The sequence below is a fragment of the Heteronotia binoei genome, chromosome 21, assembly GCF_032191835.1.
Source record: "Heteronotia binoei isolate CCM8104 ecotype False Entrance Well chromosome 21, APGP_CSIRO_Hbin_v1, whole genome shotgun sequence".
Taxonomy (NCBI): Eukaryota; Metazoa; Chordata; class Lepidosauria; order Squamata; family Gekkonidae; genus Heteronotia; species Heteronotia binoei.
The window spans coordinates 117,812,701-117,884,789 of NC_083243.1; the positions used below are offsets into that span (position 1 = coordinate 117,812,701).

General features: G+C 41.3%; 1 protein-coding gene across 1 annotated transcript; it reads right to left on the minus strand.

The window, feature by feature from the left end:
• Positions 1 to 13,056: 13,056 nt before the first annotated feature.
• On the minus strand, positions 13,057 to 42,799 carry CCND1 (cyclin D1). The gene is made up of 5 exons (XM_060262965.1): positions 42,294 to 42,799; positions 40,567 to 40,782; positions 39,542 to 39,701; positions 33,291 to 33,439; positions 13,057 to 16,413 (listed from the first exon to the last, which is right to left on the minus strand). The coding sequence occupies exons 1-5, from the start codon at positions 42,489 to 42,491 to the stop codon at positions 16,258 to 16,260; spliced, it is 879 nt and encodes a 292-aa protein (XP_060118948.1). The 5' UTR covers positions 42,492 to 42,799; the 3' UTR covers positions 13,057 to 16,257.
• Positions 42,800 to 72,089: the final 29,290 nt, after the last annotated feature.

The following is a 72,089-nucleotide window of genomic DNA, read 5'->3' on the forward strand; positions in this document are numbered from 1 at the left end:
TAGTTGGTGACAGCCAGTTTGGTGCAGTAGTTATGTGTGCAGACTCTTATCTGGGAGAACTGGGTTTGATTCTCCACTCTTCCACTTGCAGCTGCTGGAATGGCCTTGGGTCAGTCATCACTTTCGTAGGAGTTGTCCTTGAAAGGGCAGCTGCTGTAAGAGCTCTCTTAGCCCCACCTACCTCACAGGGTGTCTGTTGTGGGGGGGGGGGGAGTAAAGGAGATTGTGATCACTCTGAGATTCAGAGTATAGGGTGGGATATAAATCCAATAATAATATCCTCCTCCTTCTTCCTCATCTCAATTTATACCCCATCCTACCCCGTAGCAAAAAAAATCCATGCCTCATGTCAGAGAAATATTTGTGTGTGTGTAACCCCAGAAATGCTAGTGTCTGAAAAAATATCAAAAGGTAAGAAGGCACTATGAAGGGGCTATAGACACCACTTTGTTGGTGTTAAAGGTGCCACTGGGCTCCAACTCATTTCTCACATTAGCTGACTGCTTTATTATCTGTATACCAATTTACTGTGATTTACACATTTTACCCAATGTGTTATTCCACTGGCCAACTCCCACCTTTTCTTGGGTTTGGCCCGGTCCATCGGCATTGTTGGGGGGGGGGTGTTCCCGAAATTTATGGGGAGGGAGTTTCTCCATAAATTCATAGTGATAATAGAGGCCCCTCTCTGTGATGTAACTGGCTCCTCCGTATGATGTCACTGGATCAAATATCTCTGGCTGGGCCCCAGCCCCTCCCCCCCCCCGGAAATTGAAAAGTCTACACCCCGGGCAGAACCAGACGGTTAAATGGAGCCATGAATCACAAATTGAACCTCAAAAATGAGGTTTGTGCCCATCTCTACTCTGAGAATTCCAGTTCACCCAAAGAGGGGGTCAGCACTTAACTCTCAAGAGTTTTGAGAAGGTTGAAAGAGCTGGGAAATGCCAGAAGAATGTGGCAGAACATCCCTCTATAGATCACTCAGTTAACTTGTCTGGTTTGTCTGCAAAAATGGTTTGCCATGCCATGAATACATCAAAAGGGACATTCTTGTGACTGGCAATCAGCCAGACAAGTGGTAGTTCCTCAGAAGTACAGAGAGCAAATGTTAAAGACTGTGCATGATTTATCTCTGTCAAGCCATCTAGGCATAAGATGCACTCTTGCCAAGATTCAGCATAATTTCCACTGGCCAAATATCACCAATTGTATGCAGGACTATTGTAAAACCTGTTATGTGTGCCAAATGGTGGGCTACCCACAAGATAAGACGAAGGCTTTATTGCATACTTTCCCAGTAGTCACTCAACCATTTGACCATATTGGGGCCAACATTCTTGGGCCTCTGCCAACCACTAGAATTGGAAAGAAATACATACTTTTATAGGTAGATTATTTTACTCATTTCCTACTGGAGTTTGTTTTGAGCAGAAACCATGAAAAGCAGCTGAGCTGTTTGGTTTAAACCACTGCTTTCTGCTCCATGGGAAAGCTGTGGGGAGCAGAAAGCAGGGGTTTCCAAACAGGCTGATCACCAGATTGGCTTAAATGTCTCTGAGGCATTTAAACTCTTCTCTCTGTTCCCTGGGAAAAGCTGTGAGGAGCAGAAAGCTTGGAGTCATTTAAACAAAATAGTTTAGCAGTGGTCCTCACTGCTCTGCTCTTTGGAAATATCATAAAACTACAATTATAAAAATTCTTATGAGGGTATGTATGTAATTCCTAGAATAGATAAAATGGATAAGATTGAATATAAAAGAGAAAATAAGAGAAAAAGATAGAATATCTGATTAGGTTATATTTAAAATATTGTGGAGAGATATTTCTCAGCTATGTTACCATATAATTATGTGTCATTACATTATATGTTTTATATATTACGTTATATGTTTTTAAGCTATATCATTGCTTTGTCTGCTATTGTGTATGTGTGTGTGCATACACATACACTTGAACAAAGTATGGCTTTTATATTTGTTAAATTGTGCTATACATATGTGTTGAATACCTTTCCCCCTTTTTTATTCTCTATCCCCCTTTTAAAAACCTCAAATAAAAATCGATTAGACAAACAAACCCCTGCTTTCTGCTCCCATGGCTTTTCATAGGGAGCAGAAAGCAGAGGTTTAAATGGCACACCTCTGCTTTCTGCTCCCTGTCAAAAGTCATGGGGAGCAGAAAGTAGGGGTTTAAACTTTAAATGGCTCACAAACTAATACAAACATTGTTTGTATTCACAGTTCACAAACTGGTATATCAGTTTGTGGTTTGATTTGTGGTTCATCCACAAGCCATGATCCAAACTGCAAAAAATGTTGTTCATGCCTTTCCCTGGTGACCAGGTCCTTGTTTTAACAGCTGAGCATGTCATTAAGTTAGCTGTTGCTTGTCAGGGACCCTTTGAGTGCTGTGGGTGTTACCAAATGATAATTACTTTGGTTAAAAAACTGAACCCAGACAAGAATCCAGTAGTCCTTCATGCAAACAGGTTGAAGCTCTACTGTGATACAACAGGAATACTGTTCCCTATAGGAGCACGTCAGAAGGAGGACCATATGTTTCCTGAAGTGATTCCAGAAACAAGAGAGTGGTGTTGGTGAAGCAAAAAATTTCTGCTAGTTTAACAGCTCAGCAGCAAGGTGAGCTAAGAGACATATCAGTGTGTTTCCAGCCAATGTTCAGCAGTGTGCCAGGTCTTACCACCTTAATTGCTCATCATATGGACACTGGCAGTCCCCAGTATAGGAGGTGTGTATTGGTAATTAACCTAGCTACAGTAATCCATGTAATGGTCACCTCCAGGCTAGACTGTAACTCACTCTAAGCTGGCCTGGCCTTGAGACTGACCTGGAAGCTCCAACTGATCCAGAATGTGGTGGCACAAATCCTGATGAGAACATCACAGATGGCACACATACATCCAGTGCTGTGCCAGCTGTGACTTCTAGTGGAATACCAAGTCAAGTTCAAGGTTTTGGCACAAGGCCTTAAGTAGTCAGGCACCAATGTATCTACAGGATCATCTCTGTTAAGTCTCCTGGAGATCATAACACTTCTTAAGACAGCAACCTGCTAGTGGTCCCTGGCTCCAAAGACATCCAGCTGTCCTCATCCAGGGCCACGGCCTTTTCAGTCCTGGTCCCAGCCTGGTGGAATTCTCTGCCAAACACCATCAGGGCCCAGTGGGACCTTATGCAATTCTGCAGGGCTTGCAATGCAGAGATGTTCCACCAGGTCTTTGGTTGAGGACAGCGATGGTTTCCATCTTGGCTGGCACCCACTTTTGCTTTTCACATCTGCCTCACCCTTTTCCCCCTGCCTGTGAAGTAGCCAGCAGTCTGTATTTAGAATAATTAGTATTCACCATCTGACTTTTAAAATGTGTTGTTAGTTTTGTTTAATTGCTTTTATCCTGTTGATGTTTTTATGGTTATTGTGCGTCTCTCAGAGCCCTGCGATAGCAGGGAACAGGCGATAAATAAACAAATAATAGGGGATTCCCTACTAAAAGCAGTAGAAATATGCCAACCAGACTTGTCATCTTGAGACGTAGGCTATCTATTGGGTGCACTCATCCAGGATGTGACAGAAAGGATGGGAAGACTCATCAAGCCCACAGATTATTGTCCTTTCTTGCTCATTCATGTGAGAACAAAAGATACTGCCTGGCACAGTCCAGAATGTATTAAAAGAGATTGTGTGGGAAAGAAGATGAAGGACCTGGGAGCACGGGTTGTGTTTGTGTCATTTCTTCCTGACAAATGCCATGGCTTAGGAAGGGAAAGAATACTGCAAATAAATGACTGGCTATGTAGATGGTGTCATCAGAAAAGGTTTAAATTTTTGGACCATGGCTTATACTTTTGGGATGAAGCTCTTCTATTGGGAGATGGTAGGGGTAGGGAAAATGTGTTTGGTACGAGCCTTGCAAACCTAATAAGGAGTGCTTTAAACTAAATCATATAGAGGACTGAGACAAAAATTTGAAGCCTAGTATGATGCCAATAACTGGAGATAAGAACGCTAAAGTTTTGAGGAGTAGCACAGATGCTAGTAAGAGCCCCATGGTGCAGAGTGGTAAAGCTGTAGTACTGCAGTCCAAGCGCTCTGCTCATGACCTGAGTTTGATCCCAGTGGAAGCTGGGTTCAGGTAGCCAGCTCAAGGTTGACTCAGCCTTCCATCCTTCCGAGGTCAGTAAAATGAGTACCCAGCTTGCTGGGGGGTAGATGACTGGGGCAAAAAATGGCAAACCACCCTGTCTACCATGAAAATGTCATGATGCGACATCACCCCAGAGTGCTTGCACAGGGGTCTACCTATACTTTTTTAGCACAGATGCTAGATAACATTAATTCGCAGGTAAGTACAGAAAAGATGAAAGAGGGTGCATAAAACATGGATTCCAGTGTCTTTACACTTTCTGCTGATGCTTTGTCCAGAATTTATGAGCAAAATATTGAAATTTGCTTCTGTCATGGTTTGCATTGCTAAAACGTATCTGCCTTCGGTTTTTTCAAAGCTCATGAAAACAAGGAACACACAGTGACAACAATGCAAAAAACAAGCAACTGTGCAAAAACCCAATACAAAATTCTATATTAACAAATACACAACATACTATAAATAATACAACTCTTAATATACAAAATCACACAAACAATGATATTCCAAAATAGGATTAGCACAGATATTAAATTCGGTGCTGAAACCATAGTGGGATGCAGCTTCGTGACCTGGAGTTCTGAATAATGGTGCTGTTCTCTTCAATTGGTCCCCAAAGAATGACATCCACTAGTTGAAAAGTCCTGTCTGTATCATTTAAGTGGACTCTCAACTCGCACTCAGCTCAGCTCAACACTCCTGCTAGCTTGAGGGTCATGTTTTATACAGCAGGCTTTCTAGCAGTAGACCATCCAGCATTCTATCACAGATTTCAAAGGCTCACTTTGGGGTATTCTGACACATGGTCAAAGAAATTGCTTGCAACCCAGTGTTCTTCAGGCACAATGGGCTGCTGACTCACAGTTGTGTGCACTAGTAAAACTGCATATTATAAAGTAAAGTAGTGTGAGAATGCAGATTGAATAGACACTGCACATCACAGTTGTCTCTCTGGCTTGCCTGTGGCTGGAAAGAAGTCACTCTGTGCTTAAAGGAAAATTCTGAAGCATGAAATATATAAATCATGGAAATGAGAGAATATCTATTGGTATTGACTGTTAATCTATAAATTGCATCCCCCTGGCTGGTTTTTCCATAAAATCCCCCCCCCCCCTTTTCCAAAGTACTCTGGTGTTTCTTGTGGGGCTTTCCCATTGCACCTGTCCCAGCTTCAGGTCAGAAAATTCTCCACCTTCCATCAGGCATTGATAAGGTCATCAGAGGCAGCAGAAGCAGCAGCCAGGCATCACCTCCCCTTAATCTTGGACTCGTGTCCAGTTGAGAATTCTCTCTTCCCGCTCTCTGTGAATTAAGTACTGGTCAAGTTACTTCAGATTTAGGATGGCCCTTTGAATTAATGACCTCCAAAGTGTCCTATTATTGACACCCTTGCTCCCTGTGATAGTGTTTTATTCTTTTTTTGCACTTATAACATATCTTTCATCCTTCATGGAACTCAAGATGATATACCTAGAATGTTTATGATGCTTCCCATCCAAGCACTGTTTTTTATTCATTTTTAAAAATATAATTCAAATTAATAGACTACCCTACCCCTGAGCACACATGGCTCAAGGTGGTCCTTGTTCAGTTCTGCAGGGCCTGTAAGACGACCCTCTTCCGGCTAGCTTACACCTAGCTAAGATGAGAACTCAATGTAGCTTGCCAGACTTCTGTTTTATATATATTTGGATTGTTTATGAGTTTTTAAGGTTTTATCTGTTTTAAATGTTTAACTGTTTACATATTTAAATATTGTTCAATTTTTATGTTCGACTAATTGTTGGAAGCCGCCCTGAGCCACTTGTGGGAAGGGCGGGATATAAATCCTAAATAAATAAAATAAAAAATATAAAAACATTCATAAATAATAGAACAATTTAATAATATATAAATATATAACACAAGTGTCAGTCTATCAAATAAATATTCTTTCCTTACATATCAGCTGTGCTTGAATATGTTTTGGAAAGCATCCATCTTTTGTGTTTCGGGGGGGGGGGAGGACACCAATTTTTTATTGATTAGAAATTAGATATGTTTAATAGTGGGACTTAAAGATTTAATGGCAGAGGCACCGCCTCTACATTCAAACATGGCTGCCTAAATTTAGGAACTGAGCTCAGGAAGCAATTGTGTATTTCCTTGATCAGTGTTTCCCATTTGCAGGGTCGTGACCCGGTACCGGGCCACAGAAGCCTCACTACCAGGTCACAAGAAAAACCAAAGTTAGCCCCGCCCCCAGCAAAGCATGACCTCTGCTCTGCTTCCTTCCTCCCCCCATCTCTCTGTTGTGCAGAGAAAAGTTAGCTTTGAAGACTGACACAGGCTGCAAAGCCTGAGCTCTGTTTGGCTTCCTTCCTTCCCCCGTCCCTGTGTTGTGCAGAGAGGAGCTGGGTGCCTCTCCTTCCTTCTCTCCCCCTCCCAGTGTTTAAGAGAAAAGCCGGAGTCCATTGGAACTTTAGACCCATGAAGTGTTCTTCAAGGTATGAGCTTTTATGTGCCTTGCATTATGCTCCTCGTGCTTTGTCTCTTTGGGGAGAGACGGTGGCTCAATGGTAGAGCATCTGCTTGAGAAGCAGAAGATCCCAGGTTCAATCCCTGGCATCTCCAAAAAAGGGTCCAGGCAAATAGGTGTGAAAAACCTCAGCTTGAGACCCTGGAGAGCCGCTGCCAGTCTGAGCAGACAATACTGTCTTTGATAGACCCAAGGTCTGATTCAGTATAAGGCAGCTTCCTATGTTCCTCTTTTGGGGAGATTTCCCCAGGAGGCCTGGGCAGCAAAGAAGGGTGTGTGTGTGTGTGTGTGTTTTTCAGCTGGCAGGGACAGGGAGTGGGCATTCCAGTAATGTTTTTTTACCAAATGACCTCTGGGCAGAATTGTTGCTGGCTGGGTCATCTGACGGTGAGAAAGGGTTTTTTTTTCTACCCCCCCCCCCTTTTTCTTTCTTTCCCTGCAAGTGATGCTCTGTCTGTATTCTTGGCGCTGGGAGGGGGGGAAGCAACAGTGGGAGGGTTTCTAGTGCCCTGGCCCCACTGGTGGACATTCTGGTGCTTTTTGGACATTGTATGAGAGAATTTTGGACTGGATAGTTTCACTAGCTTGATCCAACATAGCTCCTCTTATGTTCTTTCTTTCCATGTCTTCTTTTCCTCTCTTTCCATTTCATTCTTTTTCTTTCTTTCCCTGCAAGTGATGCTCTGTCTGTATTCTTGGCACTGGGAGGGGGGGAAGCAACAGTGGGAGGGTTTCTAGTGCCCTGGCCCCACTGGTGGACATTCTGGTGCTTTTTGGACATTGTATGAGAGAATTTTGGACTGGATAGTTTCACTAGCCTGATCCAACATAGCTCCTCTTATGTTCTTTCTTTCCATGCCTTCTTTTCCTCTCTTTCCATTTCATTCTTTTTCTTTCTTTCTTTCTTTCCTTCCATTTTTACTGGATGAAACTTTTCTGTTCATCATACTGTTGTTGCAGACATAGGAGCTCTGCCAATGAAAAGTTGGCACCCCCAATTGTAGCCAACTGGCCTTTCTGTGAGATTTCTGTGTGAGTGAGTGAGAGTGAGAGGTGTGGGGCAGAAAGAGATTATTTGAGATTACTGCAGTATATCTCAACAGCACTAGAAGTGATGGTACTATGAACTTGGCACCATTTTACTGGTCCTGCTTTTAACAGCTGTCTGACACTAAAATTAAACTCTTCCTGTAGATATTAAAAAGGATGAAAGCACTGGCTAAATATCTGCAAAACAGGTTGCTTTTAAAGGCATGGGAAACACAGCCAGTAAAAAGCTGCAGGCCCCTCATAAATATCCTTTTTGGGATAACTACAGAAAAGCTTGTATGAACTTCATATAACTTCAAATTAATTCATTAATTGCAGTACAATTCTCTGCTACCTTTCACAGCAATTTCCCAGTGTTTCAGCCAAAGAAAAGTATGAAAAATAGCTGTCAAAAGATTTTCTTGAAAGCTTGAGTCAGGGTTCCAGTAGTACCAGCTGAAGGAAGGGCCTACTAAATGTTCCAGCATATTTGGGGTAGAGCAGCTGCTGATACACAGTGATACACAGTGCTCTCATTCCTGATGGCAATGGCAACAGCACTCCCAACTGCATACACTGGCCAGTGCTGTTGAGGAAGGGGTGTGTAGGTGGTGCAGGCAATTGAATATGGGCATTAGGAGTGCTTGCAAGCTGGAGAAGAACACACAACCAGGTGCATGCAGATGTGGGCATGGAAAGAGAGGACCGCCCACTTTCCACCCCCATTTTGGCTCAGCATGAGTTTCAGAGAGATTTTTCTGAAAATGAAGTTACTTCCAAAGAAAAGGCAGGTTTGGGGGAATGCTCTGGAAGTGACATCATAGGAAAAGGTGGAGTTTTGGTTCAGTGTGCCCTGGAAGTGACATCACTTGGCCCTTGACACCACAGGAAATGACATAATTCCTGTCTTCCAGTTCCACCCCCAAAGTCTCTTGGCTCCACCCCCAAATTTTAGTGGGCCACGAAGAAGAAGTGTAAAAATAACCGGGCCACAGGAAAGAAAAGTCTGGGAGACCCGGTCCTAGGTAGTTTCTGCATCTGGTACAAAATGGGGGTTGTTGATATTTGGTGTTGCTTTTGCTTTGAAGCATATTGGAAGGTTTTCCTTAAATATTCTGAAGGTACACTTGAAGTTCATAATCCTCAGGCCTCTTTAGAATCCCAGGACTAATCATTATTACATGGAATATTTCTTGAAAGTAGGAACTGTGAGTCAGCAGCCCTTTAATTTTTTTAGTTGCTGCTATTGTTCCAACAGCAAGCTTTACTGCTATTGTCCAGTGTTTGTCCAGCTCACGTTTACTGGACTGTGGGAACGGATTAGGGTTTCATGGCTTTTTTCCCCCTCCTTGCATAAACTTTTGATCAAAGACATTCCTTGGATGACAAAACACTGTATACTGTGTCACACAGTCCTGACCAGACTGCATGAACAGTAGTTTAAAAACACATGCCTACATTGTTCTGTCTTTTTTTTTTTTTTTACAATTTAGGTACAGACACTTTTTAAAAAGCCCTAGTTTATCATTTTATAAGAAAATACCTCCAGATCTAACTTGGACTTTGTAAACAATTGCAAGATAGGTTTCCTTGCATAAAATTAAAAATAATGGAAAGCTACATTTTTCACCCCGGCCTGCATTCTAGAATATATCTTTCATCTGCAACAGCTACTCAACATAAGATTTTGAACATGAATCATATTTATCTACATATTTCAAAGAGCTTTTATGGTCCATTTTCGCAGGGAAAACAGCTGGATAGAAATTACGTTGTACAAATTAATTCTTAACTTGAGAAGTGATAAATTCACAATAATTGAAAGGAGAATGTGGTAAAACCTTTATGTCACAAAATGAAACTATATATTACCATAATGAAGGCAGTAAGCTAAATGGTAATTAGTTGAACAGAAACACAGCATAATTAACAATTAATCTCCTCTTCCACCAATCATAAAAAGATTACTGTGATTAAAATCTTTATGGTGCTAGTCACTGGTCCTATTGTGGAGATACTGGGGGACATAAGGAGTACTAAAGAAGAATCTCATGGTTAATTCAAAGGCATAATATTTCCTTCTAGGTCTGGGCCTCTTCTTCTGCCAGCATCATTACCAAACATCCTCCTGAAAAGTTAATCCACTGCCTGGCAAGATGCATGGCCTTATTTTAGAATTGTTCATTTGATCAAACACTTGAAGGTTTTTTTTAATATACTAAGTTGGACCATCTGCCTAAGCATCAGTATTGTCCGCTTTGTCTGCCAGGATCTCAGGTCTCTCTCATTACCTAATACCTAAGCGTTTTAAGAGAATTCGACCAGGAACTCTCTGCAAGCAAAGCAGATGCTTTACTACAGAGACAGAATCAAAGGACTGCTTGGGATTCGGTTTGGTTTGAGATGGTTTAAAGGAGGGGAGAGGTATGAGGGATTGTTAGCAGGGATTGCCAACCCTGAGTTGGGAAATTCCTGGAGATTTGGAGGTTGAGCCTGGGGAGGACAGAGTTTGGGGAAGGGAGAGACCACAGTGGAGTATAGTGTCATCTCACAGAGGTCTGAGAGAGAGCAGAGCAGCTCTGATAGCTGAGACAGTTGGAGAAGTTGCTGAGAATTTCTGAGTTTTGAAAGACTTCATTTGAGGTTTATGGGACTGCCTAAAATTCTGAGTTGTGATAGCTGGGGAACTACTGTTTGTTTGGTTGAGTGGGCTAAAGGTGAAAGTGATTGAGAGTGATTGCTGCTGATTGCTTAGGAGTGCCTCTGCTCCACCCTCTTTGCATTTTAAGCTGCGCCTTGCCAAAGGCTGAGCACATCTCACAGAGGTCTGAGAGAGCAGAACAGAGCAGAGCAGGTCTGATAGCTGAGACAGCTGGAGAAGCAGCTGAGAATTTCTGAGTTTTGAAAGACTTCATTTGAGGTTTGTGGGACTGCCTAAAATTCTGAGTTGTGATAGCTGGGGAACTGCTGTTTGTTTGGTTGAGTGGGCTAAAGGTGAAAGTGATTGAGAGTGATTGCTGCTGATTGCTTAGGAGTGCCTCTGCACCACCCTCTTTGCATTTTAAGCTGCGCCTTGCCAAAGGAGTGAGCTGAAGGGCGAGAGCTAAAGGGCTCTTGGCCTGTGGCTCTTGGCCTAGGGGCTCTCTAAGGACCAGGAACCCAGATCCCTAATTTCCTTGTTCTCCCAATAAGGTAAGTTGACCCTCCAGAAGGGGAGCCACTTAAACAAACAGCATTTAAAGAGGACTGTGTGTGTGTGTATATATATATATATATATATATATATATATATATATATATATATATATATATATATATATATATATATATATGGATGGTAGAATGCCAGCAGGGGGGTGGGTGCTTTCCAGTGTTTTGCACTGAGTGTCACATGTATGACTATCTGCCCAAAGAACAGAAGTCTTGGGTGTGTGCTTGATGCAAGGAGCTCCTGGTCCTCAGAGAACGAGTTCGTACCCTTGAGGCCGAGGTGACTGCCCTGGAGAAGCAGAGACGGTCAGTTAGGCACTTGGGGAAGACTCTTGGGGGTGTATTAGATGAGCCCCGCTCTGAACGTAGCAGCCCCGTTGCTGCCAGAGAGCATGAGGGTCAAGAGGGAACAGGGCACCGTGCTGAGGATAAGAGGAATGCGCCCTTAGAAGGGACCTCTTCCTCGGTTGGTGAGCGGGAATCCTTTCGCGCCAAGGAACCATCCCTGGGCAGGCAGAGAGGGGGGTTTTTGGTAGTTGGTGATTTGTTCCTTAGGCAAGTAGACAGCTGGGTGGCGAAACCGCGTACTGACCGTATGGTGACTTGCCTGCCAAGGTGCGAAGGTAGCGGACATTACGCGTGTAGTAGATAGGCTGATAGACAGTGCTGGGGAGGAGCCTGTGGTCGTGGTGCATGTTGGCACCAACGATGTGGGGAAATGCAGTCATGAGGTCCTGGAGGAAAAATTTAGGCTGCTAGGTGGGAGACTTAAGGCCAGGACCTCCAAGGTAGCCTTCTCAGAAGTGCTACCTGTTCCACATGTAGGGCAGGAGAGACAGGCACAAATTAGAAGTCTCAATGTGTGGATGAGACGATGGTGTAAGGAGGAAGGGTTTAAGTTTGTTAGGCACTGGGATGCTTTCTGGAACAATCAGGAGCTGTATAAAAGAGACGGACTCCACTTGTCCCCGGATGGAACCAGGCTGCTGGCGCTTAAAACCAAAAAGGTGGCAGAGCAGTTTTTAAGCTAAATCTTGGGGGAAAGCTGACAGGAGATGAAATGTCTCTGGTTTGGGAGGACTCATCTCAAAGAGATGAAGGGTTGGCTGCTATTTTTCCAACAGGTAACAGATCGGAGTTGTCCACTGTGATGGTGACAAACAGTATGGACTGTCTGCCAGAGTCTCGAGGCGGCAGGAGGAAGGTGGCGGGCCTAGCTTGCCTGGGAAATTATAGATGTTTGTATGCAAATGCTAGAAGTGTTCGAAGTAAAATTGGTGAATTGGAATGTTTAGTGTTGGGAGAAAACATAGACATTGTGGGAATTTCAGAAACTTGGTGGAATGAGGAGAATCAGTGGGACACGGTGATTCCTGGATATAAGTTATATCGGAAGGATAGGGAGGGAAGGGTTGGAGTTGGGGTGGCTCTGTATGTCAGAGAGGATATACGGTCCAGTAAGACTGAGGTCAGAGAATTACTGGAAAACTCTAGGGTTAATACGATTGTCCCAGGACCACACCTTCCCAAATGTCTGAGCCGAAATCCAGTTTTTTCTCTATGCTGGTGTGAGAGTTTAACACTTGTTCTTGGAACTAACATGAAACTGTCATCCTTGTATATTTCTAAAATTAGAGATCATTAAACTTTGCTGAGGGGCAACAGCAGGGCTTTTTTTGAGCAGGAATGCACAGAAATGCAGTTCCGGCTGGCTGGGTGTCAGATGTGGCCTAATATGCAAATTAGTCCCCGCTGGGCTTTTTCTACAAAAAAGCCCTACGCGAAACAATGGTGATATCAGGGGGTGTGGCCTAATATGCAAATGAGTTCCTGCTGGGCTTGTTCTACAAACAAAGCCCTGGTCGACAGTATGCAAAAGGTCCCAGAATCAGGCACCAGCATCTCATTAAGAGCTCAGATGATTGACAACACCTTTCTCTGTCTGACAGTCCAGAAAGCAACAGCAACAGCAACACCGAACTAGACTAACCAATGGTTTCTCAGAATGGCAATTCTATATATTCAGCGGATTTTTTTAAAAAGTACTATAGTTAACATATTCGGTGCTATCTGATTTGTTAAAATGTCAACAAGTAGTCGTAACATCCAATAGAAATAACACAGAATACCAGCATTGGGTTTTACAAATTTATTTCTAGACTTTAGGGGAGGTTCTTTTTTTTTTCTTTTTTTTGCTGGAAACTGTTACAGGTCTGTTGGTGAAAATGTGCATTTCAGACCAGTGATGCCAATAAGTACAATATAAAAAAGGTACAAATCTGAATTGCTTTGCTTTCTACAGATCGTTTAACAATGTGACAAATAAAGCATCTCTGTTGCACGTGAACCCGCTTATCAGGATTTGGCCTTTTAGTACATACAATATTTTAAAGAAACTTTGCAGTACACGCTGCCACTTTCAGTGAAACACATAGTATAACCAACAACCACTAACTTAATAATCTTGTTTGGTTCAGAGACACAGAGATGCCACAAACAGAAGTGTCTATGAGGTAAGCAGTAAGAAATGTTCCTGAAATTTGGACAAAATGTATCCAAGTCCTCCTGGGTCCTGCGACTGCTAGTAGCATTACAAAAGCTGTTTTCTATCTGAATAAGCTTAGGTAGAATCTTAACTGCATTTGCCCTCAAAATGTTCTAATTCTGTTTTGGTTTAGCAGCATACAGGCAACTAGATTATTCTTCACCATACAACTCTGTTAGCTGGCTTATTTATGAGATTTACAGGTTTGTTTGTTTTAAATTAGCATTATGCTATAATTAACATCAACAAAAAACCCTAATATAACAGATTAAACACACAAAATACTTAAATTCCAGAAGATAACCTATCATACCACATATGATGATTCCTGACTGATGGAAAACATCAAAGGGTATACAAGAGTTATATTATAATGCACCTTTCATATATCAAATGTGGCTAATAACACAGCTTAAAACTACTATGATAATAAACCCCAGATCAGAAAAAAAGAATCCACTTTATAAAAACATGTAACAAAAGAACCTGACATTATTCAATCTTCTGAAATGTCTGCCATCTTAACATTAGCAAAAACTAGTTGCAAATCGCGAGACCCATTCAGAATAATGTCCAATGCATTTCAGCTTGCAGTAGAACTATGAGGCATTGTGAACGAACATTAAAACCTGAACTAAACTTGGTTAACTGAAGAATGAGGTATTGTGAAACAGGAACCTTTTTTGGAATAGAGCAGTAATCACATTAAGTAAAACTGATCACATAAAAAATCTACCCAAACAAAACAAAAAATGATGTCAATAATATAATTTTCTATGAGAAAATTTAAAACCTATAACATGGCAGTATATGACATTGTATAAACAAAAAAATTGACCACAAAATAGCAGCAAAACACAATGACAAAGATACAGAAAAGCAATGTTAATTTTTTTTCAATTCATGCTGGGAATTTATCCATAGCAGCTTATAAAAAGGGGAGCATCCGCTCCTTTTTTTCCTTTTTAAAACATTTTTTGTTTACAATCAACACCTTAGCGGCAGTTTCTCACATACATTTTGCCATCACATTCTCCTCAAGCATCAACTTCAACAGCTATGTCCACGTCCCTTCAGCTACTTTCTACAATAATAATAAACAGATACATAGCCAAGATGTGCAAATTTTCTATTTGTAGCTAAATCAAAAAAGGGGAAAATACACTGGATTAAGAACTTTTTTTTTCAAGTACACCAATTCTACACTTTTAACTATGGCGCTTTCTCATGGTTAGCAATATTTTGGAAATATATGGGCCAAATGTCAAAATATCTTGTAATGTCCTTATTTTGAGTCAAATGTGTTAAAGTTGCGACATCGAGGGCAGAAAGATTTCTTTTTTAAAAACTCAAGGGGGTGATTTATTGTACAAATTATACTGGCCTTCCGAACATCCTCTGCAATAAATATTCTTTTTAGCCTTAACTATAAATTATATATTTTAGTGTTTAAAAGCCTTCAGTTGTACAACATCTAGAGACAATTCTCAAAATATGTGTCCTATAGGTAAACCTTTCAGGCCCCTAAATTTATAATTAAAAAACAGAGTCGGCACCAAAAGATTTCTAAACATCTTTACTATTGAAAAGGTTAGGAAGATATCCTGGCAATTTTGTGAATGTGATTTCTCTCACTGGAACACAACCTTCAAGAAAAAACACACCTTTCCTCAACACCATAGTTAAATGCACTTGCTTTGCAATTCCAAGTTTGCACACAAGCACTTTATATATATATATTTATATTTATATATATAATTTCCAAACCATTCCATTTGAAAAAAAAATTCCCACACAATAAAACGAAAGTATTTCCTATACCTAATGAACTGAAAGTGCTTTGAAATGGAATGGTTTTAAAACAATAATAAAAGGATAAACTGTGGATTCAACCTGGACATAATTAGGCTGTGTATATTTTGGGTAAAAACAGCTTTTTTTTACACAGGTAACTACAAAAATAGGAAGCTTACAAAAATATATTATGTCACTACTGTGATTTCTCTTTATTATTGGAATGGGATGTTGGGTCTGTCCCTGGCTATGGTGAGCTGGAACCCTACAAGCCTTACGCACAGGTAATCCACAGGCACAGAAGATTAACATATAATTATGCAGTATGCTAACATATACTAACATAAAGGTTACATTAACCATTTATAAGGTGAAGAGGATAAAACCTAAGGGGATAAAATAACATTTACAGATGAATTATAAAGTGACTAAATGCATAAGCAAGCAAGATACAGAAAAGCCTAGAACTGCATTAAAGCTATGCTTTTTAAAGGAAACAAACAAACAAACCCCAAAACATATGTAATCTATCTAAAAAAACACCCTCTTCTACTTTAAAAATGGTTGGCTTTTTTTAATATGCAACAATCAAATCTAATACCTCCCCTGGAGACATTGTGTGTGTGTGCCCACGCGCGCATGTGTTAATGCCTATTTTTACAACATACAGACAAAAACACTTTAATATAAAAAACCTAGTTGATTATTATTGTATAAAATTCTCTATTTTTGTAGCGCAAACCCTTGGAGATCATGCAAATACTATGGTTTTCTTTTTAAGACAGTTGGGGAGTGGGGAGCTGGGGTTGTCTGTTAAAAGTCACAAAAGGAAGGAAGGAATAATGAAGAAAATAATTAATGATATTTTCCCTTCTGGTATAAAAAGTTCTGGAGAAAAGGGTTTCTGGGGGACAAGATCCTGATTCCAACTCCTTCTCAGATGCCCTTTCTTTGTTTGCTGATGCTGCAAAGCAAACCCCAATTGCTGAAGTCCTCTTAAATATTCACATCTCTAACATCAGTGGGTGTGCAGGAAAGGTCTGCTTCATCGTCAACAGTCTTTGTTTCTGAAGATACGTTGTGCTGCTGCGCCTGGCGTAGACTAGATTCAAGGAGGGATTCAATCTGTTCCTGGCAGGCTCGTAAACAATCCTAAGAACATTAAAGAGAACGAGAAAATGCTTTAGGAAGATGTATAAATACCTTATCCACAAACACAGAATCACAGAATTCTTGTAAGTAATGCTATTAAGGTGTGTCCATGTGTCTGTCAGCAATGTTGGCTTTGCAGTCCTCTCCCACCAAGCTTAGGGTTGAGAATGCAGCCCATTTAACAGCTGTGGATATTTTGTCACTATCTTCTAGAAATTGACCGAGCACAGTATGTATGGATCAAACAAACTTGGGACCTTCTAAATGCAGAACAGGTGCACTACATCTGCTCATCTCCAAACCAATAGCATATACCAGGAGCGGCCAACGGTAGCTCTCCAGATGTTTTTTTGCCTACAACTCCCACTAGCCCCAGCCATTGGCCATGCTGACTGGGGCTGATGGGAGTTGCAGGCAAAAAAACATCTGGAGAGCTACCGTTGGCCACCCCTGGCATATACAACTAGGGAAACCCCTATACTGTTATTCTCAGAAGAAAATTCAATGAATAGACAGTGTCCTTATACCATGTTACACCTTCTTAGTGTTGGAAAAGGCAATGTACAGAGAAGAAGAGAAGAGGGTCTTGCAGGGGGCAGCAAGAAGACAGTTAAATAGGATAGTGAGGCCAGCACCTTCTCTCCTGTTTAGCAGCATTCCTTGCCTGTTTCCGGATTCCTACTCTTAGGGCAATTTCCCCCTTCGAAGTGCCAAACTCAGTCGTACCATCTATCTCAGCTAGAGATATAGTTAGGAACCTATCTCTGGGTGTGTTCACACTGTGTAAGAATAGCAAAAATCCAGTTGCAAAACACATTATTTAGTGTAGTGTGAGTTGCCAACACTTAGTGTAGAAACCTTAAGGAGATGTACCTGTGATGTGACCACTAGTTTTCATGCAATTTGATTTCGTTTATGAGGGTTAATGTCTGTACAATACTTATGAAAAACAACAGAAAATACAAAAACAAAAAAGGTTGTATCCTGACCACACCTAAACAAAATGTCAACATTTTATGGATCATCATCAGACAATTAACTTCTCAGGAGATTAGAATTAAGGGAATGTTCATAAGCACTATTGTCATGGCCTCACAATCTTTAGTCTCTCCATTACCTGATAGACTTCCATGCCCATGTCTTACCCTGGCAATAACTAAGTGTGCACTCTTGCTGTTTTAATTACTCTGCCAATGGGGGTTATGGTGGCCCAGATTAAGCACATCTCTGATTAAAGGTAGAAAGTTCACCAGAGGTTCCTGACACAGGAGACAAGAACAAAGGAGCAAGATGGTGATCTCCTGTGGTGCACAGCATGGTCACTTGATAGATAGGCTCACAGAGAACAACTGTCTAATTTCGGGAGAATGAATGAAATGAAGAGTCACCTTACTGGAACAGGATTATAGGACATTATCTGGATGCCCAGCCAGGAGATGACAGAACAGAGAACCTGGGACTCCAACAAAGCAAGAGGAGACACAATCAGGGGTTTAACGGACAGAAATGTCAATTAATGTTAAGAGTAATTCAGATGCCAACAGCCAAAGCTGTGCTGGTGTGAACTGGAAAGGCTTCATGTAAATTCCTCATTAAAGAACCTGCTTTATCTACAAAAGAAACTATTAAGATGAAAGACACGGGGTAATTTACATAATCATCTGGACGAAATACTTGCATTGGCTGAGCAGTTGAGGAGTTCAGAAAATGAAACTGTTGATCAAGATCTGATTTTATTACTATTAATACACCTGGTCCAGAGTCATGTGAAAATACAGTGTTTCAGATTACAGTGGTCCAGAGTCATGTGAAAATACAGTGTTTCAGATTGAATCTAATTCAGAGTAATCTGTCCCATAAGTTATAAATCAGCTTGAGGAAATATACAAACACAGACAATTTGAAGAGTCGAACAAAGAATTTAAACCAACTGCTTATCAGATGGCTCTGAATGTAAATAAAAAAGGTGAGATCCTTTGTCACCTCTTTGGGAAGCCAGGGCACATTAATAGGAATGGCACTGCTTTTAAACAAAGAGATCCCTTTCCCAGAGAAAGAAAAATGGGAGATTCCAAACAGCTGCCATTAAATAAATGTTTTATATTAACACAAGGAGCCACAAAAAGTCATATTTGGTATCTGACAGTGCCTGCATGATCCACATGTGTGCTCATCATAAAGATTTCTCTGAAATGTTAATGACAAAAAGAGACATTAAACGTCGCGGATGGACGGTCTATAATGGCAGAAGGTATGGGTCCAGAAATCATAAAATGTAAACTCTCTAGTGGAGAAAGCCAAGACATCTTTGTTAAAGACTGCCTTTATGTCCTAGAACTGGTAAAGGTATGATGACATCTTTTTTGGGGGAAATGCTATATTAGAAAGAGGAAACAGTTAATTGCAACTGACAAAGTGCATCAGGGAGGGAGGAGGACTGCAAGAGTGAGAGTGAGATCTCCCTTTCCAGTTATAACAGATGAGTGAAAAGAACCGGACAGCACAGCTTGCAATCTTTATTAGTGGAAGGGAGCAAGAGTCCCGTAGCACCTTAACAACTAACAAAATTTGTGGCAGGACATCAGCTTTCATGAGACTGCTCTCTTCTTCAGTACAGCTAGAATGTGAGTCTGTCCTTCCTTCTATTTTGCAGAGTGATTTCAGATGCCAAATGATAACAGCAGGCATTGGCGACTAGAGAAGAAACCTGCATCTCAATTCAGTCCAGAAAGATGTGTTGCCTTGAGCTTCATTACTAGTTGTAATTCAACAGTCTTTCTAATCTCCCTTTGAAATTCCTTTATAAGAGTACTACTACTCTTAGGTCAGCAACTGAATGTCCTGGAAGATTAAAATGTTCTCCCACTGGTTTTTGAATGTCGTGGTTTCTAATAGAAGTAGAAAAAGTACAGTAGCACCTTAAAGACTAACGAAATTTATGGCAGGATATGAATCACTGCACACTTCTTTAGACTTATTTCCATTTATTCTTTGCATTCTCCTGGACCTACATTTCCTATCTCATTACCAATGCTGATATCTCCATGCCTACTACTCTCTACGTATCACACCTAATCCAGTAAAGCCTGCTATGGTCATTCAGCATCTGAAATCATCTTTATAAAGTTTATATCTCTGGTATCTTGTGTTACATTTTATGGCACACATGGCCCAGCCCAACAAAATGACATTTCATAACAAATGTGTTTGACACCTCTGGACTAGAGCATCAGCTTACAGTCCCATACATGCTAGAGAAAGAAAAAATTGTGAAGCACAAAGGAAAATTTGATCTCTCACACTGTAATGTGCAGATATAGGCTCCTTGAGGCAGAGCTACCTGACAAGTTCTGGGGAGAAGCAATCAACACTGCTACCTACCTATTAAAGGTGCCAGCTCTACACCATTTGAACTGTTGTATGTGCACAAACCCAGCCAAAATGACCTGAAGTTGTTTGGATCAAAGACCTACAATTGCATTTCTAAAGAAAACTGGACCAAGATGGATCTTAGAGCATAAGGCTTTATGAGGTCTACTATATAGTTCTTGTTTTAGATTCATAAGTTCCAGTTTTAAATATGGTTATCTATGATGTTGCTTTATGTATCTTATGTTTTATTATTTTCTCACTACGACATAATTTTATCTAATTTTTGTTACATTTTCTATTTTAATTGGCGATAACTGGAATACCTGTATACCTGATAATGTTTTTTGTCAGCAGGATCTGGTCATGGACCGTAATAAATTGAACTGAGCATGAGCAGAAGGCATTTTTGTAGACTATGCACTGGGTTGCAAAGGATACAGAATCAACCCAGAAACAGTCAAAATCTGCAATGTAGTCTACATTGATGAAAGGGAGAAATCAAGAGATATGGAAAAAAGTAGACATCAGTGAATCTACACCATCAGAGAAAAATGAGGCACAGGAAACAGAAGCAGTGCATCTGAGTGATATGGACAACACACATGACACACCTGCAGAGCCTAAAGAACCAGAAGGGGCTGCAGAGCCAAGGGTGAGACAGTCAACAAGATCAAACAAAGAAGTACCACCTGTGGCAGAATTTCTTTTGGGGTTGGTTCTCAACAAGGGTTCAAGCATCCATATTGCTAACAGCTTAGGCTAAGAATTAGCTGCTAGAAATGTAGGTCAGTAGAAAGTAGGTTAAAGGTAAAAGTTATCTGAGGGCAATCTTAGCCTTATATTGTATGAGAGGATCCGGACAGAGTAAAGATAACTGGTCCATTGGCAGAGGGTGAATGGTGGTTCTGGAATGTAGCTGGTGGTTCTGGAATGTAGATGATGCATATTATCAGATAAGATAAAGATATGATTCCAGTTTCCGGGGGGAAATGCTTTATAAACCCTGGATTTAGGGGAAGGGTTTTGACTTGCATAGAGACAGAGGGTCTCTATGATGGTCAAGCCATGATATTAGCAACTCTTGTTAGAGGCCTCTAATATAAAATGGGGCTTAGATTTTCATAGAATTAATTCTTTAGCAGGTAGAAAATAGATTAAGTTTGACTATAAGAACTGGGTAAAAATTCATCTGAATTCTAACTGTATAACCTTGTCTGTATTCTGAAACTGTACTAATGTTATCTAATTGTTTTGCCTTTCTACAAAGGTATTTTTGAGCCTTCTGTCCAGAGAAGAAACTTAAGTGTAATAAAGTTTATCAGTGCAGTTTAGAAGCCTATTCATTCTTCTGTATGAGTTCTGGAAAAAACTACGGGTTGTTTGGGTTACTGAGGGTACAAAAGGTGTACAAAAGTAAATCCCACCTCACCACCAAGAAGACTTTCTTAGCAAAGGCAGAAGCTACACCTGAGCCTTCCCCCTGGGAAGACATAGCAAGAAAACGTGCAGAAGCAGGAACATGGAGAAAAGCTACTTCAATAAGAATGCACTTGAGCATAGCAGCAGCAAGGAAGATGCATGTGGAGTATCTAGACATAAAGACTGCCTTTCTACATGGAAAAATAAAGGAAGATGTTTACATGGAACAGCCACCATGATATGAACAATCCAAAGACAAACGATGCATGTATAAACTGCAAAAGAGCATATATGGGCTGAAACAGGCTTAGATGGAATGAGAAACTTCATCAAATGCTAATGAAGGAAGGATTTAGGCTAGACAAGGCAGAACAATGCCTATAAAAGATATAGAGGCAGCAAATGGACTTGCATTCTGAATCATGAAGAGGACTTGATTTTATGCTATGAAGACAAGGAGGATTCTGATGAAATAGTTCAACATCTGAATCAAGAAGTAGAAGTGAAAAAATTAGGAACTACTAAATTGGAATACAAGTAGAATGAGAGGAAAATGGAAGCTAATTTCTCAATCAGAAGCAGAAAGTTCTAGAATTTCTGGACTACATGAATATGAAAGGAGCTAAACCAGCAAGCACGAGAGGAAAGGAGCTAAACCAGCAAGCATGAGAGGAAAATGGAAGCTAATTTCTCAATCAGAAGCAGAAAGTTCTAGAATTTCTGGACTACATGAATATGAAAGGAGCTAAACCAGCAAGCACTCCTATGGAAATGAACTACCTGAACCAGCAAGGAAATAATGAATTTCTGTCTGTCAAGTAGTACAGAGAAGAAATGGGAAGACTGCTATGCATAAGCACACTGACGTGTCCTGATATTCCAGGAGCTGTGTGGATGTTATGCAGAAAGATGGAATCACCAACCAAAAGTGACTGGAATGCAGTCAAAAGACTTGCAAAGTACCTGCATGGCACTGCACATTTATTTACCAACAAGTGACAACCCCAGATTAGTGGGATATACGGATGCAGACTGGGCAGAAGATACTACAGACAGAAAGTTAACCAGTGGACATTTATTCCTCTATGGCAACAGAACAGTCAGCTGGAACAGTAGGAAGCAAGAAACTATAGCTGTGTCCTCAACTGATGCTGAGTTTGTATCTGCAATACAAAAGAACAGTGGCAGCACAATATATGAAATACAAAAATACAAAATATTGTGCACAAACAAACACTCTTAACTGGTGTATATAAAGTTCTATTATAATGAAATGAACAGCCCACAACAGTGGGCATACATTCATACAGTATAAATAGAAAACAAGTCTCAAAACAATACTCCAAGGAGGACCCCACACAGTCACAGAGTTTTCCAAAATGAGTACAAAGACTCAAAACATTATTTTTGAGTCTTTGTACTCATTTTGGAAAACTCTGTGACTGTGTGGGGTCCTCCTTGGAGTATTGTTTTGAGACTGTTGTTTTCTATTTAAGAGTTAAGAGTGTTTGTTTGTGCACAATATTTTGTATTTTTGAGTTTGTATCTGCAGCAGAAGCATACAGACAACTGAAATGGATGCTGAAATTAATGTAAAGCTTCGGGATAGAGGAAACGAAACCAGTACAACCAAGGGGGCATAAAATTTGTACAGACTGAGAAGATCGAAGAAAAGAAGACCCTGCAGGGGGCAGCAAGAAGACAATTAGACAGGATAGTGAGGTCAGCACCTTCTCTCTTATTAAGCATCATTCCTTGTCTGTCTCCACATTGCTAGTCTTAGGGCAATTTCCCCCCTTCTTGGAAATGCCACACTCAGTCATACCCTCTATCTCAACTAAAGACGTAGTTAGGAACCTACCTCTGTCTCTCCTCTTTCCTATCAAGTATGTTAAGTATGGCCCTTCCTAGAGCGCCAAGATCTGGCAACGGTACTTCACGCAACGGTCACCTCGAGGCTGGATTACTGTAATGCCCTCTACATGGGGCTGCCTCTGTACCGAACCCGGAGGCTGCAGCTGGTGCAGAACGCAGCGGCCAGACTGTTGCTGGGGCTCCCTAAATGCGAGCACATACAGCCTGGGCTGCGCGAGCTGCACTGGCTGCCAGTTATATACCGGGTTCGTTACAAAGTGCTGGTCATTACCTATATGGCCTATATGGTCGAGGACCTGTCTACCTTAGGGACCGTCTCTCCCCATATGAACCCCAGAGAGCACTGAGGTCAACTGGAAAAAACTTGCTGACCACTCCCGGACCAAGAGAGGTGAAGCTGCAATGCACCCGCAATCGGGCCTTCTCCTCTGTAGCCCCGAGCCTATGGAACCAACTCCCAGAGGAAATGCGGGCCCTGCGGGACCTTGAACAATTCCGCAGGGCCTGCAAGACCTTCCTCTTCCGACTGGCCTTCGCTGAAGAAAGAAGCTGCTAAGGATAACCGCCACCACAAAAGAACGAATAGCAATAGCACTTTTATTAATTTAATTTAATTGATTGATTGATTTTAAACTTGTCAGAATTTTGTATGCTGGATATAACTTTGTTTTTATATAATGCTGTTAGCCGCCCTGAGCCTGCTCCAGTGGGGAGGGCGGGATACAAATAAAATTATCTATCTATCTATCTATCTATCTATCTATCTATCTATCTATCTATCTATCTATCTAATTCCTAAACAAACCTTTATCTCCTTTTTAATCAGGTTGTGGACTGTTGCTGTGTTAATTACTATGCCAACACATAGTGCAGAAACCTTAAGCAGATGTACAATACTTATGGAAAAAAAAAACAGAAAATACAAACCAAAAAAGGTTGTATTCTGGCCACACCTAGACAAAAGGTCAACATTTTGTGAATCATTAGACAATTAACTTCTCAGGGGGTTAGAACTAGGGGCAGGTTTATAAGTACTATTGCCATGGCTTCACAATCTTTACTCTCCATTACCTGATAGACTTCCATGGTCATGTCTTACTATCCAGGTCTTACCCAGGCAATAAATAAGTTTATATAAGCGAGGAGCCAAACACTGAACAGTAGGATGCAAGTACGCAACCTGCATTAGATGAAAGCTAAATCAGGTAACATTATGAGCCATTACGCGTGCTAAACATATATGTTAGAACTGTCTTTTGGCTTGGATCCAGTATATTTCTGACAGAAGGATCTCTACCCACAAAGCATGACATTCTTGCCTCCTTCTTCCACTGCAGCCCAAAATGTCCACCATTCATGGAAAAGGGGAGGCAAGAAAGTCATGCTCCATCGGAGCTTTGACTTTTAAAAGATCATACCTGCAAAATCTGGTTGGTCTCTAAGGTGATTCTGGACTCAAATCTAGTTGCTGCACGGGAGGCAGCCCTTCCATCAAATGAAACACTGTGCTGAATTCAATCCTTGATTCTAATCCAATGGCTATTGGAGAATTCACCTCATACATACAATGGGCAGGAAATTAAAGAAGTAGATTTTTCAGATGCCACTATCAAAATAGGGGAGGAAATGCAACATGGTATAGCTCTATCTCAAAAAATCTCGGGAGCCAAGCAAGTCGGTACTTGGATGGGAGACCACCAGGAAAGCTCTACAAAGGAAAGCAATGACGAACTACCTCAGTGTCTTACTTGCCTTGGAAACCCTTGCTGGGGTCACCATAAGTCAGTTGTAACTTGACAAGACATTAATAATGTACATTTTTATTAAATTTCTATCACTATACCTCTAACCAAACTGTAATCTTGCGTTGAAAATATGGCTACTATTTCTAATCTTAAAAATACAAACACAGCAAAGTGTTCTTTATATATAGTCTATAGAAAAATGCTGTGTTACTTTATAACATAAATTAGAATATTCAAAGGACACTAATAGTACTCAGAGGAAAAGAGCAAAGGCAAGAACAAGTCTTGGCCTCTTTGACAAATATTTTTTGGCATGAGCTTTCAGAATATATTTAAGGTCACATTTCTTGTTTCTGTAGTAGCCCAACACTGGGTTAAAAAAAAAATTCCTGGTAACAGGCTACCAACTGTAGGGTCACAAGAATTAGAAATGGAAAGAGGCCTAGTCAATCACCAAAACATGTATTTCTGTGAATCAGTGTGACACTTTCTTTAGTGCCAAGAGTGCAACCACTGCAGCAACAGGGAACAGTTGCATTAAATAGGGAAAACAATCTCACAGTATTTTGCTGAGACATTTTCTGGATCAGTGTTTACTCCTGCCTTTCTCACAAGCAACATAAAGCTTTTCTCAACATGTTTAACTCTGTGCATTAAGAACTTTGAAGTTTCCTTTTTGGACTGCCTTTCTGATTTAACCTATGACATGTGCTAGCCCTTGCGGTGAACCCAGTCTTCCATGATAAATTGCCGTCAAAAGTGTTAGGATGTGCATGACTGAGAATGAATGTTGTTTTCTTGAGATGGTGACCTGCCTGCTGTTTTCTTTATTTTCCTGTTTCAATTCTGCCTTCATTCAGAAGCTTCTTGTGTGATCTACCAGCTTTTCACTGATTCTGCTACCACAAGAATCTTGTCTACCACATGGCATTGGGGTAAAATAAGATTAAAAACCCAAGCAAAATTCTCAGCAAGTCTCTTCTGAGAGAGAGGGAGGTTAATCCTACCTCTAAGCAGATCAGACCATCAGTTACAGCTCACTGAAAACAAATAACCTTTGACCTTTACTGGTTTAAACTCTAGTGTAATATTTCCTCTTGACAGAGACACAGTATTTTAAATAGCAAAGAGAAACACACTATATTCTAAAGTCATTATGCTATAGGCTGCCTACATACTATGGGCCTTTCTCAGCAGAGACATTAATATGGTGTCTCTGACCCCTCACATTCTTATTTAAATTCCAAAAAGTATTCACCTAAGAAGCGAACACAAGAACAAGGCTTCCTTACAGTTTTTTTTTTAAATTAAACTTCTTTCACTTCCAGGAACTTTTTGATGTTGATTCAGCCATAACTATGCAATAAATTCAAGTATTACAGATTGAAAGAAACCAATTCATATTTGCCTCTGAGTAGTTTAAATCCTGGCTCAACATTTGTGGAACTTTATCAATGACCATCTCCCACTGAGAGTCAGTAAACGTGTGCAGCTGAGCTAGCATCTTCAATAAAATTAAATAAGACAGGTCTACACATATTGCCAGTATGTATTGATTTGAGTATTGGACTTAACCTGGGAAGACCCAAGTTCAAATATCCACTCCACATTACTAAATGATCTGGAGCCATTCACTATCTAAGCTGCTTCACATTTGATAAGGGGAGGGAGCAGGAAGGATGAATTAAAAATGTAATCAACTACAATGCAAATGCATTTATTTAAAACATTTATAGCCTGCCTTATCTCTTTGGATTCAAGGCAGTGAGGAAAATGTTCAAAGACCAAAATCTTGAGTTCCTCTGAAAATCATAAAATTCATTTATTTCTTTGATAAATTCACAGGCTTTAAAGCATCTGTATCTTTCCTCTGCATTTCTTTCTTTCACAACCCCCAACTCTGCCTCCTTAGAATTTTAGCTTGTGTATTGTCTCAATTTTTTCAAATATTTTTTTTAGTTTTTCCAATAAAAGGGGGGGGGGTAAGAGGAATACCAAGAAAAACTTCCTATGAAATATTTTCTATTTCAGAATGAGTAAAATGCTTTTTGAGACAAGGTTGACTTTTGGACAGCACTGAGGAAAAAACCTGCTCCTTTCCCCTTTTAGAATGGCTGAAATTAGTTGTACTCAAGATGTGTAGTATGAAAATATTTACAATCTACAGCATTAGATAATGGTAATTCATACATACTGCTAACATACACCTTTCCAATAGTCAAATAATGTTAGCAAAAATTAATATGCTATGAGTCTGAAGATAATACTTTAAAGGAACAGGTATTTTCAATGTTATACAGTTGAACAGTATCCAGATACGCTAGTATTCCTACCTATTGTGATTATAACATAATGTTTCTATCCAACAAATACACTCTCTTATGTTTACTACAGAATTTTTCTTACCTTCTAGATTGCAAAAATTAAAGATACATATAGTATGGAAGGTAAGGGTGCAGCATTTTGCAGCTCCTTCTCAAGCACTAGGTATACCTTGTTTACTTTGGAAAATGATGACATTTATATTTTTAAATTCCATAAATATGCCAAATAGTAAATTTTATGTGCTGTTATATATAAATTATGTAATTTATATTGTTAAATAAAGGAAGCCTAGGTTTTATAGGAAAGTACTGCATATATTTCAGTTTCCTCCCAAATTGGCTTTGAGTGTGACACCATACCATCCACTAGGGCTGTGTGAATTCCAAAGAATGGAGGGAGTGACTGGCCATCTTCATCAAAGTGAGACATCCCCCCTCCCTCTGTGATTCATGGTAAATCTAGGTGAGGGGATCTTTCAGTTTGTGTTGGGCTCTTGGGATGGATAGAAATTACCAAATCAATTATTTCCCCCAGAAATTGTATTTGTAGGTCCTGTTTCTTTGAAATACTGTTTTATATATGACACTATGATGAGTTAAAGTTATTATTAGGACTAAAAGTGGTATGTAATTGGTACCAGAAACCAGTAAATGTATTGTTAAAAGTATAGATTTTTGTGGAAATCTCCATTTGCAATTCAGTGTAGACTGGTTCCTAATAGTAAGTGTGGGTGATGGATGTCTTATTTAAATTGTTTTAATTTTCCAAATAAATCAGCAGTTCCCTAATGTTAGCAGCCATGGGATTTTTGATCATTTGTTTCATGGAAAACCACCCTCCCTCTCTTTTTCCTTCTCCAGCATGTTGCATGTCCCAGACAGGCTGTCTGTCATCTAGTGTTTTCAAAACAATGACAACTCTTTTCACCTACTCTTTTAACATCACATTTAAGGAAAAAATATTTATCTTTTATCTACATGGCCTACAACAAGATGAGGTCTGAGAGTGGGTGGCTTCTCCTCTAGGTTTGTATCCCCAATGACCCCGTCTCTTGATTGGAAGGGATTTCGTACCAAAGACAACAACTTTCCTTATTAGTTAATAACATCTAGCCAGAAGAACAGGGCTGGAAAAATTTCAGAGCTGTTCATAGAAACAGCAAAAGACCATTGTCACATAAAACTAGAAGCTGTGGTATTTAACTGAAAACCGCCATTAGCTATTTTTGTCTATGCACAGAGAGTGGCCTCTGGAAAAGAGAATTAATAGAATGAAAACTAGTTCAGTTTTATATGGGAAGTACCTGGTACCTCTTTGGTGCCTATGGCTCAGCTATTGGTTTCCAGCAATCAATCAGCATATATTCTCACTAGTGCTTTAGAACTTCAGTAACTGCAGATAAAGCAGTTCTATGAGTTCCCATTCTTTGAAAAAGGAGGAAGCCAATTCCATCCTTTTGTCCTGGGTTGGAGAGTTCCTGACATCTTTCCTAGAAAACCAAACTCTGTTTTTCAAATTATCCAGATGTCCCTTACAAAGAACTCCCAGACTTGTTTTAGAAATGCTACTGTAAATCATGTGCTATCTTCATGAAACAGCCTTTAAACATAACTTTCACAAATATACAAAAAATGGAATTTTAATTAACTCATCAGTACTGATGATTTTGCTGACTACAGGATTGTACAATTTTTTGAATGCAGTAATAATGACTTATTTACTATGTATTTTAGTTTTAATCCACATAGTAAATGAATAGCTTCTGTGATAGGCCTGACAGACAGTTGTTAAAACACTAAGCAACAAAAATGAGTATGGACACCTATGCACAGAGAGGGAGTTGTACAGTGGCCTGCTTTCATCCTGCTTCCAAGTTAACTGAATGTTCAAGGAACACTGCATTTGACATACAAGCAAAGTCCAGTATACAGATTCAGTCCATGAGAGTTTTGTGGATTTCATTTACATTAACAATGCATGGTCTTTATGTATTAAGACTCTTAGCAATCATGTTAGATGCATGGATATACAGTGAGCTCAAAGAAGTACAGAAGAATTCAGTGTGAGTGTCACAATCCTGTTTCCCCACTATGAAGAGGCAGTATAAACATATATGGTACTTGCTATACGAGACACAAATGTTGGAAGCAAATGAACAATTAGTGTGTTAGCTTTATAAATATGATTGAATTATTTATTTAAAGACTTGATTCAGTTTAAATTCCATTGATACTGATGCCAAAGAAAATTCCAAAGACAAAGCAAGCTTAGGAGTCCTTTGGTACTTACTGTAGACTACAGACAAGGGTTTGAATCCTATAAAATTCAAGTACCTTTGTGTTCAGTTAGTAGGATCCAACCCCAAAAGTTCCATTGATTAAGATGGCTGATAAACATATTACAGTAGTATTAAAGGATAACATAGAAATACAATCAAATGTAGCAATGTTCTCGTCTAGAAATGAATGCCAAGCAAAATTCAGTTGTTTTGGATGATGGGGTCAAGAATAGACTAATGGAAGACAGCCCAAGAGTTCTAGCTGTGGTTATCAGATTTCTAATTACCACTGCTAAAACGCAAAATGAGAAATTGGACTCTTACCAACATAAACTTGAGCTATAAAGGAATGTCAGTTGGATGATATTAATTTTAACTTTTACTTTCTCATGGTAAAAGCTAAAATTTCAATTACAAAACCCAAAATTCTCTAGGTCATTCATTCCGCCACGAATTGTAAGTACGTTTTAAAAATGTTAATGAAATGGTAATGTCTGTGAATTCTGAGCTAAGCTGCCATACAGGCTTTTAAGTTCAGTTACAGATGAACATGCTCTTGAATTGCAACTGATCCATGGCTACCCCTTCCATTGGGCATTCCAGGCATGAGACAAGCAGAGGTGATTTACCATTATAAAACACATGGTTAAAATCAATGAATTTTGCATCTTAAAAAACTGAATACCAGGCCTTATACAACATCCGGGAGGGCATGTTTAAAACAAAAGAAAACTTAATATTTGTTACAGCCCAGTTAAAATATATGCTACCCTGAGCTGCTTGGAAGAGAAGTGAAATAAATACATCACAGACTGATGTTATTTGCTAGGCCATCTGTAGGGAGTACAGTTTTTAAAGATACTCAAATTTCTGCTTGTATTTGAGTTTCTTAGGCCTGGATCTTATAGAGGATTTCCAGAGATTGGGGGGGGGGGGGGGAGAGAGCAACTTTTGCAGATCTGCTGCAAGCCTCCAACCATTCCTCCTGCTGTTCAGGGCCTCCCTTTCCCCCAGGGTTATAGCAGAAGGAATGGAGGAGTCCTCATCCATAGAAATCTCTGCTGTTTTATCTTCTCATCAACGGCCCCATCTGCAAACTGAATGGCCCCATCTACATTATAGGCAGTGAGCTCTAAGCATGCCCTGTGACTTCTATCAAACATCAGCGTCCTGTGTTGCTTAACAATTCCCCCCCCCCATAACCTCCAATGGAATGGAGGGGCTGATGCTGAGGTAAAATTAAGAACCCTGGAGCACATTTTCTCATGTATACGGAAAAGGATTCTCTGAATGATCTCTTAACAATGCTCCAACAAACAACTTCCAAATGATCATGGACTGGATCAAAAAAACAAACACCCCCATGATTGTTATGTAAATAGCTAACATAAATCGAAAGCTTGCACAAGCATTAGAAAAAGAGTTCATGTAGTGTTGCAATAAGCAGGTTGTGCAGCAGTTCTCAAGATTCTTCTTATAAAGGAACATCTTTGGATTCAGTTTTACTTTTCTGGTGCAAGGTGTAAGATAGTCCTTTCTAAATAGAAGATGCCGTCCACCTATTAAAAGGCACCTCTGGACCAAACCTTTACACCTTCAACCATAGAACTCCTCCTCTTTGAAAAAGTGTTTTGACATTGACCAGGTCATAAAAGAACACATTGTTCCAGCTGGTTCAGATATCTATAATGTGACAGAATCTAATTCTCAATGTTATGTATCAAAAATGATTAAATATTAATTTCTGTTAAATCAGATATTCACTATCAGCACAAGATAGCAGGTCTCTCAACTAGTGCAAAGTACCCAATTCAAATGTCTTGCTCTGAACTGAGGCCAATTACATAGTGAAAAACCTGTATTTTTTCACACCTAGGCTGGCATGTTTACAAATTCAATTCTCTAACACATATCACTGCATTTGAATGAGCAAGGCCTTCAGCAGTAAACTGAAGCTGCTGCCTACAGGAGTGATCCTGCATACTCCGGTTATCCCACTAAGACCCACCCACCCATAGAGCTACTCCAGAAACTTGAGAACTGCCAGACAGCAGTCCCTCTGAGCACTACCACTGCACATCCTCCAAGCAACGTAATGGAGGCTCATTTGGAAGACTTGCAAAGTTACACAAAAATGAATGAGGAGTATGGATGTTAGGCAATTAGACACTAAACAGATGACACAGTAGCAGGTCATGCTTTCAGTGGAATATACTTCCACAATAGGGAGCAAGGAAGTGTTTCTACAGTGCTTCTGGCACTTCTGCGCCCCACTGGCAATTCAGAGAAGCAATCACCTAGAAAGCAGGTAGGATGTGATATGGCAGCAACTTCTACCTGTACAACATCCCAGCTTGCACAAACCACTTGTCTCAGGCTAGAGCTGCTGAAATCTCTTTCACTATGCACAGAAATGGTGGACTATCATGGTGGAGTTTGTGGCATGTGTGGTTTGGGTTTGCACTGAGTGCATCTGGTTCCTCAGAAAGACTTCATAAGCAAAAACAGAATGCAATAGTGAAGCAAGAATTAGCAATCAAAACACCACACGCAAATCCCATTCACTATGAATTCCCAGTATGTAGAGGGACCTAAATATTGTTTTCCTACAAATTGCATATTTTGTATATTTATGGACATATAAAATGGAGGCTTTAGCCCTGCCTCAAAAGATCTGGTTACAAACCATAGGGCTGACTTTATTTGACTCATTGCTGGCACTTGGGAGACCTCACAAGAACCCCTTTTCAAGCATCTATTTATTGGGCTTTCACATTGTTCCAAAACAAAGCTAAACTCTGCCCCAACTTCACACACCATTAGGACATGGATCATTGACTTTAGGTCTTCCTTGTAGGCTCCCTTCCTGCCCATTCATTCATGAAAGGTTTATTGCTCACTAGTTACTGATGAGCATCTCCAGGAAGCTGCAGGACTTAAAAAAAGAGAAAGAATACTAGAAGGACAAAATTGTGGGATGAACAGTTTTAAGAAAATAAAGAGGAATTCAGTGGTATTTAAGTACAGGCCTACCACATGATACTCTATTTTGATCACTTGAACCCTCTTACAAATGGTCTTCCATACCATTTACCATAATAAAGAGCCCCAAGAGTAATCAAAACAAAGGTAAGGATATCATTAGGTCAGTTTATTGCAATGGACTATTTTCTTTATTTATTTTAAAGCCTTTTGTTCTGTAGTCTATAGAACAAATAAATACAGCCTCAGCAACTATCTAAACTGATTTATTACGTTTTCCCCTTCCTTCCATGGGTGCGCTGGATCCAGCGCACCCGCACAAGCCAAAACACAGGGAAGACTGTTGTGGCCACTTGCACCAAGTCAAACTTATTGTATCCATAGCTGTGTTTCCACTGGTGTTGGGGATCTTGTGTAACCAATCCCAGGGTTTAGAAAGTAAACCCAGCAGCTTAATTCCCAAAATGGCTCCCTGAAGTACAATATGGCAGAGGGAGATTCTTGCACAAAATCTTGCGGTGTATGTGTGACACATACATGAACAAACTAGGATGAGAGAGGGAAATGTTTCACAAGATCTTATGCAATCCTTTCTGCAAGTGGAACTATGCTAAGGAGATTTCTTTTTCCATTGCTGAATCAAATCCATAAAATTTCTTCATTAGGAAGCTTAGAACAAGAAACAAGACTCAGCCCATGCAACGTTACCCCTGGTTACTAATGTGCATGTTAACTGCCAAAAAAGATGACAAGCTACATACTGAAAACCAATTCTGACTTTCAAACAGAATCGATGTTATATCAATATGATGGCATATGATACAAGATCACTCTATATGCAGCACTCAAAGCTTTCGTTTCTGATGACCAGAATCACTTACCGGATCACATTTGATAACTTTTGAGAGGAAGTGTGTGAGACACTGATACGACAGGAAAGTGTTAGTGTTTCCAAGGTGAAGGCCTTGCACAGCTGCAACCACACTACCAGCAGCAATCATGGAAGGTGGATTTGAAATAAACTTAACATCTGTTGTGAAACAAAAGGAAACACAAGTGAATCGGTTTATGTAGATATCATTCTTTTTGGGATATGCATAAAAGAAACTTGGCCAATTTTTTTAAAGGCATTACAGGGGTAGGGTGCATGACAAGATGCAGGTAAAGGCAACATAAGTATGTGCTGCTGTGCTTGTGAACATGTGCTCCTGGGCCTACTTTTAACAGAAAAAAAAGTTGAGAAGTCCACAGATTTCTTCGAAAGGATAACTAACTCCTGCAAACAGTTCTGTGCAAAGTTATTCCAGTCAAATTCATTTAAATCAAATGTCTTAGACTGGAGTTGACTATATATAGGACTTTACAGCTTCCTCAAATGTTATATTTATCCATGTATTTATTTAGAAAACTTTAGCCCCACCACTTTCAGCAACCCCCCCCCAAAAAAAACAGAATACAAAGATACAAATTTAAAAAAACCAAGCACATTAACATGCACCAGTAGAAGCAATAACAAACATATTTAAAAAGCAGCAACATAAGAGAAGGATCATAAATATTATTCAAAACAGTAGAGGAATAGATGGACTTTGCCTGGCTTAAAATATCATCACAGGAACTGCAGCAAGTTCACTTGTCTAGGAGGCAACTTGCAAAGCATGGGCATCACCACAAGAAGCCCTCTTGTCTGGCAGCAACCTGCCACAGCTGAAAAGGACTTGAGCAAAGCTCTCCCCCGAACTTCTCATGGATGGGTAGGTTCATGATGGGCTTTTAGATACCCAGGCCATTTTGAAAAGCACTTTGAGTTGAGTCTTGAAATGCAAGTCAGTGGAGTTGAAGTGTCTGAATTCAGCCTTGCAGGCAACACATCACAGTAACTGAGCTGGATGTTGTTAGTAGAGCCAAATCCATGAGCCAGGCAGGTGGGCAGATTGCAGGGGTTATGGTATGGTGGTTGGGAATTCTATCCCAGGAGGCGTTCCTTTGAAATCTTCTACGACTCTGAATTCCAGCCCCGCAAAGATACATACCACCTGACATTAGAATACTGGTGACAGCTGCTGAAGCCAGAGTATGATCCTCATTTCAACATTATCTGGACAAAACCTTCCTGTCCATCCCCAATACTGGAACGTTCTGAAACTATCTAGGCTCAGTGTTGGAGCCTGCAGCAGTAGGGAACTGGCAAAAAATGGCTTCCCTCTACTCTGCCACCAGGAAACAAGTTTTGGATCAAACCCTGTATATTTATGCAATTATCTAATTTTGCTTCCTAGTCAAACTCATTATTTCATCAATGAACTTCATGCAAAAGAGTATCTAAAACCCCCATTTTATTTACAATTTCTGGGAAAGAAGAGCCGCTGAGTACAATGAGACTTTTTGTGCAATCCAAGGATTCTAGCCTCTCTGAACATAACAGGTTAGAATCAAGGATTTCTTTCTGCTAAATGAGAAGTCTTTCTCTAATGGAAACTTTCTCCATCTGAAGCAGGCTATTCACTTAGCAATAGGGAATCCCTGGATCCAACAACTGGGGGTTTATTTATGAATAAACATTATTTGACTAAAAATCTCATACTCCTTCTCAATCTTGCAACAAAGTGGATAAACTTAATTTAAATAAGCACTTCCCCTTTGCAAATGTTCTGCTTCAACCTTTTCTCTTATCACTGACTGATCTCTGTCTTGGCAACGGGGATTTAAGTAAATGTGGCATAACTAAGTGAAGGGGTCCCAAGACCTGGCAGACAATCAGTTACATTCTGATGTGACACCATGCTGACAAGAGCCTGGGCCCACTTCCAGACTGCATTGCTGTAGGTCTTGTCACTAAGCCCCTCCCAGAGTTGCCTAGCCTATAACTGCAACTGAGCATGTTATTTCCTTTTTTAAAAGTAGTAATTTATATTTCTAGGTTTTAGACTCATTTTTACATTTGACCATCTCATGCACAACCAGGAATTAAAACATGGGGAACGTGTCTCTATCTAAGAATAAAGATAGAACAAGAAAATGCCAACTTCTGTACTGCAGTTTGTGACTAATGCACCTTCTCACTTAGTGGGAGAAATCCATTCCCCAGAACCACCACCACCAGTCCTTATTTGTATTCCAACAGACCACTATTGAACAGTTTTGGACACAAAACCCAAACAGTACATTATTAACAAAATGGCCTTTAGGGTAATATTAAAACCCTTTCCCTCCTATTTTCTGTCAAATATAGCATATCTATCCTATTCTAATTTACAACTCTATGCCTCTTTTAACTGGGCAATTCACTTCATGACAGGGGTGGGGTTGACAATTTAGTAGCATTTACAGACTACCACAGCTGATTACATCAATAATAATGTGATGGATGAATGGATCAGATTGATCTCCGGAAACACAGTCCGCAGGTCTTATTGAAATATTTTGCCATCTCTGAAAACACCTATTAACTCTTATTTTCACATTTACAAGGAGAGATATATTTTCAATATTGGGGTCCTGTTAGTCATACAAAGCTCATCTAACCAATTACTAGTGTTTACTCTTCAAAAGAGGCTGGAGAAGGAACATATTCTACTTGTCAAATGTTTTGACTGCTCAGTCTAATCCCAGTTGGATGTCCTGCCCAGTTATGGAAGACTTATTCTACTATTTAGATTTAGAACAAATGTCCTGTGTTTTAAATAATGGTGAAGATTCATTAGATCATTCAAATAAAGCAAATTTAGGAAATCCAGAAAATATTTCCTTTTAAAATAGTCAGGAACAAGAATTCCTAGACACGCCCTCTTTCTTTCCTAGGTGAAAAAGTGATAATGGAGTTTAAATGACCAGCTTGTGTCTGTCCCCATAACCACTCCAGACAAGCGGCATGGACAGACTTTTTGTTGCAATACAACAAGGAATTATTTGAGGCAGAGACCACTAATTTCAGCATATTAATCAGGGGGCCCCTCTTGGCTGTAATTGGATGCCCCCAAGTGAAGAGTGTGGCATTATTGTCAGCCTCCATCGCCTCATCTCGCGCTATTGAGCGCTCAGGAACAAGGGGGCTTCGGTGAGATGAATTAGACCTGACACAGTGACAATAGGGAAGGGGGCCCCTCAATTGAAGCACACATCCCCAGTAGCCTATCTGAGACTTCATCCAAAAAGAATAAACAACTTCAGTGTTGTTAAAAAGGGGGGGGGGAGAGGAGAGAGAAGAATGCCAACCACCCTGAAGGGAGGACAAAGCAGGCATCTAGGCGCTGTAGCGCTTTAAAAAAATTCCTAACAAGGCAAGTCACCCCTTTTCCTTTTTAAATGGAACAGCAACTCCATCCGTCTGGAGAGCTGGGGGCTATGAATGAAAATCTTTTCATTGAGGCAAATCAAAACTCTGAACATAAATCACTGGCTGCAAGATGCAACAGGTTCCAACTGGTCACATACCTTGAGACTTCCAATTTTGGAAAGGCTCAGAGAATAGAAGGATTGTGGCAAACTTGTTTCAAAGGAAGGGCTTTGCTCCAGTGAAATCACATTAAAGACTGCTAGTAATCCTCCCAAAGGGACCGAGGATGTTTAGACAACCAGAGGCCCATCATGAAATACGGAATCTCGTTATATTTGTTCCTATTAATCGTTTTGCTTCAGTTCAGCCAGAACTCCTCTTTAGCACTGATCTCAGCCTGGATCAATGAAGCCCCTATTTCCTCTTTGCCATGCCAGAGTCCTTGTTCAGTCTGCTAAACAACTCTTGATAACTTTTTTCCACAACGTAAAGCAAGGCATTGGTGAAAACGTATTTACATGAAAAATGACAAAGCAAACCCGTTTTTTGACAATGGAAGCAGCAGTATAAAAGGAACTGCTCTTAGTATCACCTCTGCTAAGGACTGTCTTTGTATCCAGAACAAAATGGTACAAAGAAACCTTCAAACATTTTTTCTGCTTTCAGCTCATTGACACCACCCTATTATTGAAAACAAGTTGTTATTTTGCTGTCTTCGTGTGCTCCCTTATTTCTTTAAAGCCCAGGTTGGGACTCTTAACAGTCTCTAACAGGCCAGGGCGGGGGGCTTTTATTTTAATAGGCCTTGGACCAAACCTCTTCAGACATTTGGCTTTAATAAAATGGGTTTGCGATTCAAATTGGAAGAGCATGACAGAGAAATAGCCAAATCAAGACCGGCCTCTACAGAACTTATTTCTTTCCATGGTATCTGTCTGAGAAAACATAAATCAACTACTTCCCCAAGAAAAAATGGTGGCTCTTAAGGGACAAATTCACCAACATAAAACCCTATTGAGCTTTGTTTACTTAGGCAAAATTCCCACTGACTTCACTGGGATTGGTGGCTCCCTTGTTGACCTCCACACTTCCTTTTAAGGCCATGTTTTAAAAAAAAAATCCTGGACAACGTTTGTATTCACCAATTCATTTTCCCGTTCTACATATGGAGTTCAGAACAATGTTTAAGATAGGCCTCAGGACCTGCCTTCTAAAAAGAAACATAACAACACTGACAGCGGATCAAAGTACTTGGCTCTTTGCAAGCTTCCAACCTTTGAACTATTCTTGTTTTCATCACTGTGGAACTGCAACTGTCAGTGCCACAACCCAGGTTAAACATCCCCATACCCCAAAGAGGAGGCTGGATGGGAAGAAGAAACAAACAAAAAGGGCTATGAGGCTAATGAGATGGTAACAAGCCTGGCTGTCCCCAAGTCAAGAGTTTGCTTCAGTGGTAACCCCCCTCCCTTTGGTTTACTGAAACTGGTTTTTGTTAGTAGGTTAAAAAGTATTTTAAAAACATGCTAATAATTTTAAGGGCTTGGCAAGGAATGTCCTCCCCCTCCAAGTCCAAAACTGCCTGCCATTCTGCTGTCTAGTTCAGGATGAAAAGAAAGCCTAGAAACAGCCAGCATTTACATATTTTTCTTTGGAGATTCTGTGGCAATGTTTCCAAACCAAGTCTGGTAGTAGAAGAGCCTATTTAACACCTGTAAGAAAAACTCTTATTTGTTGGGGATTTTTTTTTACCAAATTCATCTTGGGCATGACATTGCTAACTCAGCTGAGAATTACCTCAAGTACCAAACAGAGCAGTGGACTTTCACTGCCATAGCTATTACTTAAAACTTCCTTTGCCCATTTGGGACTGTTCCCTCAGATGTGTCACATTTCACCAAATCAATATTCCCAATCCTTTTATGTGCTAATTTTACAGCAGCACACTGCAGATTTCTCTTCAAAAGAATGCGTGCTGAGGCTACATTTGGTTTCTTGTTCTTTTGCCATTCCATGCCTCTCTTGCCTCACTGGAAGGAATCTTTCTTTCTTGTTCAAAAACCTACTCTACCTTTAAGTTATCTATTTGCTTAAAAAATAGCAGTGACTATTCTACCTGGACACCAGGAATGCAATGTTACATTCCTGATCCCACACTCCTGCTTCTTGTTTGTGAGAATCAGCAATTAAGGAAATGAAACAGCAGCGAGGAAAGCATGTGGCGTTCCAGAATGAGTCTGCACAGGCATGCACATGCGCAGATTGCACCTGAAACCCAAAACCAGGCCTCTGTGAAATTCTGAAGTCTCTGGCTCCTCTGGAGCTGCATGTACACATGGAATCATCAAAGCATGTGGTCAGCTGGGTGTGGACAGCAGAGAATCAGCTCTTGGCCAAAGAACCCTTACTTGCACATACTGCATGTTCCTCCTACCCTCTTGCAAGCAACTTGGGGAGGGAGGGGAGATGTTTCAGGAAAAGCAGACAGAGAACTCTCACCCCACTGCAAACCAAAACAAACCCCAAGTTTTAAAAGCATTTAAGGTTAGAATGCAGGAGCTCCTTCCAGGACCTAATACCTCTTCTGGCTGTAGCTTAGCTCCAAAGATATTTTCTTTTCTCACAAAATTTATTTTCCTTTGAAATCGTCACAGGAAATGCATCTTTCTAGAAAACTCACCTTTGGTCGAGTGATCCGTGTTCTGCCAACAAGACTCTGCTAAGTACAGGCATTAACTATGCTGAATTTTGGAGCCTGATTTACACCTATAAGATTCTGGGCAGTGGGTAAGGGAAGAGGGTATGGTTGCTGGGGGTACACAGATAGCACGCCTTTGGAGGGTGTGAGGCCCATACCTGTAGCACATAGAGCCACAAAAGTCTGGGCGTGTTTACGGATGATTTGCTTGCTGTCCTCTGCCACAGGCATTTTAGCTAGAAAATGTTCAATAAAATCATGAGGAGTCATTGCCGCCAGATTCCATTTCAGCTTATTCACCAGAAGCAATTCCATTTGCTGCAGGGATAAAAAAAAGGTAAGGGAAAGAGGGAAAAATGGGTTATAAAGTTCCCTTTATAAACAGATGGAAATACATTGTTTGTTATACTACCACAACATCCTAGGGAGACTTTATTTTGGTCTTTAGCATATGGTGGCAAGGCACACCATCTGAAACTATAGTCTTGTCAAGCATGGCAGCAGCTATAATGCCACCAGACAGTAAGAGAAGCAGGCAGGTAAAATGCCTCTCTGCATGAAAATTACATAATTTCCTTTCCTCCCCCTTTCCCGATGCCCCCATCATCCAGCTGCTCTGAACCACAGTGCTCCATTAACGAGGGATGTCATTTGGGCTCCAAACACAAGAGGGCGCCAGCCACCCATTTTTCACCACTTCATCTTGTTACTGTATTTGGAGGGGGGGGGGATCTAATTTATTAGGGAATTTTCATTCAATTAATTTCTGCACAATGTGGAGGACTGAATCTCCCCATCCAGCTAAAGGAAGTCTGATTTACAAGCCAATATCACTTTCTTTATTCAAAGCAAATATGCCTGGGATTGCAGTTTTAAATTTCATTCTGGGTATATATTCTTGAAAATAAATCCCAGTGAATTCCATAGGATTACTCCAAAAGGCACGGGATTGCTGGCAGCACTACACATTTCACACCCAGAAATGCTAAAAACTGATCTGATCTTTACTCCATTAATGTATTGGTTCTTTCTAGTAAGAATATCTACAAGTTGCATAAATAGATAATATTTTAGAGCAAATTCATACAGTTAATTTTGAGGGGCAGATCTGAAGGAAATTATTGATAATTTGCTCTATGTCATTTACTGTTTTGTTTTCCTGATGATATGAATATGAAATTACCAGTAATTCGTTGGGTCTAATGGAGTTGTCAGTGTAAATGCACAATTTTTCTGCAGTTAGAGGAATAGTCTCCTTCATTTTTGAAGCCACAAACATACAGGTAGCTCCCAAAAGTTGCAAACGGCTTTTCTTGAGGGGTTCAAAGGAGAGATATCGGTCCAAATAATTCATAGCCAAAGGAAAAACCTCCTCTTCGCATTTCTGTTCCTCACAAACCTGCAACAAAATTAAGGAAAGTCTGAAATCAGTAATCAATATTTTAATACACGCATTCTTTTGCCACCCACCCACCAACACAAAGTTTTCAGCAAGTAAGAGACGGTGAAGACAAATTAATTCCGATGGATTTCACTATTAAAAAGTCGAAGAAAGCCAGGCTTGAAAAACTGAAAGAGAAAGTCGCAACAGAAAATGTGGAGTGAAAAAAACGTGGTCGGCATTTAGAAGGAAAAAAAAACTGTCTGGTCTGTGAGAGCCATTGATAAGAAACCCAAATGGAAATCGGGGCCAACATGTTGGAGGGAGGTTATGGCCCAGTTACCCCCCGTTGGCTCCAATTTGCTTGGGTGCTGCCGATCCCCCTCTTTGGTCGAGAGTCGAGACACAAAGGTGGCGTCCGGAGAGGCAGCTGCGAGTTTTTTCCCCAGACGTCATCTTTTCAAAAAATATTTAAAAATATTTAAAAAATAACCAGCGGCTCCAAAATAGCCTGAAAACAACCCCCTGGGGATCCTTTACTGAGCCCCCTTGTGAGGAGACAAGGAAGATGCCCCAGGGGGTCACCCCGAAGTAAAACTCCAGGGCTCCCCATTCCTCCCCTCTCAGCCCCCTAGAGAAGCAACGTGCGGCATTTCCCAGCGCCTGGGCAACATGGTGGGCTTTCAAAAATTAATTAAAAATACATCGCAGGGACGGGGGGCTTCGCAAAAAGGCTGAAAACGTAGCCTAGGCTCCCCTCGTCTTGCTGGGACCCCCCGGAAGCCTGACTCGGCGGGGGTAAACGAAAGCCACGCCGGTTTTTGCCAGGCGACCTTGCCGACAAGTTTCTGCAGCAAAAGCATGTCTTCCAGGGGGAAGCCCACAGTATCTCCCTGGGCTGAACAAAGGAAAGTTTCAGGCAGCAGCTCCCCCAGATTCTCAGCCCAGAGCCCGACCCTCCAGTTGGGGGCCCCGCCAGCCCCCCACTTCCCACCGGCGGGCTTTTCCCTCTCTAATTATTAATAAACACTTGGCCTTTGCAATAAAAGAACAAAGATGGCGCATAATACTGGCACGGGGAGCACTTGCATACGTGTCCATGGATATTAATTTAAAATAAAATCCAGTCAAATGCATGGCAAGCTTCAGGGGCTGTCCGAGAACCTGGAAGGCGCATTCTGGGCTCCTGGAATCTAGTGATCCCACCTTAGGATCCCCCAGAAGCACAGGGAGAGGGGGGACGCGTTTGAGAACTTGCAAAACCACTTCTTCCTTCTTTTTACCCGATTGCATTCTATATTGAGTAAGAGGGGGGGGGCCCATGTGTATGACAGTGGGCGATCTACAGTTTGCTTTAGCAGAAACCTACAGCAAAGAAGGAAGGCAAGCGGACAGAGGTGTGTGTGCGAGGTGGGGGGAAGAGCACTATCGCCAGCGCTATGTTTTCGGGTGCGGGAAATGGGTGGGGGGCGATACAGGACTGATTCGATTCCAACAAGCCCAAGCTTTTGCAAAGCACGTTTACCAACCTCCAACATCCAAGTGGCCACTATTTTCCTCATATATGGTAAGATCTCCTTCTGTACGCACTTGAAGTAGGAGACCGAGGGCGAGCAGGTCTCCTCTGCTTTCAGCATAGTCTGCAAGACCCTGTCATTGAGAAGGTTGGCATCTAGGTAGGCTCTCCTGATGGTCTCCACTTCACAGCAGAGCAGCTGATGTTCCATGTCTGCCGCCGCCGCCGCCGCCGCCTTCTCCCTTCTTCTCCTGCAGGCAGCTTTGCTCAAAGGACTGAGTCAGTCTCTGGCTCTTCCCCTTGCAGGAGTCCCTTAGATGCTGCTTGCTGCTACTGCTGCTACAGCCCTCTGGAGGCTGCAAAACTTTCTAACTTCCAACAAAACTCTCCTGTATGGGTCCCCGTGACGTTACTGTTGTTAAGCGGAGATCAAAGCGCCCAGAGAGAATGCGAAAGAGAGGGAGAGGGAGAGAAGCCAAAAGCAGGGGGCAGAGCCCTAAAGCCATCCCATAGGCTCCAAGTCCTTCCCCTTTGCTTCGCTTAGACAGAAGCCGAGCTTTTAATGCAAATGCAAATGAAGACAAGGGGTTGCTTTCTGTAGCGGGGGAAAGGAGCGAGGTGGTGGGGGAAGCCCAAATTGTCTTTCCACTGGATCAGGCAGAATTTTTTTTTTTAATGGAGAAGACTCCGGAGCCGAATGATGAATGAGACTAGGCCACACACAGACACTTATGAGCAGAGAGACTGGGAGCCGGGCTGCGGGTTCATTGCTGAAGGCAAGGGCAGCCCCACCACCACCCTTTCAAACCAGCCCCAGCATTAGTCACCCATCGAGGAAACCAGCCTCATTTCCATGGTTTTACAGAGGCGCCTCAGCCGTTTCCAGATAGAAGCAGGAAGGTGGAGAAAGGGAACTTTTAATCCTGGGGGGCAAACATTTCTATCATTGGAGCTAGGCTTTATCATAAGGTTTGGGATCCTGGAAATAAATCAAATAATTGCATCCCGCGTGTTCTTTTCATGTCATTTTTTAAATTGAAGTAGGGCGGCCTTATTCTAAAATCGCACCATAGGCAAGGAAGCCCAGCGATGGCAAGAGGGCGAGATCGAAGGGGCTATCCGACCAGCCGCAGGAATTCAGACGCTCCCTTCGAGAGGCAACAATCTCCCCATTTGATTGCATTTGCTGGGAAGTTATTCCCTCGAACTGAATGGGCTGCCCCATGTTCATGTGTCATTTGGGCACCCTAACATGGAGCGATTCTCACAGCAGCCCCCCAGGGGAATGCCAAGCGTGGCTGACTAAGATGGTGGCCACCGCTTCCTCCAGCATGCTCCAGCTACACCTCGAAGGAAGAGTAATGAGAAGGGCGCGCATGACACGACCCATGCATGCCCATTCCAGAACAAATCGAGGAAGAGCCTCGCAGCCTGAGGGTCTTTCTCAAGGTGCTAGGCTTCCATCGTTTGGATAGGCGGTTGAATCTCGCAACCGTCCCCAAAGCACATGTGGAACATGGCTGTAAGTGTTGCAGCCTGGCTGTAAAATATGGCACTTTCACACTCTCTCTCCCCCCCCTCCCGTTTTATTTTAAAAGAGCCACTGAAAACTTGTATTCTCTTTATACTCCAGGCATGGCTTTTAGAAAGGGGGCGTCTTCTGAGGAGCTGAAGGGGCAGGGCTTCTTTTTGTTTAGTCAGGAACCCAAGTTTAAACCAAAAAAACCCCGCAAAAACACACCCCAAATCTTCACTGGGGAGGGAAATTTATGGCACGGTACTAATCCTGGTTTTTCGGAAGTCTGGTTGGTTTACTCTCAGGGATGTCCAGGATTGTATCTGCTGCGTAATATATTTGTGGTCTACTTTTAGTACTTGCCGAAGACGACGGCCACACATATGAGTACTGGTGATAATCCTGTCTAGTAAATTTAAATTACTTTTTTCAAAATTGTCCAGAAAACTTGGCTACTTTAACTTAAACCAAGTTGGAAAGTTGACTATTGTTAAACAGATTAATTTAAAGGGTGAAGTGCTCTTATTGCCTTTGCATAAATATCCCCCTGCCTGCAGTCTGATCCCATATATGCATTTACTGGGAAATCAATAGCACTATATCCAATGGAGGATCATTTCCAAATGGGATTACTGCAGTTTGCCATGGCTCTATTGGTTGGTGGGCTCTAGAAACTCTAGCGGCTAGATTGAGTGAAGCGCATGCACATGGTTCCATAGCTAGATGGTATTTAAAGGTGATGTGGTTTCCTGTACAGTTCATCTGTCTCCATGGTGCCTTCTAACTGAAGCGCAGCCGGGTATTGTGAAACGTTAAGTAAACGCCAGCAAATTCCAGGCACGCCTTGATATGCAAACTTAAAATATATGTTTTTGCATAATTCCCGAGTTTTCAAGCATTGGAATGAGTCTCTCTCCCCTTCCCTCTCGGGCATTCGGAAGCACTGACATTAGACAGAGAAGATCTCTGTCCCCACTTCAGAAGCTCATCACGTTACTTCTGACTCAATTTGCTTCTTAACTTGCTTTTAGTAAATAAAATCCGGTCAATGGCCAGCGGTACACACTTTCGCTCTTCCAAACAATATTTACTTTGTGAAATCCGTTCCCCTTTCGAATGTTTTTTTTTTTTTAAAGAACACGATGAGAGCAAAGTTGGTTTGTTTTTTCATTCATAAAAATCCGCGTCGGTGCAGCAGAGCCCTTGATTTATGAGAGACCGAGTGGTATCAGCTACAGTTTTTCCGAAGCCCCCCTCCTACCACCACCCTCCAGCTGAGAGGACTGCACAGAAAGACCGACTTCTACTGCGTGTGGCAATATTGCAGGAGCGAGATCGCCCACAAAACAAAATTGGCTCTAATTCCTGGAGGGAACTCCCCCCCTCCTCAACTGGGCTCCAATACAAGAGGAAACTGGAATTAGCATAAGCCAATAGGGGAATAGATCTGTTACCAGGCGGATCAGGCAGATCTGAACTAGGAACTTGTTTGATTTCGCTGACAAGACAAAAGGGGTTTGGTCAAAAGTGCGAGAGCTGTAGAAAAACGTGAAGGCTTGACTAGCACGAGGAATAGAAAGCTGTCGATGAGGTTTCTCACGTAGATGGTTGAACTTCTCCCTCTTTTTGTCGCCGGTTTAGACAAAGGGAAAGGGGCCAAATTCAGGGGCCAAAATACCTGCCAATTTGTAGTCGGGAATTCAAGTTCTTTTTGTAGTGCCCGTGTCCCTTTTCGTAGTGCAGGGCGGTTTAGAGATCAAAAAGGAGACAATATGGGATGGCTCTGATTAAATCCGAGCAACTCGTGACGGTAAAAATGCCCATCTCATAATAAATAAAACTTCCACACTTGGAAAGTCTCCTTTTACTGATTACCTGAGCGGACTCAAAGCTGTTCAAAATTGGCAATTCCAATTGTCTTTACTGATTTCCTGACCCCTCATTTTCTCTTTCTTGGCAGAAAAGACATAACCCCCAGGGACTCCAGTTTGGCGTATGCGCCCACGCGCGCCTGCCCATTTCTGCCTCTTCTAGGCAAGCATTTTTCCCTCGTTCCCCAGAGCCGGGAACCAGCCTTCTTTTGTTTGTAAGAATGCCATAAATTAAACAAACCACTTCCCACATATGTAGGTGGAATCTCACCTTGAGCCAGATACCTGACCGGCAACTTTAAAGGCGTTCTTTCCCTCCCCCTTCCTTCCCCTCTCAGTCAATGTTTTCCATTGTTAAATTTTTCCAAGTCTCTCATTAAAAATCTGCTGCTCCTTCAGGTCTCACGTTCCGTTTTCACATGGGGCTTTCTGAAGCACGCACCCACTTCATTTTTCATTCCCGGTGCATTTTCCCCACCCCACCCCGCTTGATGGCAAAGGATATGTGACTTTTGTTCAGGCAGGTTTACCGAACTTGTCAGCAAACGCTCACATTGTTCCAATTCAGGAGCTTAGCAGCTGTGTCAATCGGATCCACCCTTGATATTAATTATTAGTTGCAATCCAGAGATCTCTTTGGAATTAAGTTACCCCCAAAGTCGAATCAAATACCCCTCTGGGGCCTAGGAAAAGAATGTGAGTGGGAGCGGAGGCGAAGGGAGCCCCACAGTCAGCTTCTGCTGCGGGCGAACACACACACAGACTCTCCAGCAGGCGGATGCGGAGCGTCGCTGGCTCGGCTACCTCCAGGCGTTAGGCTGGCTATTAGTTCCGCTTCTTCTTCTGCAAGAAGCCGGATTTGAAGATGAGGAGCTATTTAGATACTTGTTAGATCACAACCGGAACCCAGAGACTCCCGAGTTGCGAGCGCTGTTGTAGTTTACCAGACGTGCTGGCTCCCACATCGTGGAGGTTTATGTGCCTTTACCCCCACCCCGATTTTCCTTCCTTGTTAAGAAACCGCGCGCGCAGTTGGAGAAGCTACGGGTTAGATCTGTGGCTGTCGGCATACAAATAAGATCAGCGTGGCATGTTGTACCTTGAACGGGTTGGGTGGTGTATACTCAGGAGGTGCCTACCACACTGTGCGCGCCATTCCACACCCCCCACCCCCCAGACTTGGCTTGCCTCCCATCGTTAAAGCATGGCGTTCCTAGCCTGCAGCGTTTGTCGCAATCGTTTACTTAGGGCTGGCTCCAACGCTCTGTTTCAGCTCGCGAAACCCTACTGTTATATAATCTGCGTGGCGCTCTTCTTTCCTAGATAGGGAAAATGGTAGCCGATCTCGCCCTCTATCCTGGCCTGGTCTGAGTAGCAGCATCAGGAAGTTGGAACTTCTGTTTATGTGTGAGAGAAGAGGAGTCTTGCAGGCAGAGATTCTCATGATGTAATCTGCATTCTTCTTCCTCTCCCCCCGCAAAAAGTATATGCAACCTCTCTCAGAAAGGGGGACGTCGGAAACTTAAAGTTATCTGCTGCTCTGTCGGAGAGGTGTGGTCAGAACAATTCCTAGCAGCTCTGTCTGGGGAACGAAGCCGTAATAACCATGGGATTAGGCATTCTTATTTAAAACGCGAAGTCGCCAAGACGCCCCTTAGATGAGGGCCATTGGCTACATTGTATTAGCATGAAAGAGGAGGATCGAAATGCAACTGGATAATGCAGATCATGATCATTTTTGTGATCCTGCTTTCCACTTTGGGCTGCTGAATACACGATATGTCCTAGCTTATTTCTTTCGTGGGGTGTATTTTGGTGGGGGAAAGTGGTAAGGTAGTTCTTGCGGTTTAATCAGAAAATACATCTAACGATCAGGTTTTTCATTTTCCCACGCCAGACTAAAAAACCCTAACCGTGTTAAAACACCTAGACTCCTCCAAAGTAAGCAAGGTTTATGTGTTTTGTGTCGAACCCGAAGCTGGGGGAAATTTAGCATGACATCACTTTAATTGGGGCTTCTGTCTTCTGATCATTAAATGGAAGCGCGGCGAATTCCTATCATTCCTGCCTGCGCCTAATTTAACAAGCCCACATGGTTTCTCTTACCACCGCCGCGTACCGTAATATCTCTAAGAGGCGGACCTACTTGAACTGAAAACGATTCCTCAGCTTTCTGTTATCTTAAGGATCTGCCCTTCTTGGAAACTTGCTTTCTCCCAATCTGGGCAGAAAAAGGAACCAGGGGGAAGGCAACTTGTCTTCGGACTGCAATCGCTGCAATAGAACCAAGCAGTCAACTTAAGCTAGGACCATTTTTTTTAACTTTAAAAAAGATTGTTTTCAACTTTCCAGCAGATGGCTATATCTTTCACCACTGATATAAAAGAAGCTGCTAGGGCCCCTATTTGTAAGTTTACCTGCCACCCACATTGCTATAAATTCGTCTGACTTGATAACAGATATTCTGCCAAAAGCAGCTGATTAAGAACACTTTCCTGAGCAAGATTCTGAGTAGACCTGCTTAAGGATTGCTCTCTTTGAGACTTGCAGTGAATGTGTGAACTGGGGTAAATGTCACATAATTTATGTGTGCATGCAAAATCTTCCCCTCTCTTTGGTTGTATCTTGATGGAGATCTCTCCATGTCTCCATGTAGAGTAATGGACGGTTCTCACTGTTGGTAAAAAGGCAAAACCAGGGGTGGTCAAACTTGCTTAACGTAGCCACATAGAATAAACATCAGACGTTTGAGAGCCACAAAACATAAATGTTGGATGTTTGAGAGCTACAGGAAGGAAGGCAAGCAGATGGGGGAGGTGGAAAGAAAGCAACTTTAATTTTAAATGCATTCTCCATGCCATCATCTGGCTTGGCTTGGAGAAGTGATTTAACGAGTCAAATGCCTGCTCCAAGCTGGCTGATGGGGCAGTGGGGGCTTTGAGAGCCACACAATATGTGTGAAAGAGCCACATGTGGTTCCTGAGCCACAGATTGGCCACCTCTGGGCAAAACTTTCCCTTATCCCTGAGCAGGGTAAATTATCAAGAGAAAGAAAATCCTTGGAAACTTTTTTATGATGGCTTAATGCATAAATACAATTTTGTATATGATCTGTGGCACCTTCCTGTATGTTCCTCACTTTTGATATTATAAAAGCATACTAGCAAATTATTAGTTATAATCTAAAGGCTATACACTTCTAAAGACTACTATTTCTAATCTAGTAATGCAAAGCATTAGTTGTCAACACTATTTTACTTTATTTCCCTTCCCCCTTTTCCATTCTGTATTTCCCTATCCTGTCCCCCTAAAAATTTCAATAAAATATATGAAACCTTTATCCCTGAGCAGACCCATCTGTTTACTGATTAAATTTTTTATCCCATCATTTGTTCAAGGAGTTGAAGGTGACTGACCTAAGGTCATCCAGCAAATTTCATGGCCAAGTCAGGCTTTGAACCTGAACCTTACAGATTCTGGTCTGAGACCAAGGTTTGAGTCCAAGAGTACCTTAAAGAGCAACAAGAGTTCCAGTGCATAAGCTTTTGAGAATCAGAGTTCCCTTCATGAGATAAGCTTTGACTCTTGAAAGCTTGCACCTTGGAAATCTTGAGGTTCTTTAAGGAGCTCCTCGACTCAAACCTTGCTCTTCTACAGCAATCCAACATGGCTACACACCTAAAACAGATCCTGATACTGTAGCCACTACACCACATTATTTCCCCCTTGACTTTTGCCCATAAAAATGAATTGTTATTCCTGTGCGAAGTAATAATAACAATAATAGAGATCCTTGAAGACACTACTGTGATGGGGGCCAAACTTGTTCCCTTCTCAGCACTCTTTAGAGAAAGAGCAGACAGTGTGCATCTGCTCACAGTATCTACTCTGAGGTAGATTCAGATGAGTGGCTTAATAATGCTTATACACAAAAGCTTATACTTTGAATGAAACTTTGTTCATCTTGAAGGTGCCACTGGACTCAAACTTTGTTGTCTGAAGTAGTGTTTCTTTAACTACCAGCTTTGTGTTGAAAGGCCAGCTCTGTGCACACAGATCCAAAGACCACATTCAAAGGCAGTAGTTAAATGGCATTCTATTTTTCACAGGAATACCCAGTCTAAAAATGAGTGTTCCCAGATATCCTGGAAATATTGCTGGGGTGGGCACTCCTAAACATTTTAGGAGTTAGCCCTCTAAAATGCTTAATACCTTTGAAAGCTTTTCAGGTCTTCCAAGATGTGTCCTAGCAGGTTTTGTAGGTTCCATAAATCTACCCTATTTCTTCATTCTTCCCCTCTCCCTTCCCCCAAACAAAAGATTTAGACATCCCCTTTTCAATTCTGTCAGATGTGTTTCTTTATAATATTAATTAGGCAGCTCCAGATAATGTAAGTTGGGAGGTTGAATCACCTCTAGTCCAGTGGTTGCACAAGTTCCCTGGGCCAAGCAATGAGAAGTAAAAGAAAGTGATAAAAGGAACCTATGAAGTAAGTGGCAGTCAATGAAAAAAGCAGAACAACCTTCATGACGCATTGTAAATATTTCAGATAACTAAGAAGAATCAAGCAAACGGGTGGGTGACTCAGTTTATGTTAGGGCTTGATAAAATCAGTTTTGTTTTTGTTTTTGAAAGGCTGATAGTTTGTGGCTTCTAAATAAAAATGTATAAGTTGTGTTAATCAGAGGCTGGTGTTAGATAATTCCATGTTAGTCTATAATTGCGAAACAGAACAGAAGTCCAGTGGCACCTTAATGTTTAATTTAATGTTTCGATTTATACCCCACCCTATCCCGTGAGTGGGCTCGATGTTGTTAGCATTGTTAATGTTGTTAATCTTTAAGGTGGGGTTGGGTTTCTGTTTTATGTTGCTAAATAAAGTGAGCAGCAATTGCATTGTGACATCAGGTTGCCTGAGGAGCTGAACTTCAACGCATTGCTACCAATCACCCCTCCACCCACCCCAATAACAGAGAACAAATGCAAAAAAACCAGAAACTGTCCTATGTCACAGGAACACCCCGAGATCTTTGAAGAAAAACTGGAGTAAACTATGATTGATAAATGGTTGGATACAGATCCTTATACCATTTTTCACAAACAGAGCAATCCAATGCATACTTATTCCAGCCAAGTCCATTGATTAAACAACATGTAAATGTTTTAGACATTTACTTTAGAAGATTAAAATCACACTTCAAGGGAGTAAGAGCCATACAGTATTGTGGCAGGAAAGGGTTGTGACACAAATGGTTGCTAGTCTACCCAAATCAGAACCATGCAAGGGTCTAAGGCAATCCAGAGAGAAAGAGAAGAAAAAAGGCATGTAGAAAAGAAGAGAAGACAAAAGACAGGCTGGGGTATTCTCAGGCAGAAGTGCTCCAAGTGATTAAACAATTGAGCATGGTTGAGTGTTGCACCTCAGGTTACATGCCAAGGGCATAGTCCAGGCAAATAATGATTTGGGTACGGATTCTGCCTCCAGATATAGGATCAGAAGCATCAATGAAACAAGATTCTTCTTTTCTTCATTTAGAGAAATTGAAGGAGGTTCCAGATTAGCTAAACTGTTCACTGCCTGACTGGACAAAAACAAAAAGGAGGGAGATCCTAGGAATATTTCAGAATGGCGGGGGGAGTAGTGTTGGAGGCACTCTTACAGTACAATTCTAAACTGGAAGTCAGTTTAGAATGGTATTACTTTGTTTAGGATGGCACTATTAGTTATCTCACTCAGCTGGGATTTGTGGCAGGAAATTCTATAGCCCAGATTAGATCGCTCTGGAATAGGAACCTCTTCTGAATAAATGCTTTAGTTCATTCAAAGCCATGAGTGACAAAACGGCCACATGCTTTGTACGAAGGTCCTCCTCAGTAATTACTGAGAGGTTAAGATCATAGAATCATAGAATTGGAAGGTACCTCTAGGGTCATCTAGTCCAACTCCCTGCATAATGCAGGAATTTCACAAATATCCCCCCCCCTCCCATCCACACATATCCCCAATGACCCCTGCTCCATGCCCAGAAGATGGCGAAAAACCTCCAGGATGTCTTGTGAAACTAGCCTAGAGAAAAATTGTTGACTGACCCTGAAGTGGCAATCAGCATTTTCCTGGGCATGTAAGAAAAGGCAATGAGAACTAAGCACCAATACAATCCTTCGTGCCCTCCAGGAAGGAGGGCCTCTCCTTCTCATGATCTGACTAATTCACAGAATCATCATTGCTGTCAGATGGACATCTAACCTCTACTTAAAAACCTCCAAAGAAGAAGAGCCCACCACCTCCCAAGGAAGCCTGTTCCACTCTGTCAGGAAGAACCACTCTGTCAGGAAGTTCTTTTGATTCAATTACAACTTGTTGGTTCTGGTCTGACCTTCTAGGGCAATGGAAAACAATCTGCACCATCCTCTATATGACAGCCCCTCAAGTACTTGAAGATGGTAATCGTATCACCTCTCAGTTGTCCCCTCTCCAAGCAAAACATACCCAGCTCCTTCAACCTTTCCACATAGGGCTTGGAAAGGTTGTCCAGAGAGCCAGTTTGGTGTAGTGGTTAAGTGTGCGGACTCTTATCTGGGAGAACTGGGTTTGAATCCCCACTCCTCCACTTGCACCTGCTGGAATGGTCTTGGGTTAACCATAGCTATCGCAGGAATTGTCCTTGAAAGGGCAGCTGCTGTGAGACCCCTCTCAGCCCTACCCACCTCACAGGGTGTCTGTTGTGGGGGGAGAAGATATGGGAGATTGTAAGCCGCTCTGAGTCTCTGATTCAGAGAGAAGGGCAGGGTATAAATCTGCAATTCTTCTTCTTCTTCTTGGTCTCCAGACCCCTCACCATCTTCATTGTCCTCCTTTATGCACATTCCAGTTTGTCTATATCCTTCTTAAATTGTGATGCCCAAAACTGAACACAATACTCTAGGTGAGGTCTAATCAGAGCAGAGTAATGTGTAATCAGGACACTATACTTCTGTTGTTACAGCCCAAAACTGAATTTGCCTTTTTAGCCACCACTTCACACTGCTGACTCATGTTAAGTGTACAGCCCGCTAAGACCCCTAGTTCCTTTTTGCGCATACTACTGCTAAGACAAGTCTCTCCCATCCTATAATGATGCATTGGATTTTTCCTACCTAAATGCAGAATTTTACATTTATTTGTTTTAGCCTAGCCTGTCAAGATCATCCTGTATCCTGTCTCTGTCTTCTACAGTATTGGAGATCCCTCCCAATTTAGTATCGTCTGCAAATTCAATAAGCATTCCTTCTTTTCCTTCATCCAAACCATTTATGATGATGTTGAACAAAACAGGTCCCAGGACAGATCCTTGAGGCACTCCACTTGCCACTCCTCTCCAAGAGGACGAAGAACCATTCTCAAGCACTCTTTGGGTGCAATCTGTCAACCAGTTACAGATCCACCTAATGGTAACAGGATCCGAAACACATTTTACCAACTTGCCAAAAAGAATACTATGTGAAACCTTAGCAAAGGCCTTACTGAAATCAAGATAAACTATGTCTACGGCATTTCCCTGATCCAGCAAGGTAGTAACATCCTCAAAAAGGGATATAAGGTTAGTCTGACATGACTTGTTCTTGAAAACTCATGCTGGCTCTTAGTAATCACAGCCATCTTTTCTAAATGTTCAACTGACTGTTTGATGATTTGTTCCCAAACTTTTCCAGGTATAGATGTCAAGCTGATCCTCCTTTTTTCCCTTCTTGAAGATGGGGACAACATTTGACTGCCTCCAATCTTCAGGCACTTCATGTGTTCTCCAAGAATTCTCAAAAATAATAGACAGATGCTCAGAAATTAAGTCCGCAAGTTCTTTTGGTACCCTTGGATGCGGTTCATCTGGCCTCGAGGACTTAGTTTCATTTAAAGAATCTAGGTGTTTATGTACTACCTCTATCCTGATCCTAGGCTGCAACTCCCTTCTCTCATCATATGTTCTGTTTTTGCCATATTGATAGGGTTTCCAAGTCCTACCTTAGTCTCAATGGGGAACTTTGTTCACATGCATGGAATACCATAGAGTTTTTACCCAAATGCTAGAGCATCCTGGCATGACATACCCAGCATGATGACATTATTTCCAGGTGACATCATCACATTGGGCATGTCTTTTCTTATGTTCAGAGTAAGAAAAAAAGCAAGGACATGGTAGGCCCATTGCGAGGGCAGGAAAGTGAAATTGTTAAAGGTAATGAAGAGAGGGCAGAACTGCTCAATTCCTACTTTTCCTCAATCTTCTCTTCTGAGGGAAACGGTGCTCAACATGGAAAAAACAGAACATATAAGAAGTTCCAACTTAGGATCAGCATAGGGGTTGTACATAAACACCTAGTTTCTTTAAGTGAAACTAAGTCCTCAGGGCCAGATGAACTGCATCCAAGGTTTCTAAAAAAGCTTGCGGATGTAATTTCTGAGCCTCTGCCTATTATTTTTGAGAATTCTTGGAGAACAGGAATGGTGTTGGAAGACTGGAGGCGGGTGAATGTTTCCCCCATCTTCAAGAAGGGGAAAAAGGAGGATTCAGGTAACTACCGACCCATCATCTTGACATCCATACCTGGAAACGTTCTAGAACAAATCATCAAACAGTCAGTCCTGGAACATTTAGAAAGAACGGATGTGATTACTAAGAGCCAGCATGGGTTCCTCAGGAACAAGTCATGTCAGACTAACCTGATCTCTTTTTTTGAGAAAATGACTACCTTGTTGGATCAGGGGAATGCTGTTTGTTTGTTTATTTATTTATCAGATTTATATCCCGCCCTCCCCCAACAGGCTCAGGGTGGCTAAAAACATTAGCAAACATGTTAAAATTAGATCTATAAAAACATTTATATATATATATATATAAATTGGAGATGGCAAGCTTCTGTTTTCCATTATATTAATTCAGTGTGATTGTTGATGCTGAAGGTAATAGCCACCTCCCCCTAACCATTAAAGGCGAGTTTGAAAAGTTCTGTCTTACAAGCCCTGTGGAACTGTGGCAGGTCCCGCAGGGCCCTGATGTTTTCAGGGAGGGCATTCCACAAAGTGGGGGCTGTTACTGAGAACGCTCTGATTCTAGTGCTGGTCATGTCTAGTGATGTCTAGTGCTGTAGACATCATTTATCTTGATTTTAGTAAGGCTTTTGATAAGGTTCCACATACTATCCTTGTTGACAAGTTGGTAAAATGTGGTTTGGATCCTGTTACCATTATGTGGATCTGTAACTGGTTGACAGATCGCACCCAAAGAGTGCTTGTGAATGGTTCCTCATCCTCTTGGAAAGGAGTGACAAGTGGAGTGCCTCAAGGATCTGTCCTGGGACCTGTTTTGTTCTACATCTTTATAAATGATTTGGATGAAGGAATAATAATAATAATAAAATTATAATAATAATTATTATAATAAAATTATAATAATAATAGAGGGAATGCTTATTAAATGTGCCGATGATACTAATTTGGGAGTGGTTGCAAATGCACAGAAGACAGAAACAGAATATAGGATGACCTTGACAGGATGGAAAACTCGGCGAAAACCAATAAAATGAATTTTTTAACAGGAATAAATGTAAAGTTCTGCATTTAGGTAGGAAAATCTAATGCATGGTTATAGGATGGGGGAGACTTGTCTTAGCAGTAGTATGTGTAAAAAGGATCTAGGGGTCTTAGTGGACCATACGCTGAACATGAGTCCACAGTGTGATGTGGTGGCTAAAAAGGCAAATGCAATGTTGGGCTGTATCAACAGAAGTATAGTGTCCAGATCACGTGAAATAATGGTATTGCTTTACTCTGCTCTGGTAAGATCTCACCTGGAGTATTGTGTTCAGTTTTGGGCACCACATTTTAAGAAGGATATAGACAAGATGAAACAGGTCCAGAGGAGGGTGATGAAGATGGTGAGAAGTCTGGGGACCAAGTCCTATGAAGAAATGTTGAAGTAGCTGGACATGTTTAGGCTGGAGAGAAGGTGGCTGAGAGGTGATATGATCACCATCTTCAAGTACTTGAAGGGCTGTCATATAGAGGATGCTGTGGAATTGTTTTCTATGGTCCCAGAAGGTAGGGCTAGAACCAATGGGTTGAAATTAAATCAAAAGAGTTTCTGACTCAACATTAGGAAGAACCTCCTGACCATTAGAGTGGTTCCTCAGTGGAAGAGGCTTCCTCAGGAGGTGGTGGGCTCTCCTTCATTGGAGGTTTTTAAACAGAGGCTAGATGGCCATCTGACAGCAATGAAGATCCTGTGAATTTAGGGGAGGTATTTGTGAGTTTCCTGCATTGTGCAGGGGGTTGGACTAGATGACCCTGGAGATCCCTTCCGATTCTATGATTCTATGTCACACACCGATGGAGCTCTTTGGGGGCGGGGATTTCTCTGCCATCCAGCTCCGTGCTGGCAGGCTGGGGGTCCCCAAACCAGAGGAAATCTTTCTCCCAGCGGCAGCTTGGCAGCCCTACATGTTGAGCACAATTTTCCTAACAAGAGAAGATAAAGAAAAGCAGCAATTGAGCAGTTCTGCTTTTTCTTCATCACCTGTTACAATTCCTCTTTCCTTTCTTTGCGATGGGCCTACCATGCCCTTGCTCTTTTTTTTTTACTTTGTACATAAGAAAAGAACCCTTTTTTATTGTTTTAGCATCTCTCGCTTTAGCTCATACTGAGCTTTAGTTTTCCTAACTTTCTCTCTGCAAGTACTGGTTATTTGTTTACATTCATTCTTGCTTATAAGACCCTCCTTCCATTTCCTAAATGAGTCTTTTTTTAATTTCTGAAGTCTTTAGACAACTCTTTATGGAGTCACCTTGGCTTTTCATGCTTCTCCTGGTTTTCCTTCTCATAGGAATAGTTTCTGACTGGGCCTTCAATATTTTGCTTTTAAGAAGCTCCCACCCTTCTTGAACTTCCTTCACCTTAGGTATTTCTGAGCATGGGACTTTACCCAGCATCAATCTAAGTTTGTCGAAACTTGCTTTCCTGAAGTCCAACCTATATGTCTGACTACAGCTTTTCCCTTTCCCAAGACTGTAAGTTCCAAAATCACATGGTTATTACTGCCTAGGATGCCCACTACTTCCACCTCATCAACCAGTTCTTCCCTGTTGGTGAGAATCAATTCCAAGATAGCAGATCCCCTTGTATCGTACTCCACTTTCTGGAAAATGACATCAGTAAGACAAGTTAGGAATTTCTTTGACCTTTCATTTTTAGCAATTTCTTTGACCTTTCATTTTTAGACTGGAATCTTCCATGACTGCAGTGTGCCTTCTTTTTGAGAACTTTAAAGTCTGTTGTAGGAGTACCTCATCTAAGTCCTCTGTCTGGCTTGATGGTCTATAGCAGACCTCCACCGTAATACCACTATTATTTCTTATTCTTTTTATTTTTACCCAGAGACTCTTAACTGAACTGTCATGCTCAGATTCATGTATTTCCTCACAAGTATATACCTCCTTCACATATAATGCTATGCCTCTGCCCTTCCTTATTTGTCTGTACCTTTTAAATAAGATGCACCCCTCAATCCTAATATTCCAGTTGTGTCATCCCACCAAGTTTTGTAATGCCTATTAGGTCATAGTCCCCTTCCTGTATTAGGACTTCCAATTCCTCCTGTTTGTTTCCATACTGAACTGGCATCCCAGTTATCCAGGGCAGGGGGAGGTATGGTGGTGGGAGAAGGTCTTGGTATGGAAAAGGATGGAGATATGAAAACAACGTTGGTGAGAGGGTGTGGACTGTATACTCTCCTTTGACACTGATGCTATGCAATGCCAGGTCCATAAACAACAAGACCAGAACTCTGCAAGATTATCTTGAAGTTCAGTCAGTGGACCTGACTTGCGAGACTGAAACTGGGGTACAGGAGGTTGAAACAGCCTGAAAGAGCTTGCCCCATCAGGTTTCTCAGTCTTGCATCAGTCCTGAACCTGGGGGTGGTGGGGGTGGGGTGGCTTTGCTCATCCGGGAGGCTTTCTCCTTCAAACCACTCCCCATCCCAGAGATCACCAGAATAGAATATGTTGGCCTGGTGTGAGTCTAGCCATTTGTCTGGTGTATTGATCACCTAGCACACCAGTGGATGACCTTCTGAGCCTGTTGGGGGCAGTGGTCGAGTGGATCTTGGAGTACCCACAGCTATTGGTTTGGAGGATGTCAGTGTCCATGTGGACAAACCTGCTGCCTCTGTTCAGGCTTCAGAACTAATGTATTCCTTGGTGGCATTGGGACTCAAACAAATTGTCTCAGGCCCCACACATCAAGCAGGTCACACATTGGATTTGATCTTTGGCATGGGACTGAATGTGGACTTAAAAGAAGTGGTGCCATGGTCGGACCACTTGGTTTTGAAGCCCCGGTTGCATATCTCCGCTCCTCCCTGTCTAGGCAGCGAGCCAATTTTTGCTTGCCGCATGGAGACTAATGAACCCTATTGGGTTCCAGAATGCTCTGTGGGATCCACAGGCCTCCTGCACCTCCTTAGATGATCTGGTAGGAGATTGGAACTCCCGTCTCACTGAAGCCATTGAGGAGATTGAACCCCAACATTCTCTACGCTCCTGTGGAAAATCATCCCTCTGGTATATGGAAGAGCTCCAGGGGATAAAATGCGAGGTAGACAACTATAGCGAGTTTGGCGGTGTACTTGTGAAGAGGTGACACGAACATCTCATAGGATGTTGGTGAAATCCTATGAGGTGGCGGTGAAGGCTGCAAAGAGAGAGTTTTACTCAATCTCCATCGCATCTGTGAGCTCATGCCAAGCTCAATTGTTTAGGATAATTTCCCTCACAACAAAAGAGAGGTAATAATTCAGCCACTGATTTGGAGGTATTTATGAGCTTTTTAGTGGATAAAGTTGTGTCGCTCCATCATGATTTACCTGCGAATTTTGATAGAGTGAGTGAACTGGAGCCCCCTTGGCTGTCTTTGGATTCAATTTGTGACTCTTTCAACCTGCTCTTCTCAGCCAATGTTGACAGGGTCCTGAGAGTTGTTTGGCCTGCTACTTGCCTACTTAGACCCATGTTCCTCATGGCTGGTGAAGGCCGGTGACGAGAGGATCTGGGGCCCTATGAAAGAAATTATCAACCGGTCCTTAGAGACTGAGGTGCTTCCAGAGGGCCTAAAGGAGGCAGTGGTCATACCACTCTTTAAAAAGCCATCGATGGATCCTGCAGATCAGCCACTTACCGCCAAGTATCAAACTTACCATTTCTGGGTAAGGTAATTGAGAGAGCAGTAGCTGAACAGCTCCAGGGCTTCCTGGAAGACACATTGGCAATAGACCCATTCCAGTTGGGTTTCCAACCTGGCCATGGGACCGAGACTGTCCTGGTCGCCTTAATGGACGATCTCCGAATGCAGTTGGATCAAGGTGGGTCAGCACTGCTGTTATTGTTAGACCTTACAGCAGCGTTTGACACAGTCAACTATTATCTGTTGACTCACCGCCTTGCCAATGTGGGAATTCGTGGGTTGGCATTATAATGGCTCTCCTCATTTCTCCACGGTCAGGGACAAAGGGTGGTGCAAGGGGAGGATGTGTCTTCAAGATACCCCCTGGTTTGTGGGGTCCCTTAAGGGGCACTCCTCTCCCCGATGTTGTTTAACATCTATATGAGCCCCTTTGCCCAGCTGGTATGAAGTTTTGGGCTAGGATGTCATCAATATGCAGATGACTCAAAACCTCTGGCCCAACTAACAGTTGATTGATCCTTAATAGGACATTTATTTATATATTTAAGCATTTATGTATTTAAATACTTGTTTATTTGTTTATTGGTGAACTGGACTTTATATTAAATGCTATATAAATGTTCTACAAGGTGATATATACTATAGTACTCAAATCGTTTTCCCACTGGCATTGACTTGAGTTCGATGCCCTGTCAATCATTTTTTTTTAAGCGCAAGTCTGGTTGCGTAACATCGAGCAGTCACAGCTGTTCATTCCCCTTCTTTTCGTGGACAAACCGCATCACGTGTGCTGCTTCTGCTTATGGATTGGCTGCAGCTATAGTATCCTCCACAGCCCTTTATGTATTAACAGAAGCATTCACAGTGGAGAATCCCAGCACTAGCACGCACGTGGCTAGCGGAGTCCGGGGTGATCGGGGAGGGGGAGCGGGGCTGGCTGCCGATGGTGGAAGGGGCTCTGGTGGGGTTGAGCGGCGAAAGGGGCTCCCTGCAGCGTCCCGCTTTGCTCTTCCGAAAGACCAGCCAGCGTCACGCTCTGCCCCCTTCACCGCTCCCTCCCCTGCAGCAAGCCTTGCATCGTCGCCTTGCGGGCGCTCTCTCTTTGCCTCCGAGAAAGCGCCGGAGAGGAGCAGGAGGCTGACTCTTCGCTTCGCAGGCAGCCGAGATCCCATTTGTCGGGCGGCTTCAAAGGGAGCAGTTCGCCTCTCTCACCTCGCTCTGCCCCCCCCTCCTGCCACCTCTTTTAGGCTTCACCACAACTCAAAGCGACTGGGAAGGTCGTTCAGTACAAGGGCAGCGACTCGAGATGCCCCTTTCTCCGTCCTCCCCTCCCAATTCTCCAGCACGGGCGCACGCACACACGAAAAGAGTCCCTTTCCCCGTTGCTACGAGCTGCAGAAGGAGGCAGGGAAATCGGGGTTATGCAAAACCCAACAAAAGCGAGGCGTCCCTCCTGAATGTGTCACATTGCTTCCACCCCCCCCCCCACTCCTTTGCAGCGCTGCAGCAAATGAGCCGTGGTTTGAGTTTGCTTTCTTTGGCCAGAGCCGGAGCAACCTTTGTTCCCAGTTAATGTGGGAAACGAAACGCGTGTGCAAGGATGGCTGGTGAGGGGTAGCAAGAGTATACCGGCAAGTAAGCTGGACGGGGGAGGGGGGAGATATCCTGCGCTGTGCGGCATGAATCGGGAGAAATGCCATCGCTTAAGAAGTAAACCTTAGGAGGCACGGCCCAGCCATCCTTCCGGGCGTACAAGCTTCTCGTGTGCACGTGCTTCGTACTTGTTTATTGACACCGAGGAAAAAGGAGAGGGGACAAGGCGTTAGGCTTCTGAGCGGCACTGATGGGGAACGTTTGACTGCAGCCAGCAAAACAGCTGGTGGCACAGCTGAGGGAGGCATTGCCTTTTTAAAACACACACACATGAATGCTTTGGCCCGCGCCGGCACTAGATTTCCCCCCCCCAACAATGTATAATGTATAATGTAGTTGCGAGATAATGCAACAGCAGAAAAGCAACCTCACATACCCGCCACTTCAGCGAAATAACGCAACTAAAGTCAATAATAAAAAAAAATTCTGACGAAACCAATTGAAGTGGCAATTGAGGCTATTCCAGGAGGGGGGGGGTTCTATTTGTTAATTTCGAAATATCGCTATTACGCAAGAAATATGAAGTTAAAAAAAAAATGGCCGTGCGGGCACTTTTGGGAAGCGCCGCGAACGGCTGATGATTGGCCAAGGGGGTGGATGGGGTGGGAGGACGGAAAGGGAGAGGGTGACGCCCACAAAGCAGTCGATCCGGCGTGGATGGATTTCCCACAGCAAACTCCGCGGAGTGGATCCGGTGTGGATCCGGAGGTTTTCAAAAACTCCGGAAGCATGTTGAAAAACATACTCCGGCGTGAAACCCCTGAAGCGCCAGAGCGAACCGCAGCGCCGGAGCAACAGGTGCGAAAACCAGGAAAAGATCCGGAGGTAAATGGGGTGCTACACCAGAGTAAACGCTAGTGCGAAAACGCTCATAGAGTTCTTCCATAGATATTCCCATTGTTCCATCTGAATGTCTTTATTTACATTAATTGCTTACTTTATCATTTGAGATTTAATCACTTCATCCTCTGTAGACCATTTCAATAATAGTTTATATACCTTCGAAATCATTTTTTAAATTATCGCCAAACAGCATTCTTTCCAGTTCAGTTTGATTTTGTCTTATTCCATCATTTCTAATATCTTGTTCAAGCAGACTTTTAATTTGTTGCAATTGAAACCAATTATATTTATAATCCAATTCTTCCACTGATTTTAATTCCACCTTGCAGCCTTGTATTTTTAGCAATTGTTTGTATGTTATCCGTTTTTCTTCCTGAATATCAGAGTATAATTTTATTACTTCTGTCGGCACAGTCCAGGATCCCTACTTTTGATTTATTGGCATTCATTACAGAGATCTCATGGTCAACGCTTTGAGATTAAGACCCAGATGAAAACATGAAGTAGTCGAGCATTGTGAGCTTTTGTACATAAGTTGCTTCATGTGCTGGTCAAGAATATGTGAAGGCATAATGGCACAGACTGAGGGCTATGTGCTTGTCTGCAAAACTATAGTCTTTCCCAGAAAATGTACAGTGGTCAGTATAAGTCTACTATCTGGGAAGTCTAAGTTCAAGATCCCCAGTCAAAGGAAAATGTGAAAGAAAAACCAAGGGACATTTGCTGGATAAACCTGGGCTGGATACATACTATCAGCCTAATCCTGGCATGTTGTTATTGCTCTTCTAAATAGATCACATGTTTTCCTATTGAGAAAGACTGAAGGGCATGAATACAATGAAAAAGAGGAGGGGAACCTAGTTGCACCCATAACAAGCCCAACAAAATTCTCTCTGTAGCAAGGCAAAGAGCTCATACTTTCAATAAAACATTGATAGTCTTAAAAGTGCTTTCTTTGTATCTCTCTTGATCATGGATGGACCCACTGCCCTACAGACCAACTGCCCTGCAGCACCATTCCCTGCCACCTGCATGGTGAGGTAGAGCAGGGAGGGCACCCAGGAAGGGACTGGGAGGTGAAGGTGTGCACCCGCTGGCTTCACTCCACTTCCCTTCTGATTGGAAGGGAGTCAGAGCGAAGCCAGCATCTGTGCACTGGCCTGCTGCATAGCCCCTGGCTTCACTCCACTTTCCTTCTGATAGGAAGGGAGGTGTAGCAAAGCAATTTGAAGCCAGCTGGCCACTGCACAACCAGGGTATTTGCCTAGGGCACTGGGGGGGGGAGTGCCCAGTTTGGCCTAATAATGCCTAATTTGCCTAGTAGAAGGGCCAGTCATGCTCCCAATGGTAGGAATTGGGCAAAGGAAGCTCTGGCTCTTTCCTTCCTTTTCCCAGGGGACGAGGAGGGGAGGAGCTCCAGCCAATAGAAGGAAGAGAAGCTCGGCTCAGTAGCTCTGCAGTGTGATTGATTAAGCCTGGCAAACTTAATCACCCAGCAGAGCTACAGAACCAAGCTTCGCTATTGGCTGAGGCTCCTCCTCCATTTGGGAAAAGGGAGAGGGGAAGGGGAAAGAGCAAGGAGAGGCTGCTTTGCTGGCTGGCTGATCACAGGGGAGAAACACAAAATAGCGACTGAAAGAAACAGGTGAGGGAAACAGGCTGGCGGGCCTGATTGGAGCCCTCTGGGGATGGATTAGGCCCATAGGCTGCATGTTTGACACCCCTGGCTTAGAACCTCTGATTCAACAGCTGTGGGGCCAGCAGCTGCCCCCAGGCAAACAGGCCCTTCTCTCTTACCAACAAACCAGACAAAAGACACCCAGAAGCAATTAGAAACCCCTCTCCTGCAGGCTCCAAGCACTCTCACACAGCAACCTCAGTTAATGCTCCGCAGCAGTTTAGGAAAGCAAAATTAACACTCACCTTGCCAGCAGCTCTGACCCAGCTCCTAGCACCTTCCTCCAACCCAGCTGTGTCACTTCTGATTAATAATCTGATGACAAGGTAAAGGGTCTCTGAGATTACCTTTATTTCCAGTTAGCATGAGTTGAGTTAATATCCAGCCCTCCCATTCTCTGTGCTATTAGTGCAGTTGTTTGCACTAAACATGCTAGGCAGAGGAAGGGATATTTTTTCTGCTGTTTCACTGCTTAGTCAAATTAGTATATAGAGTAGGACTGTGTTCTTTAAAGTGTGGTCTTACAAAGCCCTGGCAATTCTTAGTGACTAAAAAAAGTAAATAACAATAAGAACAATTAATCTATGTCAAATGAACTCGTGGAGAGCCAGTTTGGTGTAGTGGTTCAGTGTGCGGACTCTTATCTGGGAGAACCGGGTTTGATTCCCCACTTGCACCTGCTGGAATGACCTTGGGTTTGCCATAGCTCTGGCAGAGGTTGTCCTTGAAAGGGCAGCTGCTGGGAGAGCCCTCTCCAGCCCCACCTACCTCACAGGGTGTCTGTTGTGGGGGAGGAAGGTAAAGGAGTTTGTGAGCCACTTTGAGACTCTTCGGAGTGGAGGGCAGGATATAAATCCAATATCTTCTTCTTCTTGAATGTCTCCTAGGTGAGTTCCAATTGGAAGCAATGATAAAGTCACAAGCTAGGCAACTGGCTCCTCTCCTGTCTCGTTTGGACCTAGCCAAGGAAATCCACATGATGGTTACCTCCAGATTAGACTACTGTAACTTGCTCTACACTGGCCTACCCTTGACTTTGACCCAGAAACTCCAGTGGGTCCAGAATGTAGTGGTGTAGGTCCTGATGAGAACACCATGGACATCATATATTCTACCTGTGCTGAGCCAGCTACACTGGCTTCCATTTGAGTACTGAGTGAGATTCAAGGTTTTGATTATGAACTGTAAGGCCTTGAGTGGTCTGGGACCAACATATCTACAGGACTGCTTCCTCCACTATGTTCCTGAAGGATCTTTATGCTCTACTGGTCAGAATCTAATGGTGATCCCTGTCCTAAAGAGATCCAGCTATCCTCAAAAAGGTCCTGGCCTTGACCTGGTGAAAAGTTCCTGGCCTCAACCTAGCGGAATGCTCTGCTGGAAGACACCAGAGCTCTGCAAGATCTTTTACAATTTCACAGGGCCTGTAAAGCAGAGATGTTCTGCCAGATTTATGCCTGAGGACAGATTCGATTGCCAAGCTGGCATCCCTCCCCTCCATCCCTTGAGGAGGTTCCCCTGCCCCCAATGCAGCATCCAGAAAGCAGGAAGTACTTTAACATGACATCCTTTAATATGACACCATCAGGGTTTGCAATCTGTTTTTTTAATTAATTGTTTTTATTAATTGATCTATGTATTTTTACTTATTGTTGTACACCAGCTACAGCCTGGCTTTGGCCAGGATAAGGTGATTGATCAAGCCTTTTTTTTAAAATTCATAGTTTTTTAAAACTTTAAAACTTTTAACAAACATTTTCAACCAAAATAAACCAAAAGGTAAGTACCAATTTACATTAGTGCCATAATTACAGCTTCAGTTATCTAACATACAACTAAAAGATAAACTAAAACTACTAGAATGATTAAAGGGCTGGAGCACACTAGAATGATTAAAGGGCTGGAGCACTTTCCCTATGAAGAAAGGTTGAAACGCTTGGGACTCTTTAGCTTGGAGAAATGTCGACTGCGGGGTGACATGATAGAGGTTTACAAGATAATGCAAGGGATGGAGAAAGTAGAGAAAGAAGTACTTTTCTCCCTTTCTCACAATACAAGAACTCGTGGGCATTCGATGAAATTAATGAGCAGACAGGTTAAAACGGATAAAAGGAAGTACTTCTTCACCCAAAGGGTGATTAACATGTGGAATTCACTGCTACAGGAGGTGGTGGCAGCCACAAGTATAGCCACCTTCAAGAGGGGTTTAGATAAAAATATGGAGCACAGGTCCATCAGTGGCTATTAGCCACAGTGTGAGTGTTGGACTGGATGGGCCGTTGGCCTGATCCAACATGGCTTCTCTTATGTTCTTATGTTCTTAAAAATAAATCATAATTGAGTACAAAGGATTTTTTGGAATGATATAATTTTGGCTTAAATATTCCAGTACCGGGAACCATATTGCTACAACTTTTCTGGGTTAAACAATTTTATTTGGTAATATATGGAAATCATATCCAATACTAATAAAATATTAATAAACATTTACTACCTTCCCCATTCATTACACTTCCCCCACTTCCCCTCCCCTCAAATCTTGACTTCCGCTGGTGCCAATTATCTAAAATTCTAATATCAAAAGGTATCTTTAACTTTAAAAGAATCTTAATTAAAAAAGATTAAAGAATCTAAATTAAAAAAGATATATATAATTTTGCTGAGAAATAAACAAACACATTTCTTACACTTTATAAAGTCCCACCCAGTTATTATAGTTCATTTTCTTTCTTCTCCTAAAAATCTAGGTGGTATTCTCAAAAATCACCCAATGTCCTTTTACTTTCCATTCTTTTTCTATATATCTTCTGAATTTATCCCAATCCCTTTTAAATCCCTCTAAATCATAGTATTTCAAGATTCTTGTAAGTTTATCCATTTCACTCCATGACATGACTTTTACAATCCAGTACCATTTTTCTGGTATTTTATCTTGCTTCCATAACTGCGCATATAATGTCCTAGCAGCTGAAAGCAAGTACCAAATTACAGTTCTATCTTCTTTTGGAAATTTCTCCATTTGTAATCCCAATAGGAAAGTCTCTGGAGTTTTCTTAAATTCATATCCCAAAGTTTTAGAGATTTCCTGTTGGATCATTTGCCAAAACTGTTTCGCTCTTTCACAAGTCCACCACATATGGTAGAAAGAACCTTCATGCTTTTTGCATTTCCAACATCTATCTGGCATCTTATTGTTCATTTTTGCTAACTTTTTAGGAGTCATATACCACCTATACATCATTTTATAACAGTTTTCTTTAATATTATAACATGTCAAAATTTTCATAAAGTTCTTCCACAAGTACTCCCATGTTTCCATCTGTATTTCTTTATTAACATTAATTGCCCATTTTATCATTTGATATTTTACTACTTCATCTTCAGTAGACCATTTCAGTAATAGTTTATATAATTTTGAAATCAACTTTTCATTATCTCCAAGCAGAACATTTTCTAATTCAGTTTGCACTTTCCTTATTCCTTCATTTTTAATATCATTTTCCACCAAGCTCTTTATTTGTTGCATTTGAAACCAGTCATACTTATTATTCAATTCTTCGTCTGTTTTCAACTCTATCTTGCCACCCTGTATTTTTATATGACAACCATCTTGCTTCCCACGTCTCCACCGATATTTTAATTACTTCTGCTGGCACTATCCACAACGGTTTCCTTTCATCTCCATATTTTCTGTATTTAATCCACGTATTCAACAAATTACTTCTTATATAGTGATGAGAGAAAAAAAACATCCATCTTTTTCTTCCCATAATACATATAAGCGTGCCAACCAAATTTATTTCCATGACTTCCCAATGCTAAAAGTTTTCTATTCAACAAAGTCACCCATGCTTTTATCCATACTAAACATATTGCTTCATGGTATAGCTTTAAATCTGGTAGCTGAAATCCTCCTCTTTCTTTAGCATCTGTTAAAACTTTCATTTTAATTCTTGGTTTCTTTCCTGCCCATACAAACTCTGAAATTTTTCTTTGCCATTTGTTGAATTGTTTACTGTCTTTCACTATCGGAATAGTTTGGCACAAATACATAATTCTTGGTAAGATATTCATTTTTATTACAGCTATTCTTCCAAGCAATGACAAATTAAGTTTATTCCATTTTACCATATCTTCATTCATTTTATGCCGCAACTTTTCATAATTATTTTTAAATAGATCAATATTTTTCATTGTCATCTCAACACCCAGATACTTTATTTTAGAGTTAACTTCGCATCCTGTCAACTCCTGCAGTTCTTTTTGTTTACTCCCTTGCATATTTTTGCATAAAAATTTTGACTTCTCTTTGTTGATGTAAAATCCTGCCATTTCTCCATATTCTTGTATCTTAGCTAGTAATAGTGGCATTACTTGTATAGGATTTTCATTTATAAACATTACATCATCTGCAAATGTTCTGTATTATAAGTAAAGCCTTTTAGTTTCTAACCTTTTATTTCTTTATCTTCTTGAATTTGCATCAACAAAACTTCAAGAGTCATTATAAGCAACAATGGAGAAAGAGGGCAACCTTGTCTTGTTCCCTTACTAATTATCATATTCTCTGTAAGATCCGCATTTATGCAAAGTTTTGCATACTGTTCAGTATATATTGCTTTCACCATTCTTATAAAGCTTTCCCCCAGTTCCATTTTTTCCATCACTGCAAACATAAAGTCCCAGCTTAAATTATCAAAAGCTTTCTCTGCATCCACAAAAAATAAAGCAACTTCTTTTTCTGGATGTCTTTCATAATATTCTACAATATTTACAACAATCCTTAAATTATCCCTAATTTGTCTTTTAGGAAGAAATCCTGCTTGTTCCTCCTTAATAAGGTTCATCAAGTATTGTTTAAGTTGTTCTGCTAAGATTCTTGTATATATTTTATAGTCATTATTTAACAATGAGATTGGTCTATAGTTTTTTACATTCATGACATCTCTATCCTCTTTTGGAATCAGCGAAATTACTGCTTCCTTCCATGTATTTGGTATTTTCCCCGCAGTCTTATAACATTCATCAGTTTTTGAAGCTTCGGTGTTAACTCCTCTATAAGAGTTTTAAAATTTTTTGCTGTATATCCATCTGGACCAGGTGCTTTTCCAATTTTCATTGAATTAATTGCCGTTTCAATTTCTATTTTTTCAATTGGCTCATTCAAAACTTTTTCCATATTCTCTGTTAAGGGAGCTATTTTAGTTTTTTTCAAATATACTTCCATCTTCTCTTTGTTTATCTTAAAACCTTTAAACAATTTGGCATAATATTTAAAAAAAATCTCTTTTGATTCCTTCTTGATCCACAATCTCTTTACCACCAACTACTATTTTGTTAATAATTTTATTTTCTCTCTATTTTTTTCATTTGCCAAGCCAAATATTTTCCAGGCTTATTTGCTCCTTCAAAAGATTTCTGCTGCAATCTTTTCAGATTCCATTCCAATTTTTTATTTAACAAATGTCTCATTTGTGTTTGAAGTATTGTAATTTCCCTCATAATTTTCTTTTTCACAGGTCTCTTCCTCAACTCTCCCTCTTTTTTCTTTATTTCATTCTGAATGTCCAACAATTTTTTTTCCTTTGCTCTTTTATCTTTATTGTTCAGTGTAATCAATATCCCTCTTGTTACTGCTTTGTATGCATCCCAAACCATTTGAAATTCAATATCCTCCTTATCATTTATTTGGAAGAAAACTTTAGTTTCTTTCTCTAGAGATGCGACTATTTCTTTGTTTTGTAGTAAATCTTCATTTAACCTCCATCTCACATTTTGGGTCAACTTAGTTGACCACAATAATGGATTACGATCTGCTCCTACTTTAGGTAAGATCTCTATTTTCTTTGTAATAAGACCTAAGTCTTTTATACCCCACAACATGTCAATTCTTGAAAAGGTAATATGTCTTACTGAAAAAAAGATATAGTCCTGCACTTCAGGGTTGAACTTCCTCCATATATCTTCCAAATTTTCTTGTTTAACTAGTTCGAAAAAGGACTTTGGCAATTTCCCTTCTTTATTATTTTCCCCCCAGATCTATCCAATGCATTCTTAATTGTTCCATTAAAGTCCCCCATTATCATCATTTGTTCATATGTCACATTATCCAATTGCTGTGTAATGTCTTTTAAAAAATTATCTTTTGTTCCATTTGGTGCATACAGTCCCAATAGCAATGTTTTTTTTCCCATTTACTGTTATTTCCACTGCTACGTATCTCCCATCATTGTCTGTAAAAATCAATTTTGGGTTCAATTCTTATTTGATATAAAAAATCACTCCTCTTTTCTTCTGCTCAGCCAGCGAAAAAAATTCAAGCCCCAATTGTTTATTTCATAAAAATTTATAATCCTTTTGTTTAATATGTACTTCTTGCAAACAAATTATATTACAATTTTACTTTTTAATCCAATGAAACGTTGCCTTTCTTTTTTGTGGTGAATTTAGTCCATTTACATTCCAAGATAATAATTTGTAATCCATCATGGTTCAAATTTTTTATGTTCTTCATAAAAACTATGCAGTTCTTGTGCATTTGTGATTGTGATCCTTTTCCCTTAAAGTTCAAAACTCACATCTTCTGGTAGTATCCACCTATACCTTATTTCATTGTCTTGTAATTTTTCTGCCAGTTTCTTGTATGTCCTTTTGTCAGTTAACACTTGTCTTGGCAGCTCCTTCATGATTCTTACTCTGCTGCCTTCAACTGTCAATGTTTTCCCAAAATTTTTATTTATGATCTTCCCCACCATTTCTTTTGTTATGAATTTTATAACCACATCTCTTGGTAAATTATTCTTTTTGGCATAGAATGAATTAACTCTGTACATATAGTCATACATATTCCTAGTACCTTCTAGAACTTCCTCCAGGAATTCTGCAATAATTTTCATTATATATTCCTTTAAGTCAGTTTGTTCATCTTCAGGTACTCCTCTCAGACGAATCTGAGTTTCCATCAGTTTGCAGTCATGTATTACCACTTTTTCTTTTATTTTTTTCAAGGTGAAATCATGTGCTTTCACTCTCCCCTCCACTTCTTGCACTTTCTTAGACGTTACCACCGTTTCATTTCTGAGATCCTCTATATCATTTTTCAAATCTTCAATATCCTTTCTAATTTCCTTTTTAGAGGCAGTTATTAGCTCTTTCATCCCTTTCATCATCCTTGCTTCCATTGCATCCAATTGCTCCTGCATCTTCTCCAGTGAAGTAGCCCTAGTACGTATTGGCTTATGGTCTGACGTAAAAATGCTAAAAAAATTGGCCTCACCAAATTAAAATCCAACTATCGGGTTATAAAGAATAAATTTTGCTTTTTTCAATAAGCCTAAAATTGCTGTCCCTGGAGCCTCCTAAGCTCAAATATAAATTTTTAAAGTTTATATTTTCTCCAAAATGGCGGTCGTGACTTTTACATCCCTTTTAAAACTTTTTTTCCACTTTTTTCTGGAGGCTTCCAAAGTAATTTTAACAATAATGTCCAATAGTATTTACCTTACAATGTTCAAATTCACCAGTTCCACCAGTTTTCAATGTCTCAAGTCCTTTTAAATAACTTTTAAAATTTTGACCTTCTTGTAATGGCCGCCGAAGTTTTTCTATGATTTCTCAGTCCTAGAGTAGGCTGGCTGACTCCTATTTTTCCCTTCTTCACTGAGTACTTCCTGCTTTACTTGCTACCAAATCCCATTCTCGCTGGTAGAAAGATCTCGCGATGCTTGTAACATACTTCCTGCTTTTCTTACCACCAACTCCCGTTCTCGCTAGTAGAGAGATCTTGCAATGCTTGTGACGTACTTCCTGTATCGTCTGTTAAAACTGCAGCTCTATGACGATGGGGCTTTCCAACCGCAACCACAGGTATTTTCTTTTCTCTTTTTTAACACTGTCTTTAAATATTTTACATTCCCAATTTTGCCCCTTCTCCCCTTCTTTATCAATAGCTTCTATATTCAATCTTCCACCTTTTAAATTTTAATTTTTAATGTTCTTATTGGTCCCGGAATGAAAGATAACGATATGTACCTTTTGCTATGATTATCCAAAATGGCTCCGGTCTTCCATAAATTCAGATGTTCAGTAGAATCAAAGAAGGTTTGGATCTTGACAAGCTTAAGTCAATTGAATGACTCTGTAAACTTCTGTAGACGCTGGTATGCAACTCATCTCCGGAGACCCTTCAAAGCCTCAAAGGAGCCCTCCCCCCCAGGACTCCCTTTAAGCCAAAGTTTATCTCCTCAGAATTTTCCATGCATGTCTTGGACTAATCTCTAACTGAGAAAAGTAGGCATTAGGCATTGGATTGCCTTTTTCTACACCAAACAGAAGTTCCAGTCTGCTCCCCTACAGAGAAGCAGTTCAGCTTGCCATTCTCCAACCCCCGGAAGTCCCTATATTGCTACAACTCTTGATTCATACTTTTTTGGTGATAAAGCATTCATCAAGCCTAATAAAAAGCAACAAAGCGGTAAAGTCACTTTGGATAACATAGATGCATAGAAAATGTGCAAATTGTCTCCTGTCCTGTGGACACGACAATTAAAGTGCGGGCACAATAAAACTGCAGGCACAAAAGTCACTGGGGAAAAAAAATCAAACTTGAGGTGACACAGATAAAACTGTAATGTCGCATGCAATATGGAAGGAAGATTTTCAAAAGCCTATGGAGTTTGTGCTACTATTGAATGAACAACTCAGTACTTGTTGTCAGCTTTAAAGAGAATAACTAATTATAGGTAGCTATACTCATATAAGTATTGACATTTCCATTCTACATGCATGATATCCCCCCCCCCTCTGTTTGAGGTTACAAATCTTTTGATATCAACAGAAGAAAGAGCTTTCAATGTGTACAGAATTTATTACAGGGGTATGACACAATCATAGAATTGGAAGGGACCTCCAAGATCATCAAGTCCAACCCCTTGCACAATTCATTCAAGAAAATTACAAATACCTGCCCCCCCACATACAGTGACCCCTGCTCCATGCCCAGAAGATGGCAAAAAAACCCCCAAACCCTCCAGG

What these genes read in the sequence shown, in the direction of transcription:
- CCND1 (XM_060262965.1), bottom strand. Translation starts at nt 42,491, where the DNA reads ATGGAACATCAGCTGCTCTGCTGTGAAGTGGAGACCATCAGGAGAGCC. An exon ending in TGGCCACTTGGATGTTGGAG is followed by an intron (nt 40,783 to 42,293) that starts GTTGGTAAACGT and finishes ATTTTGTTGCAG; the next exon opens with GTTTGTGAGGAACAGAAATG. An exon ending in TGTGGCTCTATGTGCTACAG is followed by an intron (nt 33,440 to 39,541) that starts GTATGGGCCTCA and finishes GTTTCACAACAG; the next exon opens with ATGTTAAGTTTATTTCAAAT.